This window comes from Camelus dromedarius, chromosome 20 (assembly GCF_036321535.1).
Source record: "Camelus dromedarius isolate mCamDro1 chromosome 20, mCamDro1.pat, whole genome shotgun sequence".
Classification (NCBI taxonomy): domain Eukaryota; kingdom Metazoa; phylum Chordata; class Mammalia; order Artiodactyla; family Camelidae; genus Camelus; species Camelus dromedarius.
Window position 1 is genome coordinate 1,408,514 of NC_087455.1, and position 66,287 is coordinate 1,474,800.

The 66,287-nt window shown below is 62.3% G+C and overlaps 7 protein-coding genes across 9 annotated transcripts in view; 5 read left to right on the forward strand and 2 right to left on the reverse strand.

Annotated features, from left to right (window-relative positions):
* LYNX1 (Ly6/neurotoxin 1) overlaps window positions 1-2,658 on the forward strand; it is a 5,609-nt gene extending 2,951 nt beyond the window's left edge. Inside the window, exon 4 of the mRNA XM_064476777.1 lies at window positions 1-2,658. This exon is cut by the window's left edge and continues 1,093 nt beyond it. The gene's annotated coding sequence lies outside the window, so the exon portion shown is untranslated.
* SLURP2 (secreted LY6/PLAUR domain containing 2) overlaps window positions 1-13,712 on the forward strand; it is a 14,268-nt gene extending 556 nt beyond the window's left edge. Inside the window, exons 1-4 of one of the 3 annotated variants that reach the window (XM_064476776.1) lie at window positions 2,778-4,396; window positions 5,424-5,429; window positions 6,656-6,754; window positions 7,019-8,636. In XM_064476776.1, the coding sequence (XP_064332846.1) occupies window positions 4,345-4,396; window positions 5,424-5,429; window positions 6,656-6,754; window positions 7,019-7,155 (294 nt within the window). In that variant the 5' untranslated portion in view covers window positions 2,778-4,344 and the 3' untranslated portion in view covers window positions 7,156-8,636. Of the gene's footprint in view, window positions 1-2,777; window positions 4,397-5,423; window positions 5,430-6,655; window positions 6,755-7,018; window positions 8,637-11,642; window positions 11,710-12,861; window positions 12,982-13,438 lie in introns of those variants that run through there. The other 2 variants (XM_064476775.1, XM_031439730.2) reach the window with 2 other exon arrangements.
* A 3,214-nt stretch (window positions 13,713-16,926) lies between these two features.
* Window positions 16,927-20,262, forward strand: SLURP1 (secreted LY6/PLAUR domain containing 1). Its single transcript, XM_031439729.2, has 3 exons — window positions 16,927-17,108; window positions 17,548-17,667; window positions 17,945-20,262. The coding sequence occupies exons 1-3, from the start codon at window positions 17,045-17,047 to the stop codon at window positions 18,142-18,144; spliced, it is 384 nt and encodes a 127-aa protein (XP_031295589.1). The 5' UTR covers window positions 16,927-17,044; the 3' UTR covers window positions 18,145-20,262.
* On the reverse strand, window positions 20,222-24,384 carry THEM6 (thioesterase superfamily member 6). Its single transcript, XM_031439965.2, has 2 exons — window positions 23,807-24,384; window positions 20,222-21,745 (listed from the first exon to the last, which is right to left on the reverse strand). The coding sequence occupies exons 1-2, from the start codon at window positions 24,317-24,319 to the stop codon at window positions 21,632-21,634; spliced, it is 627 nt and encodes a 208-aa protein (XP_031295825.2). The 5' UTR covers window positions 24,320-24,384; the 3' UTR covers window positions 20,222-21,631.
* Window positions 24,385-30,395: 6,011 nt separating this feature from the next.
* Window positions 30,396-32,838, reverse strand: PSCA (prostate stem cell antigen). Its single transcript, XM_064476647.1, is given in 5 exon segments — window positions 30,396-31,009; window positions 31,012-31,136; window positions 31,665-31,810; window positions 32,180-32,241; window positions 32,787-32,838. Coding segments are annotated over 5 exon segments (726 nt in total). The 3' UTR covers window positions 30,396-30,668.
* Window positions 32,839-39,448: 6,610 nt separating this feature from the next.
* JRK (Jrk helix-turn-helix protein) lies at window positions 39,449-45,003 on the forward strand. Its single transcript, XM_031439728.2, has 2 exons — window positions 39,449-39,530; window positions 42,388-45,003. Exon 2 carries the CDS (start codon window positions 42,720-42,722, stop codon window positions 44,340-44,342), a length of 1,623 nt encoding a protein of 540 aa, XP_031295588.1. The 5' UTR covers window positions 39,449-39,530; window positions 42,388-42,719; the 3' UTR covers window positions 44,343-45,003.
* Window positions 45,004-66,069: 21,066 nt separating this feature from the next.
* ARC (activity regulated cytoskeleton associated protein) overlaps window positions 66,070-66,287 on the forward strand; it is a 3,480-nt gene continuing 3,262 nt past the window's right edge. The window contains exon 1 of the mRNA XM_011000071.3: window positions 66,070-66,287. This exon is cut by the window's right edge and continues 1,785 nt beyond it. Coding sequence (XP_010998373.1) covers window positions 66,257-66,287 — 31 coding nt within the window. The 5' untranslated portion in view covers window positions 66,070-66,256.

The window sequence follows — 66,287 nt, forward strand, 5'->3', positions numbered from 1 at the left end:
GGGCCCTTGCAGGCCGTGGCAGAGCGCACCCCTTTACAGAGGGAGGGAACTTGGCCGAGGGAAGGAGGAGATACTCCCACCTAAGTCAGACAGCCGGGTTGGGGGGCCGCGGGCAAGGCGTATCCTTGACCCGGAGTGAGGTGCCTTCTCCTGGACACTCCGGGCTGTGGGCGGCAGGGGCGGGCTGGGCCCGTGGGACGGAAGGGGAATGCGGGGTCTGGGGAGGAGGGCAGGGGGAGGTGGAATCCCAGGAAGGAGGGAGGGAGATGTGGGGTTGAGGAAAGAAGGGAAGAGGACTGGGTTCGTGGATGGAGGGTGCTGAGGGCCACTCCCTCCCCGCGCAGCCTGGATTTCCTCTGCATCCTTGCGCTGAAGGACCAGTGTCCACACCTGGCTTCTGGCAGGCCCCTCTGGTCTGGCCTGCGGGCCTGGCCGGTAGCAGGATCCTGACTGAGCGAGTGCGAGGTGTGCTGGCCTTGGCCTTGGCCTGGAAGGCCGTGCCAGCCAACGTGAGGGTTTCCGTGGGCCGCTTGACCTCTGCCTGCCAGTGGAGAGGGTGGGAGCAGCACACCAGCTGGAGCTCAGGGAGTGGCTCTCATATGCCCCCAATCCAGCCGGGAGTTGGGACCCCCCAAGGGCCCAAGAATGGGCGTTATTTTAAGGGCACCCACCCCAGGTGAGCCCCCCTCCCCCACCAGGTTGGGGAAGCATGTGTTTGCCCAGCATCTGCCCTTCTGGGTAAGGGTGGCCCAGGGAGCCGGGGCCTTCCAGTGAGGCCCGGCAGGATGTGCTGCGTTGTGTCAGGGTCAAACAGCACCTGAGGCCACCTCACTTGACCAGTGACCCCTGTTCCGGTGTCCACTGAGGGACCTGAGGAGCTCCTTCAAGCTGGCCTCGCCCAAGAGGGCAGGATGGTGGCAGATGCCCACGTCGGGGGCTGTCCCTGGAACTCAGAAGCCTTTGGCCCCAAAGCATGGCCTCTGTCAGGGGAACCAGTGCTGAAAATTCCCTCTTGAGAGCTTCCCTCCAGGACTGCCAGACCTCAGGGTACCCTCAGCAGGCCCGGGCTGGACTTCCCAGAGGGCCAGGAGGCAGAAGGAGCTGCACCCCAAGGATGGCTGACAGCAGGCCAGCTGCCTCCTCCCCTTAGGCCCCGACAGGAGCGAGCCCCTCCCTGGAGGGGGGCTGGGAGGAAGCTAGAGCCCACCCCTGACCCCCAGGAGTGGTCTGCCTGAGGGAAATGGCCGCTGAGTTGGCTGCAGGGCCAGCTCAGCTCCAGTCACTGGTGGGGAGGGAGGGCAGCCGTGGGCAGACTGCCCTCCTGACTCAGTGGGAGAGGCCTGGGGAACGGCTGCTGCCCTGCCTGTGCAAGCACTTTGTCCCGGGTCTGGTCTTGCCTCCCTCCCCCCCAACCCAGTGGGTGTGGGAGTAGACCCCTGCCTGGCCACCTGTGGGCTTCTGGGGTTGCTGAGAGCAGGGACCCAGCAAAGGCTGGGCAGGTGTGGTGTTGTGGGAGCATCTTACACCTGCCTCCTGCATCCGTCTGTCCATCCCTCCGCCACCCTGACCCATCCCATCCCAACACTCACATCCCTGCCCCCAGCCCCGGGGACCATGCGGCCCACCCCTCCCCCATAGACTGGGTTCCTCGTGGCCTGGCTGTCTTCCGAAGCCAGCACAGGGCCCACAGGTGTTTAGCTCCTGCCCAGGCCAGGCCCCCTAGTGGGAGGTGCGTGGCACTGCAAAATAAGGGGACTCAGCAGTGCCCTTAGAATCAAACAAGTAAACTTAGGCGGACTGTGTCTACAAGGGTAGGAGCTAACGCCTGCCCAGTTTCCCCGCGTTCCGGATCTCAGCACCTCCACGACAGCCCTGCAAGGTAGGAGCCGATATCATGGCCCTTTCACAGATGAGGAAACTGAGACACGGAGAGGTAAGATGGCAGCCCCCCAAGGCAGGCCAGACCCCTTGCCCCGCAACTGCACCCCAGCCCCACTGTGGAGAGGAGAGGAGTGCCGGGAAGGAGGCTTTCTGAATTTAAGACACTCTTAGCATGTTAAGTACTCAAAACAGCCTAGAGTCAGGAAAGCTTAGAAGGAGAAATTGGAAACAGGAGGTTTGAGAAGCCGTGCAGGCCAGAGTCAGGCACCTAGACCTGTGTTAGGATGCCGGGCCAGGGGTGGAGAAGCAGAGAGAGGAGGCAGAGGGGCACCAGGCACCCCCGGCTTGCCTGGCCCGGACCCATTCCCCACCTGTGTCGGGACCGTGGGTCCCTGTGGGGACCTCTCCAACAAAAACAAGAGCCTGTGCAGTACAGGCAGGTGCCCAAGCTCTCCTTGTAGCTCCTTGTGCAGCCTGCATGTCTCAGGAGTGGCTCCTTGACTCGGCAGACGGCACCTCCCATGGATTCTTGCGTTGTCCATTCACCTGGGGTGAGGCTGAGAAGGTGGTGCTGCAACTTCGACCTGGGGACGGGTCAGGTCTGGCCCCGTTGCGTAAGGACGGCGTGAGGAGGGTGTGAGCTCGCTGCTCTGCCCCTGCTGGAGGGGAGGCCAGACCAGCTGCTTCCCCACCCGCCTTTGTACTGGCTGATCTGTGGTGATGAACGTGTGTTTTCTTCCTGATTCTAAAATTCTGCAAAAGGTGAAAAGAAGCTGAGAGGCCTCTGTATTTTTAATGCCCCCACACCCCCGGCAAGCCTTGTTGGGTCTTGTAGCTCCGGCTGATCTGGGGCTGGTTGTTCACATCTTTGAGCCTCAGTTGTCTCATTGATAAAATAGTTCCCACTAAGCTGGGGCCCCGTGAGCATCAACGAGGCTGTGGGTATAAGGGCCTATCCCGGGGCCTGGCACACCAGAGGCCCCAGATGGACAGACTGATGGGTGGACGGATGGACAAATGGATGGATGTGCCCTTTCCCTTCTACCCCACTTCTCAAGATCCGACTACTTCCCAGGGCCGTGCCCCTGCCAGCAGCTGATGCCAGCCCCAAACCCTGACCCTGACCCTGACCCTCACTCACACTGCTCCCTGCAGAGTCTCATGAGCACCTCCTGGAGCCAGTGAATGAACTGGCGAGTACGTGCATCTGCTTTCTGTCCCCACCAGCCACCCGCCTGAGCGCCACCCCGCCTCTGTGGTCTGGTTTGGCTGGTCCTGCTGGCTCTGTCGGTCTTTGACTCCTGTCCACCCTGGCTCATCCAGCCTTGACATCAGAGCCAGCCCTGACCCAAGGCAGGGGAAGACCCACAGGAGGGGAGCCACAGGGAGCGGCAGGAGGCTCACTGGGCGCGGCCTTGTTTCCGGTTGGTCGTGGGAGTGAGGCCGACCTACCAACTCATCCAGCGGCTCCTTGAGAAAGCTTGGGGAGGGAGGTGGAACCCAGGAACCCACCCTACCACCTGGATTTCTGGCTCCTGACCCTGGTTCTTCCCAACTGCCTGGGAGCAGGGTCTGATTCTGCCCAGCCCCAGGAGCCACCAGATCGAGGGGTGGCCGAAAGCCACTCGGGCTGCCAGAGCAGACACATTAAAGCTCTCCTGGGCCGGAAGGGCTGACCCCCTTGGGGTGGCCACCTGTACGGCCCCCACGGTGCCCCAGACCCCACCTCTAAACCCCCAGCTTTTGGCAGAACTGTGTGGCTGGTTCCTGGCTCCCATGAAGCCTGGCTCTTGCTCTCAGGAGGGCCCTTCTGGGCTGTCACCCATCATAGGGACCCTCTTAATACCGGGGCCCTTTCTGCTCCCCACCCCCCAGCACTGGGCAAACACGCACAGGTCCTGGGCCCTGCAATACGGTCATGATAATAACCAGGGACCAAGGTCCCTCGTGGCTCCCAGAGAGGCAGGCAGCTCACAACCGCCCCTTTTAGAGGGAGGCCCACTTAACAGGGAAACTGAGGACCATACGTTCTGGCTCTCTGGACGCAACTGGTCACCTAGCTCACCCCCGGGGGCGTGCTGGTGAAGGCCTCTGGGTGGGCCCAGCTCTGAACTCCTTTGCGTGTTAGGGGTGGGGCTGGGCTCGCTGGCCTGTGCCAGACTCTCCTTCCTGCTCCCCCAAGGAGACCAGGGGCTGTGTGCTGTGTGCCAACCGTCTTATGTGATCCCCAATTTTATACTTTGGGGACCAGGAAAGAAGTTCATGAGATTAAGCTAGGCTCTCCGGAGACCACACAGCCATCAGCCTTGGGGCCAGGCTGGACCCCAGTGCTGTCCGGGCCCCAGTCCAGCTCCTCAGCTGAGCTGGCTGCGGGGTGACTGTGTGGGGACCAGGCGGGGCGGAGCAGCTGCAGGTATAAGAGCAGCCGGGCGCCCTGGGAGCCAGACCTCTCCCCAGGAGAACATGAGGCTGCTCCTTGGGCTCCTGTTGGCAGCTGCCTTGAGCCTGGAGCTAGGTAAGTCGGGGTGGGGGTGGGGGGGCGGGACCACTTTCCTTCCAGATGTCTTACTGGGCTGTGACTCCCACCTTGGGGGAGCCCACTTCCTGTCCCCTCCCCCCTCTCCTGGGGCACCAGACTTCCCCCTCCACCAGCCCCTCCGCCTGTGACACCAGGCACTTCCTGGACCTGCAGGGAAGTCATCTGAGCCTCACACTGTCCTTGTCCCTGCAAGGGCTGCCCACTTCTCAGGGCTCTGCCCTCCCCCCACTACCTCCACAGGCCTCCCCACTCCAGCAGTGACCCCCCACACCTGAGTTTGAAGGCCTGCCCTGTTTCCTGGGTCCTCCCTCTCCTGGCTCCCTCCTACCTCCCCTGTAGGTGGGATCCTGGCCTCTCCCCTCTCCACTCCAGGCTTCCTTATAGGGGCAGCTTCCCCACTGCCATCACTTCAGTCTTCCCTGGCTATGCCCACATCCGTGGATGCTGGCTGCATCTGACCCAGCTTCCAGCCCTTCGCTCAGAGGTTGGCCTGAGGGCATCCTCCCAGATGTCCGAATAGAGCCAGCAGGGCTCCCCTGATCCAACCCCCACCAGACCCTGCTCTCCCAGCCCTCACCTGTTTCCCCTTCTGGGTCAGCACTCCCTCACCAGCCACATGGCCCTAAATGAGATGGACAGAGGAAACGTCTGGACGTCCCTGGCCCAGGCACAGCGCTCCCCCTCCCAGTCTCTGGGATCTGTCCACTGTCTCTACCCGCAGGGACCCTCCTAGGGGCCTCTGACTGTGGGAAAGGGGCCAGGCCTCACCACTGACCCCTGAGAACTGCCCCTAGGTCATCAGGGTGGATGTACAAGGAGGGGATGCCTGCAGGAGTCTGAGCTCAAGGCAGGGAAAGCCCTGGTCACCACCAGGGCTGGGTCACAAGGACTGGGTGGCCTCCTCTCCGTCCCTGGGCTCAGCCCAGTTCCAGGGGATCACAGAAGCCTGCCAGGTGCTATGTCCACGGAAACATCACTGACCAGAGACCCTGCCCTGCCTGAGCAGCTGGCCTCTGAAGTCCCATCTGCTCTCACACACAGCAGGCCTCAGGCTGGGGTCACTGCCTTTCCAGTTGGAGAATGGGGGGTCAGAGCCCTGTGGCCCTCTTTCAGGGACCCCATAAGCCTCATCGTTGCTGGTGTCCTCTCCCTGTCACCCAGGGGCAGCACAGCCTTCCCTGGGCCTCACACTGGCCCAGGCTTAGTTAACCAAGCAGCACCCAGAGTGGGAGGTGAGCTGCCTGCGCGGGGCAGGACAGGAGCCTGGTCTGCTGCCCCCAAAGCCACCGCCTCTGTCCATCCTCCGTCCTCCGTCCTTCCGTCTCTCCCTCCCTCCCTCCCTTCCTTCCACTAAGCTCCCCTGAGCCCTGCTAGGCACAGAGGAGGGGTGCATTGTGGTGGATGGTCTGGGGGCACCTTCACATCTGGGGCAGTGGGGGTGGGGAGGGAACCCTGAGACCAGGTCACGTGGGAGCAAGGACAAATCGCCAGCACCTCACAGTGGGCAGGTCAAAGGGGCAACATCAACTCTGCCCTAGAAGCCCAGGAGGCCTTCTTAGAAGAGGCGGCATCTGAGCCGGGGCCCGTTTCACCTGGAAGGGCAGGACAGCAGAGGCAAAGCAGGGAGGCATCTGGGAGGGTGAGCAGGGAGGAAGGGAGGCAGGAACTGGTTATCTCACTGGGACACCCCTGGGGCACAGATATCTCAGTTTTTCCGGTGACACCACCCTGCCCGTCCATGAGGGTCCCTGCCATCTGCCACCCCAATCGGCACTGCCAGAGTCTGCGAAGTGCTTACGCAGCTTATCAAAGCACCATCGGGTTTGACGTGAGGGTGGCTTCAGTCATCTTTTTGGGGCCTTGTGACATCTGCTGCCCACATCGGTGGGGGGCGGGGGATGGGACACCGACCAGCCGACTCCAGCCGCAGCGCTGACCCCAGCAGGGCGGTGGCCCGTTACACCCTGAGCGTGATCACTTGTATCCTGCAATGACCAGTCCCACAGGGTAACAGAGCAGAGGGCCCTGGGCTGAGGCTTGGTACCTGGTGACCTTCTCCCCAGCCCTCTGTCTTGGAGGTCTTGAGGGGTGAGGCACCCCAAGATGAAGGACAGGGGCCCCCGAGAATGGGAATTGGTGCTGGGTGAGAAGAAAGAGTGCCATCATGCGGGAGGTACCCCCACCTGCGTCCCTGTCTGTGTGTCCGTCCATCCTTCCCTCTGCCTGCAACTGTAGCCCAGGCCTTGCAGTGCCACCAGTGCAAGGGCTTCGGAGGATGCGCCCAGAAGTCCAAATGCCCATCCAGGTCCAGCCACTGCATCAGTATCGCCACCCGTGAGTAGGGGATGAGGAGCAGGCCGGCCACGCCCTCCTCAGTGAGTGGGGAGACCCGGGCTCAGAGGGGGTGGAGACTGAGCCAGCTGCTGGGCAAGTCAGTCCCAGGGCAGGGAAAGCCTCACCCAGCAGCTAAAGCGGGAGGCCGGGTCCACCCGGGGTGGAGGAGGGAGCTGACCCACGTCTCGGTGGTAGGTGGGGCAGTGGGTACGGGCAGCTCAGATCCTTGGGTTGTCTGCAGGATTTCTCTCCTGTCCACCCCAGGGGCCCCCAGCAACTTCCCGGACCTGCCTCTTGTCACCAAGATGTGCTACAGAGGCTGCCCTGACATCAACACCCTGGGCCTGGGCCCCTACGTGTCCATCGTCTGCTGCCAGGCCAGCCTCTGCAACCGTGACTGACCGCCCCCGCTGCCCCCAGCTGCTCCCCCGCCCGCCTCACAGAGCTCCCAGCCAGTCCGGCCCCCAGCAGACACTACTCCTGAGGCAGCTGGGAGGGCACTGGGGCTGGGGGCGCGGGAGGGGCGCCCCAACTCAGGGCAGGAGTCCAGGAAGCCCAGGGACCCAGAGGCTATGCTGGGGTGGGTCAGAGGAAGGGAGGCCATGGCAGGGAATGGAAGGAGAGAACACAGATACTCTAGAGGCGTGCCGGCCCCCACCACGCGCACACACATGCGCACGTGCACAGCCAGGCGCACACACACACCTGGGCAGCTGCTCCTAGAGAAACCTGCTCCTCCTTGGCCGGGAATCTGTGCTGCTTCACAGCCCCCGCTGCTCCTCCCCTCCTGCCTCGCTTCTTTCTCCCAGATCCCCCTCCTCTCTGCCAAGCCCCTCCTGCCCTGAAACCTTTCCCCCGCCCCCCCCCACAGGAGTCCCTCCAGCCCTGTGACTGTTCACCTCAGGGTAGACACAGGGAGGCCTTAAGCTGATGTCTGTGATGGTCACTCACTCACTGAGTGAATGTTTAATCCTGGCTGCAACCAGGCCCCAGGCTCAGCCTTGGGCTGCAAGGTGGAGGAGACCCCCCAGGTCACCCCCAGGCACCCCACCTGGCCCTCTTCTGGGCCCTTGTTCGCGCGGAAGAAAACATAGACAGGCCAGTGAAATTGTGCAGCCGGCGGGCAGGGAGAACCGATGTCCCAGCAGAGGGTGACCAGCACCAAGGCACATGGAGGGCCCTGACCAGGAGACACAGAGAGGGCTGGGGGCCCCAACCAGCCCCTCTGCGGGCCGGACTGGCATCCCTAATGGTGGTCCTTCATGTCAGGGGGACAATGTGCAGGAGGTGGGGAGCTGACCGCCACGGAGGAGAAAGCAAGCCGACTGCTCCCACCCGCACGCCTGCTGCACTGAAAGCCATTCCAATTGAACCAAAGTTTTAAGCGTCAAAAGAAAGAGATTCTTTTCAGATGATGGTTCAGAATAGAAAGCGAGACGCGTCCTCCAAATGGCTAAACACAGTTACTGTCTGACCAGCAGCCCTGTCGCTAGGCATCGACCAGAGAAAGGGACACGGCAACGTGTCCATAACAGTCACAGGGTGGCCCCTGAACTGACGAATGAATAAACAAACGTGGTCTCTCCAGACAATGGGCTATTTTTCAGCCACGAAAAGAAACAAAGTACCGACAAGCAACAACACGGGTGAGAGCATGACACTCAGGGAAAGACAGGTCCTGGGGTTCATTTACGTGAAATGCCCACAGCGGGCAAATCCACAGAGACAGAATGCAGATCAGCTGTTTGCAGGGGCGGCAGGAAAACGCGGGATGGGGTGGCAGCCAAAGGGTTTCTTTTTGAGATGATGAAAATTTTCCAAACCTGACCCTGATGGTCGAACATACCTGTAAATAGGCCCAAAACGCTTCACACGGGTGAACTGTGTGGTATGTGAAGTAGATCCAATAAAACTTAAAAATTAATAAGAAAAAAAAAGGTTTCAAGAAAAACAAGGCCCAAAATCCTGGTTGAGACAGATTCACGAGGAGGTAAAAATTTAAAACAAAGTGCGTGGAAAAAAATGCCATAAACAGAACTAAAAAGCAGAAGGTGGGTGAAAAACAAGGCGGATTTCTCTTCCACATGAAGGATACATACAAGCCCACGCAGGTAGCGTGCTCAGCGAGACAGAACTTCAGCCATACTCCCAGTCAGAGGGGAGCAAAGCAAAGGAAGCAACATTTTAAATCTTGAGCCAAACAAAAAAGTGGCAAGCAATGATGCCACAAGGGCAGGGAGTCCCCCCTCTGTGTGCCCTTGTGGGAATCCCTGTAGCCTCTTGGAGGGCCAGTCGGCACCATCTCTGAAGCTGTAAGGTGTCCCTAGGGTTTTGTTGAATGCAGGCTCCCGAGATGTCGCCCAAACACCTGGAGCGGGTGGGAGACAGGTTTAGAAGCCCTGATCACCCGACGCCAGGAGCGCCCTGCGCGCGCGGGAGCCAGCCGGGCGCTCAAGGGGATGACCGGCCCCCGTGTGTGTGCCCCACTGCTGCGAAGAGGAGGCGTGAAGACCGTGCAGCGGAAGAAGCTCACTGCAGTGTTCTGAGCAGAAGCCGAGTCCCCCGAGGGCCCACTAGTACAGGGAGTGACGCCCCAGGGCCACTCCGCTGGGTCCTGCTGGAGGGAGAAGCAGGTCACAGCTGCTGCCCCGGGAGCCGTCTCACCGTCCCTGTACTTTCTTTGCAACCTAGAGACGTGGCTTTAAGAGCCCTCAGTCTGCTCTGCCAGACACAGGAAGGGGACTGGTAGGCAGAAGCTCAGGTGGGAACCCCTCTCAGCCACCTGGGGGGTCCTTAGAGACAGTGCAGAGGAGACCACCCCACAGGCAGACTAGTGGGGAGGCCATGCCGAGCAGACGGAGAAGCACGGCCCTGGTCCTGGCCACATGCTGAACCCTGACTCTGGTCACACATTTAGACCTTACCGTCATCACAGGCTGAACTCTGACCCTAGTCACACTCTGAGCCCTGACCCCGGTCACAGGCTGAGCCCTGACCTGGAGGCTCCGGGAGGAACTGAGGGGAGGGTGTGGGCCTCTCAGCATGAAGCGTCCTAGGCTGGGCCACATTCCTGCTCGCCCTGAGCGGACAGCAGCAGCTCTGCAGACAGGTTCAGCCTGGGCTTCCCCAGTGGCGGCCTGGCAGAAACTCTAGGAGGAGCAGATGCCCAGGGGCCAGGTGTGTTCTGAAAGGAAAGCGGAGGTGGGGCCCCTGCGCCTGAGGACAGGAGGTGTGGTGTCGGCTTGGCCTCCGCAGGAGGAATTGGGCCGGGCCGAAGGAGGAGCCGGGGCGTGCGGGGCGCTGTCTAATCCGGCATCCCCCCCCCCCCCCGCAGCGGGCCGCCCGCTGAGGAGCAGACTCCGACAGGCCCGGCTGCTGCCTTGGCTTCCAGCCAGCCCTGGCCGGGCGACCTGCCTGTCAGCTGGCTGCTGGAGCCTCCGATCCTGCCCCTAGAGCAGTGGTTGGCACTGTGCCCGGTGGTTCACTGTAGTGAGAACTTGGGAGCCAGCAGGCCGAGTGTCTGACGCAGTCTGGGCATTAGGGGAAGGCTAGGTGCCTCCCACCCACACTGGAGCCCCAGCCAGTGCCCAGGGAGACACAGGCCTGCTCAGTCTAGGGTTAAAGACCAGACCCCAGATGGAGCTGATCCCCCAGGACCTATATGAGGCCATGGGGCGGGGTCAAGGTCCCCAGACAGAATTTCAGCCTCAGGAGGCAGGGGCGGGAGGAGCAGGACCAGTCTTGCGTGGCGAGGTTTGGACCCTTGGGGGGAAGACGCAGGAGTCGAATGGGGCCGCAGGGGAGCCCCGAGTGAGCCAGGGCACAGCCCAGCAAGACCGCTGCCTTGACACCTGGGCCCTGTCGACACCCGTCCCCAGCCCACCCAGGGTTTGCTCTGGCAGCTGCGAGGCCTGGAGGAGGGGTGAGAGGGTCACAGGCGGGACTCCTTGGAAAGGCTGAGGAGCAGGCCCCATGGTCCGTGTGGGGGTCGGGGTTAGAGAGCAGTGCCTGGGGCCACACTCCAACCCCAGGACCCAAATCCACCTCTCCGCTCTCTGAGTCTTGGGCGAGGGTCTTGCTGTCAATTTCCTGCCCTGCAATGGGGCCAGGTGAGCCCTGCCTGAGGGGCAACCCCCTCAGCCCCATTACCAATCAAGGTGTGCCTGTCCCTGCAGGGGACACCAGGTTTAGTGTCCCCAAGGTGACCCTGCCCCTACCCCACTGCCCGCCATCCAAGACCTTTCTGTTGACCCAGCACTTTTCCTGTCTCTGTCCCCTTAAGCCTCAGAGCACATTCTGGCTGGTTGTCCAGGCGGTCAGCGCCTCTGTCACTACACCCCACATGACCGCTCCAGAGAAGCTGGGTGCTGGGGACTGGGGCACCCTGGAACGATTCAAACCCAGACCCACTAGGGCAGGAACCTGCCCGGGAGGTAGAAGTGGGACCCAAGGCGGAAGGGGCGCCTGACAGAGGCAGGAGTTGGGGTGCAGGGAGGCCCCACCCTCTGGAGGGGAGTGTCTTCCCTAGATGCAAAGGCCAGGGTGTCCCAGGTTAGGGGATGAGGGGGAGGGCGGAGAGCCCCAGGCTGAGGTAGTTACAAGGGGGTAAGGACCCCCCAACCCTAAGCTGGGGGGGGTCTTCAGGGTGTGGGGAGGGGCCCAGAGTGCAGGAGGTGGAGGAGTGAGGGAGGAGCAGGGAGGGGCCTGGGGGAGGACCACAGAGGAGTGGGGCATCCAGGTGCAGGCAGGTGGGGCCCAGTAGGTGGGTAGGCGGGTCTCTGCACCTCTGCCACCCACGGGAAAACTGATCCCGCTAATCTATTTGGCTGACCAGTCAGGTGGCTGCACTGGGTGTTTGTCATCCCTGCCAGGCAGGCCTAGCACCAGCTGCGGGGACCGGACCATGCGGGGGACATGGCTGGCGCTGCTGGCGCTGGTGCTGGCTGCTGGAGGCGGTGAGCTCGCTGAGGGGTGCAGGCACCTGGTAGGGGACAGGGGGAGAAGGAGCGCAGGGAGGATGGGGGGAGGCGAGTGAGAAGGGAGAGAGGCGGTGGGGTGGGCCAGGGACAAGGGGCCCCAGGGCATTCAGGTCACCCACAGCCCAGGTGTGAGTGTGGAGGAGCACGGCAGGAAGGGCTGAGACTGGCCAGGTGGTTGGTGGCCAGGACCCTGGGTGCCGGCTGGGGAGCCGCCCTTCATCGAGGGCGTGGGCACCAGGAAGGGCCTTCTGCTGGGAAGGGCAGGCAGGGTCAGGATCCTGCTCCCTGGGTCCAGGGCTGAGGTGCTGAGGCCGGTCTCAGGAGGTGCCTCGGGGACACCAGGGAGGTGCCGAGGGCAGGGGGAGCAGGAGATGGGGAAGAAGGAAGCAAACCCAGACACATCGGGGGACTTAGGGTCTGAGAGAACACCTGGGGGAGGTGTCCCAGGCCCCTGGGGACCCACGCCCGATCAGAAAAGGGGCCGGGTGGAGCAGGCCCCAGCCAGACGGTTCTGCCCATTTCCTAGAGGGGGAAACTGAGGTCATCCCGAGAGACAGGCAGCACTCAGCGGGGGCCGAGTGGCCGCGGCCTCGCTGTGCGCCAGGGGCTGCTCGGGCTGCCATGATGGGGCTGGGGCACCAGAGCTGGAGGAAAGAGGACCAGCCTGCTCCCCCTGCCCCTGCCAGCCTGCGCCCTGACCCGCCTGGGTCCCACCGGGTGTGGCTCTTCTCCCTCCCTTGTTACGCTGGCACCATGTACCTCCCTTGCCTGATCCCTGATCCTCACGGCAGCCCTTTGAGTCCTCCACTTTGCTGACGCGGACCCCGAGGGGCTGGCCCGCCTCCCCACCCCTGCCAGGCCCCTCACCGCAGGGGCACCAGTGCCTCGGTCTCCCTGTGCACCCCCAGCACTTCCGAAGCTGCATCATCTCTCCCTTGGCCGTGGCGGGCACACTCTGCCTCAGGGCGGGGGCCCCAGCTCACACGCAGCTCTTGAATCTTCCTGGAGTTCTGGCCGGTGGGCGACTGGACCCTGAGTGGCGTTGTCCCCCTCAACCTGGGTCTCTGGGTCAGAGGGCTTGGGAGGGGCAGGGCCTGCCTGATCCACCCCTCATCTCTCCTTCCCCAGTGGGGGCCCTGCAGTGCTACACCTGCCACGAGCCCAGCAGCCTGTCCAGTTGTGTCACTGCCGTCACCTGCAACGCCAACGAAACCATGTGCAAGACCACACTCTACTCCCTGGAGATGGGTCAGTGGGGCTGGGGGGGGGGGTGCAGGGCTGGGGTCCCAGGGGCAGGGCTGCCTCGACCCAGTCGCTGCTGGCCAGCCCTGGCCCCCAGTGGGCAGCGAGCAGCCATCACCCTAGTCATTTCCAAAAAGGGCTTTGGGTCCAAGCAACCGGGACTCTCCCCCTCCCCCTTCTCTCCCTTCCCTCCCGTAACAGGGAAATCTTCAGTCTTGCTTGGGAGTCACTGGGAGGGAGGTGCCCCGTCCAGCAAGGCGTCCTGTGCAAGTCGCCGGGCACCCAGCGCACAGTAGGCGCTCAGCCTGCAGTGGTGGGAGGAGAGGGGGCTGGGTCACGGAGAGGCTGAGACCGGTGTGGCGGCCCCAGAGTGGGCGCTGTGCGAGGTGGCCGGGCTGGGGCTTGGAGGCCATGGAGGACGTGGCCACAGGCCAGCCTGACACTGGTACCCCTGTGCCCCCAGTGTACCCCTTCCTGGGGGACTCCACAGTGACCAAGTCCTGTGCCAGCAAGTGCGTGCCCTCGGACGTGGACGGCATCGGCTTGACCCGGCCCGTGTCCTGCTGCAACACTGACCTGTGCAACATGGATGGGGCGCCTGTGCTGGGCAGCCCCTACGGCCTGGCCTTCACCCTCCTGCTCATCCCCCTCTGGAGCCTCGGCTTCTAGAGCCCCGCCCTCCAGCCTCGAGCAGCCACGCTCTGAGTGCCACTGAAGAATATGGGCCCTCACCTGCACCAGGCCTCCTTGAATCTTTTTTCTGTGGGGAGCTGCCCGTTAGCGGGGGAGAGGGGAGCGCCCGCTTCATCTCCAGCTCCATCACTCAGTCGGCCTCTGCCCGGCCCCGCCACCCAGGCTCTCTCTGGAGCTCTCTCTCTCCTCGCCCACATTGCCACACCGTCTGTCCATCTGCCCTCCGTCTCCCCTTGGTGTGTAAGTGAGGAAGGTCACTAGTCCTGGGACACCCACACAAACCAGGCAGGGCTCTGCCCTCCTGCCTCCAGGTCCTGGGAGCTCTGGGGGCCTGCCTGGGGCAGGGCAGGAAGCGGGACCCCACGGGCAGGGGGAGCACCACGTCCGCCAGGACTGGGGCAGGGGTGCCTTCTCAGAGGAGGGGGCATTAAGGCCGACCTTGAATGACAGAGAGATTGGCTGGGTCGAAGAAGGCAGGCCAGGCCAGGTGAACAGCAGGTCCAATGGGGCCAAGAGTGACCCTGGACCTGGGATTACTCCGTGAAGTGCTCGCTGCTCTCTGGCCTGGCCCCAGACAAGCCTGACCTGTGGTCGGGCCTGTGGTGACACAGCTTCTGTGTCATGCGGCAGAGGGTGCGGAGAAGGGGAGGCGGGCTCCTCTGGAGAGTCCACCTGGCCCCACCCTCACCAACCTCCACTCCCTGGTGCCCAGGGCCGCCAAGCTCCAATGCAGAAGGGACCTTCATTTCACCTTGGCCTTGGGCCAGCACCAAAGCCTCCAGACCACCTCCCAGAGGCCCACTGCCTGATGGGCCTCTTGAAGTGCCCCCGACCCCCACCCCGCCACACACGTGGTCCTACACACGCTCAGCACAGGCTCAGGCACCTGGGGAAGGACAGACTGAGGACAAGCAAGACATGGGCCCCTAGCACCTGGGGCCCACCCTTTCCCCCTCCCCTCCCTGCTCTGAAAGCTTCTCCTAAGCTACTGGGCAAGGGGGCCCCCTGGGCTGGGAGGGGCGCGCGGCACCCAGCATCTCCTGCCAGGCTGAGGCGGGGCTGCAGAGCTGTCCTCTGGCACCACAGGGGTGCCGACAACCCTGCGTCTAGGGAGCCCCCTCCGTCAGCCCTCACCCCCTTCAGCCGTTCCCTGCTCCTGGATGGAGTCCGGCAGCAGCGGGACCTGGGGCAGATCAGTCCTGGGGCGAGGATCCGTGGTTGGGCACCAGTGGGGGCACCCCACACCTGTGGAAGAAGAGGCCGGTGGCTTAGAAGGTCCCCTGTTCCTTGGGCCCCAGGGACTCCACACCTCTGCTTCCTGTGGGCAAGATTTGCAGTCTGAACAGGCTCCCAGAGGCCAGGGCCCCCGCAGACCACCTGCCTGGAGAGCTTCTTGGCAGACCCCCAGTGCAGCAAGGGCCCAGGAACGTTCAAGCACGGTCTTGGATGCCATGTTTTGGGCTACGACTCGGAGTTTTGACTTTGTCAAGGGGGAGACACTGTCCTCAGGCCTGCTTTTCTCCTGTCTCCCATAAAAGTGGAGAGCGGGGGTCACTTGGCCTTAGAGCCTGGATTGAGACTCAGGAAACACACAGACCACCCTACCAACGTGGGAAGGCTGTGTTCCCCTCCTGGATACCCACCCCCCCCGAGCACCCTCCCTGCTGTCCTCCACCTCTGAGGTCTTCCGGCTCCTTCAAAGCCAGGGCAAGGGCCCTTTCCAGGTGGTCTCCCCCTGTGGTACTCTGTGTCTCCTGTCCTGGAGCCCAGCCCAGCCTGCTTTGTGTGTGGCACACCCACCCCGCCGCTGCTCTGTGTCCACCTCCACTGTGACCTTCACTCGCTAGCTGATGGTCCTCGGCCTGGTTTACACACAAAAGAAGGGGGTCAGGATGGCTCATGAGCAGACCTGGCCACACAGGAGATCGGGGAGCCAGGAGCCACTCCGTCTATCAGGCTCCAGGCCAGACGCTCCCTGGCTCCTCTCGCAACACCCTGGGTGCGTTTGTGGACTCAGCCCGGGGGAGGGGCAGTGCTGTCTGTGCCCACGCCTGCCGGGTGTTGCCCGATTGTTTGATTTGCAGTAACCACAGTCTCTCCCTTTGCAAACAACGCCCTCCCTTTGTTCCCTTCCATCCACCTCTCAGGCCACGAGGCCAGGTCACTTCTGTCCTTGCAACTGCCCTGGGGCCCTTGTCCTGTCATACAAACAGAAATCCAGTCTGGAGGAATGAGAGAGCCACCCCAAGGCCATGCACGGAGACAGCAGAAAAGGCGAGACAAAAGCCTAGGCCTCCTGGTGCCAGCTGGAGCTCCTCCCAGTATGTCACCCTGTCTTGAGATTGGGCCGTGACTCCCTACCCAACAGCAGGGCCCAGCCACCCACCCTCCAGACAGCATATACCCCTCCACCTACCACCTACTCCTACCTTCCCAACCAGCCAGCCCTCCATTCATACATTGTCCATCCGTTCATTCCTCTCTCCACCCACCCACTCTCTCAAACATCCATCCACTCAACAGTCTTTTCAACCACTCATCCATCCGCCCATGTATCCTTTCATCCATCCATCCATCCACCCATCCACACAACCACTCACTGAGCCCTCAGAGGACAGAGAAACCAGAGAGGCTGGGATACCAGAAAGCACTCTGGATGACTGGGCCCTACGGACAGGAAACGAGAGATCCCACCAAGAGGAGGAGCACAGCAAGGCCGTGGGCCTGGGGAAGTGCAGTGGGAGGGCCGGGCAGGCCAGGAGGTGGGTGGTGGGGTGGGTAGAGCCCTGTTGTCTGGGGCCCAGAATCAGGAAACTCAGGCTTGGGCTAAAGCCATTTATGGGGAAGGGGCTGGCAGTGAGGAGGGGGCCAGTCCAGGGCCCCACACTCATCAGCCTGAAAAGAGTGTGGTGGGCCCACACCACCCTCACACTCCCCCAGGCACTCACCTCCACACCTGGCATGACACCCCACCTCTGGGCCTCTGCTCTGGAGGGTCCCTGGGTCAGGTCTACACCAGGAGGGGTTGTCTGGGTGTGGAGATTGGCCTTGGCCTCGTTAGGTTTCAAATAGACGTTGAGTCCAGGCCAGGGCCCGCCAGAGGGGCCTGCACTTCCCGTGTGGCCCCCCTGCGCCGCAGACAGGCTGCAGGGAGGGGTGCCGGGCGGGCTCCAGCACCAAGGGGTCCTGTTCCCCAAGGCGTAGGAGTGCTGTGGCCACCCACACAGCCTCCCGCCAGTGCCTCCCACTTCTGTCCTGTGCCATCCGACTGACTCACATGCCACTCCCACCACCACCCAGAGTAGGAGCCTGAGCGCGGGGTATAAATCCCCATGGGAGGCCGGCAGAGGCCTCTCTCGCCTCCTGAGCACGAAGAATGGCCTCTCCCAGGGCCCTGCCACCGCTGCTGCTGCTCGCTGCGCTCTTGGGTGCACACTCTGGTGAGTGCGGCAGGGGTGGCTGTGGAGGGGTCCTCGCCTGGCCCACCTCCTCAGTGGTGAGGGGGCGTCCGAGGGCTTTGAGTGGAAGCCCTCCTTAGGCCCACTGGGCTCACCTCCCTCACCCTAAAAGAGCCTCCTGGTCCTGAGCCTGGCTTCACCGGGGTGAAGGGGGCAGGGGTCACAGCCCGTTCTCCAGGCAGGAAAACTGAGGCTCGGGTAGAGAGATGCAGTGTTCAGGTCCACCGCCCCCAGCCCCAGGCTTGAAGGGTCTCAGCGAGGCGAGCCCTGTCTCCCGGGGAGGGACAGGGGACGCCCTCCAAGCAGACCTGTGGGGATGCCCCAGGGGAGGGCCACCCCCATCTCTTCTCCAGCCTCCTTCCTGCCTCCAGGACGGGTCTCAAAGTCAGGTGATGAGGGTCTGCCCCTACCCTTCACCCAGGTGAGGCCTTCAGGTGCTTCACGTGCAAGCAGCCCACGCCCATTTCTTTGTGCAAGAACATCACTCGCTGCAAGCCGGAGCACACGGCCTGCAAGACCACACTGGTGGCGGTGGAGTCAGGTGAGGCTGGGGGGTGTTGGGGGCGGGGGTCCAGCAGGCTGGCTCTGAAGGGCTGCCCAAGGGCTGCATCGGCCTCGGCTCTGGGCTTCCGTCCCAGGGCCACACCGCGGACCCCGGCAGGGCACTGGTGGGGCACGGAGGACTCCCCAGGCCTGCTGTTAGTTCAGCGGTCTCAAGGTGGCGTGGGAGGCGGTGGGAAGGTCAAGGTGAGGTGCATGGAGGCGGGGATGGCGCTGGGCAGTTGGGGGCTGGCTCTGACCCCTGCCCGCCCTGGCAGAGTTCCCCTTCGGCCAGAGCCCTGTGGTGACCCGCTCCTGCTCCAGCTCCTGCACGGCCACTGACCCGGACAGCTTTGGGGTCAGACACCCCGTCTTCTGCTGCTTCCGTGATCTCTGCAATTCTGTGGGGGCCGCCAGGCTCAGTGCCGGGGCCCTGGCCACTCTGGGGGCCACACTCCTCAGCCACCTCCTTCCCTGAAGAGCCTGGCTCTGCCAGTGGCCACCACTGCTGGCACGCCTCCATGGCCCAAGCTCCCTGGGCCTCAGGTTACCCGTGGGACCCTAGGGGAGCTTCCCAGGTGGGCCTGGGTCTTCCCAAGTACGTGGGAGGGGGTGTGGAGTGCTGCACCCACCAATCTCCATGGGCCTTAGTCTCCTCCTCTGACAATGGGCCTGTTACACCCTCGGCCCTGGGGACAGCTGAGATTCCACGAGATTGTGTGCACGGAATACTAAGGCCGCCCAGCTCCCCCAAGGCCCCCCGGGCTGCTGAGAGGTTCCCAGGGGCCAGCCTGCCAGCCGGAGGAGCAGCAAGTGTCCTCGGGGGCTGAGCACCCCCCAGGGCCCAGGGCCCTTGGGCCCCAGGAGAGCCCGCCTCAAGCTCCTGCTTCCCCCTCACATGGCTCCCAGCTGTCCCCGGGTGTGACCTGCTCCAGCCCCACTGTAGGCAGGCGGAGGCAGGAGCCTGAGTGACCCCAGGGGCGTTGATGCCCCTCTCCAGGCACAAGTTCCCACTGGGCCTTCTGGGCCGGGCACTTTCCAGATTCTATGTATGGCCAAACTTCCAGACAGCCCCACTGGACCCTGCATTTGGAGGCAAGAAGCCAGAGCTACGGCCTCCCCTCGGGGTCTGAGCAAGCCCAAGTCACTCCACCTCAGCTTCACCAGCAGAGCCACAGGGAGGGTGCCTTCGGGTCTCCGAGGCGGGAAGGGCAGATGGGAGAGGCTTGGCAGCTGCCCATCCCCCAGGAAGGCTGGTGGGCGGCCGGGGGCACCTGCAAGGCCTCCGCTCTGCTCAAGCGTGGCCAGCAGAGGGCGTGCGCCCCTCAGGCTCCTCCCAGGGGCAGCCAGGTCAGGGTCTCATACCCCAGACACCCAGAGATCGGCCACCAGGTCCTCTCCATCCCATCCTCTGCCCTGGCTCTCCCTGCCACCTGCCCAGGACTGAGACACGCCCCCATGGTATGTCCTCCAAACATAGACTGAGAGCCTCCTGTCCTCCTGTCCCCCTGCCCCCTCGGCTGGGGTGCATCTCCCTGAAGTGGACAGAGAAGTCCCCATGCCCCGGGGCACAGCCACACTCAGCCCAGACGCCCTTGAACATCTTGAACCACACTGATCGCCCCCCACACACATGGTGCCAAGCAGGGCAGACTACGCCCAGGCACCCCAAGCAGGGCTCCCCAGCCCCTGCCCTGCTCCAGGGTCCCAGCCAGCCACTCAGAACCACTGGCTGGACCTGCCTGGGCCTAGACCACCTGGGGGCACCATTTCCTGTCTGCAGTCCCATTTGTAACTTGTCCCGGCTGACAACGGTCAACTCAGACAACTGCCACGACCCCCTCAACCCCCCTGCCTCGCGGCCCACAGCACCTGTGCCAACGTCTCTTAAGTGAAGAGAAAACAGACATTTGACGCGGCTGCCACTGGCTCAGGGCAGGCGTGAGGCCCAGCCTGAGAGGCCCCAAGGCCCTCAGACCTGGCGGGAGACGGAAAGGGCAGCAGACCACTGACCTGCCATGTGCTTCTCCACTCCCGCTGCCCCATCCCTGAGTGCCTGCTGCAGACACAGCTGCTTCCAACTGCTCTTTCTCAAGTCCGCCTGGGCCCTCCTGGGCAGAAGGTCAGGGCACAGACACCCCCCCTCACTCACCTGCCCTATGTCCTCTCAGGGGGCCCTGCAGAATATCCCTGTGCTCCGCCCCCACCCATCCCCCCACCCATGAAGGCCCACTGACCTGTGTCCCCACGTGCCTCCCCCGACTCTGCCCAGTGACCCCCCAGGGGCCTGGGGGCCCAGACCCAGAATCTGGGGCACAACCTCGCAAGCCCCTGTGGAGGGCTGTGGATGAGGAGGGCCAGGGGCTGGAAGAGGCTTTGGGCAGCTCCTTTCTGGCCTTGGTCCCATGTTCCATGGACCAGGGACGAGTCCTGCCCGGGCAGCCTGGCCCCAAAGTTCACGTAACAATTTGGGCAACACCCCCCTCCACAGCTGTAAGTGGCCCGCCGCTTCCCTGGCGGGGGTGGGCCTCAGAAATGGGGCCTCTCCGGCACACTCACATTTAACACCCTTTAATCCTGGGCTTTCTTTAAATAAAATGGCAATATTGCAGCTTTCCCATGGCAGCTGTAAGGTGGACGACAGCGTGGGGACGGCGTGGGATCGGGGCGTGGCTGCGCTCTTGGCTCCAGCTGGCAATGGGGTTTCTGGAACGGGGCGGCAAGGAGGCAGTTCCAGGCCCCAGCTGCTCTGCCCTGTCCCAAGGGCCGGCGGGGGCAGCTGCAAGCAGGCACCCTGCCCTGGGCAGTCACACACATGGCAAGCAGCAATCCTACACCCAGGGAACCGACCTCAGTGTCCCCAGCCAGCCAGGGACCAAGGCCCGCCTCACTTTGCCCCTGGTGCTCTTGGAGGCTCTGGGCCAGTGCCTGCTTCTCTCCAGGCTTCCCTTTCTGCAGCTGCAAGTCAAGGGACTGGGCAGGAGCGGGAGACCTCAGCCACCATTGCAGCAGGCTGGTGAACCCATCAGGGAGCCCCAAAAGCAGCTGCCAGGACCCAGCAGGCACGAAGACCTCTCTCCAGCCTCAGCCTATCAAGAGAGGCAGCTCTTAGAGCAGGAAAGAAAAAATCAATAGCGGGGCCAGATGTCAGGCAAGGACAGCCCCAGTGGGTGGACAGTCTGGGGTGCTGCAGGCCCAGATAAAGCAGGGCCCCGCCCAGCGTCACAAGCACGGCCTTATGGGTGCTGAGGGGTGCAGACAGGTGAGGGCACCCAGGCAGATGCCCACCTCCCATCCCTCCTCAGCAGGAGACCCCAATTAGGACACCCCCAGCTATGGGAGCTACCCACCTCCACAGGGGCCCCTGCGCCAATGGACCTGCACTGGCCTCAGCACAATCTCTGGGGCCACAAGTCTCTGCCGCAGGCCCTCCCCCTCCCTCCCTCCCTCCCTCCCCTGCAGCTCCTGGCTGTCCCTGAGTCAGGTCTCGAGGCCCTGGCCTGGCCAGCCTCAGCTCTGCTGTGCCCCCAACAGCAGCTTAGACTCCAAGCTCCGGCAGGGTTCAGGGCAACTTGAGGTGGTCCCCTGCTCCAAGCACTCAGGCCCTTGGAAGCCTGGCTCACCTGCAGGGCGGGCCATCCCCCAACGCCCACAGGCTGCAGGCCAAGGGCCAGGGGCCCCCACTTTGCCCATCAGCACTGCCCTGAGGGCAGAGCTGGTCTGGGTGCCTCTGTCACCCCCATCCCATGCTCAGTGCAGGATGAGGCATAGAGGGGCATGGATAATGGGGGCGGGGGAGGGCCCTGAGCATGTGAATGGGGCCAGGCTGGTTGCCAGGCTACTCCAGTTTGGAGAGAGCCTAGCCCAGCCAGCCCATTCTCCACTCTCTGCTGGCGGCAGGCGGGGAAGGATAGGCAGTTGCCCCCAGGCCAAGGCTGGTGGGCAGGGCAGGCCAGCTGCGGTGGTCATTCGTCCTTGACGACATCGCTGAGCCCACTCTCGGCCCGGAGCAGCTGGCTGCTGGCCTCATTGTAGGCAATCCAGTGCTGCAGGTCTTCCGGCAGCTCAGGGGGCTCCACCTGCAGGGGAGAGCAGGGTGAGACTCCCACAGGCCACCCGCTGCCCTGTGGATGAGCCGCATTGTGGGGAGGGGGACCCAGCCCGGTTGCTGCCCTCACACCTCTGCGCCTCTGCTCATGCTGTTCCCTCTGCCTGAATGCTGCTCCCCAGCCCCAAGGGGATGTCCTCCTCCTCCCCTTCCAGGTATCCCCTCCCTGACACCCTCCCAGGCCCCTCGGTGCTTCCTCTCCCCCATCCTAGCTCTCGAGACACCACCCTGCCTTTGTTGGGCCTGTCTTCCCCAAGCCCAAGCCCTCTGCATGTCCCCAGAACCAGGGCAAAACCCTCTGAGGCCAGCAGCGGGTGGCAGGAGACCCAGAGTGACCAGAGGCCTGTGGGAACAGAATCCAGAGTAGAGTGACTGCTGGGAGAGCCCTGGGCAGGGGCTTGTCTGAGCCCCTCTCGTTTTCAGTGCGCCAACGGGAGCTGGACTCCACCTCCCGGGTCAGCTCTGAGCCTGACCACCACCACTGCCCGCCCTCCTACTCAGCCACACCTGCCACCTCCCTGCCAACCCGGCCATTTTGTGATGGGGGCAGGTGACAGGCTGGGCCAGGTGGAGGGGTCTGAGGCCCTGCAGTGGGGCTTTGGGGGCTCTCAGGGAGGAAGGAGCGTCAGGGGGGCTGGGCAGAGGTGCACAGAGCCAGGTTACTGGGCGAGTCTGGGCAGAGCTGGGCCTGGCTCTTGGACGCATCCTCCTCCCAGCCCAGCTGTAACGACCAGAGCCAGACTCGGCTGCAGCCAAGCTCTCCCCACAAGGCCACACTGTCCATGTGGATCCCTGGGCACTGGACTCAGCCTGCCCCACACTAAATCCCAGGTTGCATCTGGGACACTCCCGCCCCAAGGGCTCAGGCTGGGTGACTCCTGGCCATGCCCTGGCCCTCCTATCTGTGGCTGGGCATCGTCGGGGCATCCCTGCCATGCTGTGGTATGAACCCCCTCACCTCTCATGTGGACCTCACCCATCAGCCCACACCTGACCATGTGGCACCCTCCCCTGAGGGAAAGTGGTCTTGACTCCCTCTCCTCCATCTTTCGGTCACAGCACTCAGCTCATCTATTTAAGGCATCAGTGGCCACCTGCTGGCCTCCGGACACATGCAGGGACACACAGAGCATCTCTGGGGGTGTGGGGTGGGGAGAGACCCAGGCCCTGTGGGGGTGTTCCTGACTTAACAGAGACAGAAAACCAGGGGGCTAAGCCTGTGGCCTGCTGTGCAGCCTCGGGCAGCTCCCATCGCCTCTCTGAGTCTCAGTTTCCCCACCTCTGATATAAAGGAAAGGCTGGCCTCTTAGATTAAGGTGAGGCTGTGTTCCTCTGCTCTGGTCCAGGGCCAGAGATGGCAGTGCCCTGCCTGAGAGCACCTATGGGTCTGGGAGTCCCTAGCTCTGGCACGGAGGCTCCAGGAACGTTTTTAGGAACCTGCTTGCAGCAGGAGTCTGCTCCAGCAGCCATCACCATGGCGGCATCCCCAGGGCCCGGCTGCCATGCAGCAGTAGCAGGCCATGCTGTACCAGGAGGAGCAGGCCCTGGGGAAAGGCCCTGAGCCTCAGGCAGATGCTGTGGCCTTCTTCTCTCCACCTGCAAAAGGCAGAAGGGCCTGCAGCTCTCTGGGACTCAATCCCCACCCCACACCTAGGTGATGGTGACCCAGCCCCTTAGCTCTCAGCTAGGTGAAGGGAATCCCAGGTCCTTGAGAACTCCCAGAAACCTCCTGCACAGACAACCTCCCCCTCCTTCCTCCATCTTCCATTCAGAACCAAGGACCGGTGAGGCTGACTCCACACTCCGACTGAATCTGACTATGAAAAGTTGATCAGGGGACCTGGGAAGGTCCCAGTAAGAACAGCATCAGAGAAAAAGGCCCTGGGTCCAAAAGAAAGGGCTGGCGCAGTACTTAGCAGGGCAGAGGCACTTGAAGGAGGGGTAGGCACTGGGCCTTCCCAGGGCTGGGGGCAGGGATCAGGAGTCCTCCGGGTCGGGCGGAAGGAGTGAACTCGGGGCGGGGGATGCTCACCCTGCGCTTGCACAGGTGCTGCACGACGCGCTCCGGGGAGGTGCCCAGCACGTGCTGGCGAGAACGCACCAGCGCGCACACGAAGCCGTCTCGTAGACTGATGAAGCGCGCCTCCAGGTAGAAGGCGCGGTCGTCCCAGCCCAGCAAGCGGGTGCGCACCTCGAACGGCTCGAGCAGGCGCAGCGAGCGGCGGTAGCGCGCGCACGAAGCGGCCAGCACGGCGCGGGCCCCGAGAGAACGCAACGCCCCGAGCACGCCGCAGCGGGCCAGGTGCGCGGCGCGCGCCACGTCGGCCTCGCGCAGGTAGCGCGCGTTGTTCATGTGCAGCAGCAGGTCCAAGTCCGAGGGCAGCACGCGGCCCGCGTAGCTCTGCTCAGCCAGCAGGTCGCGGACGCGCGGCTGCAGCAGGCGCGCGCGCAGCACGGCGCACGGCACGCGCACCAGGTACCAGCCATCCAGCAGCGCGAAGTAGGCGAGCGCCAAAGCCAGCACCGCCACGAGCAGCCCCAGCATCGCGGCGGCGGCGGCGGCGGCGGCGGGCGCGGCGCGAGGCGAAGCCCTCAGCACGGGTGCCAGCTGTGCGCGCGGCGCCGGAGCCCGAGCGCTGCCACACGCGCCCCGCGGGCCCGCCTGGGAACCCGCGAGAGCGGCGCGGCCGGAGCGAACCACCTCGCGAGGCCGGCTGAGGGGGAAAAGCGCCCGAGGTCGCTGGCGCCGCAGGCTGGAGCCCCGCCCCGCCCCCCCCCCCCGACTCTCAGTGGTCCGTCCCATCCCCCGCCGCTAGCGCCGCTTTCGCTTTTCCCCGGGGCAGGCGGGGCACGGGGCGGCGCGCCGAGGGCCACAGCGGCCTCTGGCGGCCACGCCCCGCTCTGCAGGCGCAGGAGCTTCCCGGATCTCCCACAGCGTCGCGCCCTTGCTCGGAGCGCTAGCCGCCCTGCGCCTCTCCGTGGCTCCGGTAGAGCCTGACTGGCCCCAGGGATTCCGCCTCTAATCTGGGAGGGTCAAAGTCTCCAGCACTTCCGTGGCTTAGGCTGTGGAGTTCTGCATGAGAAATGGACTCAGCCCGGTCCCCGGTGGCGCTGCTTGGAGACTACAGGAAACCAACCCTCCTCTGCTCCAGAACCTCCAGAGCTCCCGACTCCCGCAGGGCGATAGCCCCAGCGCGTGTGCGGCGGATTCATCAGAGCCTGGCCCCAATACACCTTTTCAGTCCCAGCCTGTAACCTCACTAACCCTTCCCACTCATTCATTCCTCCCCACCCCTCCACCCCCAGGATCCTGATAACCATAAACTCATTACCAAGCATTCCCACCCTTTGTCCCTTTAGAAACTGGGATGGAGCGGGAGGAGTTGATAAATGTAAATGACTCAGCAGTGGATTCAAAGGCTTCTTGCCTTAGGCACTTGGGACGCCTGTCCAGGGGAATGTGGCACACAGTCACGTGTCCTGCCCCTCTTCTCTGCAGGACCAAAGGGGGAAGGCCCAGAGAAGGCCTCGCCAGCTATCCCAGCTGGCCTCCAGGGCTCTCCAACGACTGCATCTGTCTGTGACCCCAGAGGCTGCCTACTTAGGTCTGTGCTGGAGTCCGGGGATGGGTGGGTTTAAGGAGTTACTGAGTGATTTCTGGGGACCAGTGGCTCTGAGAACAGGTCCGGCAGCAGCTGGACCGAGCCAGCTAGGCTGTAGTTCAGTCCACACCTGCCTGGGCCTGGGGTTTAAGGGTTCTCGAAGGACCCTTAGAAGAAGGAGCCCCGGGGCCAACCCCGTCCCACAGTCCACGCTGGGGCTGGGCGGCCTCCCGCACCTTGGTCACCTTTGGGGCAGAGGCTGTTTTTTGCTTTTCTGGCTTTGCTTCTGGGGCCGGCAGCTGGGCAGAGGGGGATCCGGTTTTTCCTGAGTCCCTGGATCTGCTTGGACGCTCCCGGGGGCAGGGAGCTCATTCCCATCAGATGCGCTAGGAAAGCCCTGGCACACTGTGCACACTTGTCCCCGTAATGCTCTCCCTGGCCTGGCTCGGCCCTGAGCTGTCCGTCCCAGGGGTGGGCTCACGTCTGAGATCCAACGGAATGACATGTCCTCAGAGCCCCCTTGGCTGCCGCTCTGAGAATGCAGCCTCCTGGTCACCCACCTCGTCTAGTCTCCCCGCGGCTAGAGACCTGAGATGTCCGAGTGGGCTAACGAGTGGGAAACTAGCCCAGAACGTACAAGACCCCTGCCCCACCCTCCTCACAGCCAGTACGCCCTCCCCCTGCTTCCTCCTGAGCTTGTATCCAGGCTGCTGCCCAACACACGGGCGCGCACGGACACACGCGCACACACGTGCACACACTGCCTTATGCTGTTCCCTCTGCCGGGGGACCCTCCCCTCCCATCTTCCCCTTCCCTGACGCCTAGACTGGGCTGGATCCCCAGAGCCCCGGTCTTACTACTCATGGATGTGATTCCGTAGGCAGGGGGTGCTGTCTCCCTGCTGGACCTTGAGGCCAGGAGGCCAGAGCCTGGTCTGCCTCTTTGATTGCCAAATCCTAGGGCCAGCAGGATGCCGGGTGCACTAAGGGCGCTCAGAACGCAAGAATGCTGTAGGGACCAGCGCCTCCTCCATCTGCCATCCTGCGGCTTCAGTCTCATACAATGGACGCACGTATCTTGTGGTGGGTCATTGGCAGTTTATCAGGGGATTGGAAGGAGTCTGGGCACCGGCCCTGGAATCCCCTCCCTCGGCCCTGGCTTGGAGTATCCCAGCCCGCGGAACCAAGCAGGGTGGGGGAGCAGCGGAGGGGTGCTCCTGGGTCTCCTTGGTTCCTCGAGGACCCTGATGTCTGGGTAGCGCCGGACATCGCTGCCAGAGGCAGGTCCGGAGCCTAAGTTCTAGTGGCCGCCTCCTGGATTGGAGGCTGCAGAGCCAGGAGGAGCAGGGGCTCAGGATGCTGACCCTTAGAACAGGAGCAGCGGAGCGAGCAGCTGGAGTGCGGCGGCCCAGCCCCTGGACCCGGCCCCACCCAGGCTCCGCCCCGCCCCCAGACCCGCCTCCGGCCCCGCCCAGGATCCCAGGCGCGCTGCGCGAGGCGCACAGAGCCTGGCGGCTGCCGCTCGGCAGGTCTTCTGGCCCAGCCCGTTCGGGTTCCAGGGCTTGCGCGCGGCCCTGCACACCTTGGTCACCGTGCCGTTGCCGTGAAGGGGTAGCCTGCGGGCGGGCCAGAACCGGGGTGGCGAAGGCGCCAGACCTCTTTGTCCGCAGTGTGAGCCCACTGTGGGTCTGAGACTCCGGTCCATAAAAAGGGGGTGATCACCCTAGTAGATGATGGCTCTGCCACAGCCCAGGGACGGAACCCGGCGACTCCTTTTCCCCCAGGTGACTCTGAGGGAGACTGAACCACTTGTTCCCAGAGTGGCTGGCTGCTGGCTGGGGCTTTTTTCTGGGTGCTGCCTGCCCTGGGGCAGGGCGTCCACAGCACTCTGTGGTGGTGGTGACGCAGGCCTGGGCCCTGAGGGTGCGTGGTGCTGTTTAGGCAGCAGGCCATTACCGGTCCGGGCACTGGGCACAGGAGGACCCCTCACCTGGGGGCTATCCAGCCCCACAGCCTTTGTGGGACAGCTGGATGGGGTCCCGGCTCTGCACCCTGCAGCTGTGGGCACTTGGGCAGGAACTCTGAGTCTCTCTTGACTTAGGAAGGGCCCCTTGGGATTCCCCAGGGCCTCCTTGTCCCCACCCGGAGACCCACACTCCTCCCTGTCCATCTAGCTTGACTCCTCGCTGCAGCTGGAGTCAAGTGGTGGAGGGCGGGGGCATCCCCAGGGAGCCAAGTGAGTCATCAGCCTGGGGGGAGCCAACCAACCTGAGCCCTGGAGGGGCCAGACGGATGGTCTGGCTGAGCCAGAGTCCTCAGGGGAGGGCAGCCTGGGACTGGCTGTGGCTGGGAGCTGGGGCCAGGGCAGGAGACATCCACTCAGGAGTCCTGGTTTGGGGTGGAAGGAGCCAGCTCTGTGACCTCAGGGCAGCTCTTCACCTCTCTGAGCCTGTTTCTACTGGGTTTGGAGCTTCCACCCTCAGCAGTTCTAACCAGCTGTGTGATCTTGGGTAAGTTGCTTCACCTCTCTGTGCCTCAGGTTCTCCTCTTGCAGCCCTACCTCAAAGGGGGTGGTGAGGAATAGATGAATGATGCATGGGAGGCCCACGGACAAGTGCCAGGCTCGGGCTGAGGGCACGCGTGTCTGCTGTTGTTGTCACCCATTATTACAGATACAGATGGGTCAGGACAGTGTCTTTCACGTGGAGGATGCTCAGCAAATGGCATCTTGAAAACAAAAACACGTCAGTCTGCCCAGAGGAGCGCCTCAACCACCACGGGGTCTCTGTTCCTTACTATGGGGAGATAGACGTTTAAAAAGCAGTTTCCCGAAGAGAGTGTGACCCAGATGTGCAAACTCACAGTACGCACCAGCTTATTTGTGCCCAGGAAGCACCACAAAGACGGGGAAAACAGTCACAGAGCTCATCTTAGGCTTTGAGGAGTGGGTTCTGTGCTGTCTTCTTTCTTGCCTTCCCGCAGTTTCTGAAGATTAGACAGTGTGGCATGAGTGAGGGACCCTGGGACACCCCTGCCCTGATGTGCTGGGTCGGGAGCAGAGAGGCTCCTGTGTTTCCTCCATCCTGGGGTGAGGGAGGGGCAGGGCCAACCCCCTCAGGCCCTCAGCTCGAGGCCGTGTGACCTCAGGGACAGCTCAGGAAGTGAGATGATGCCCCAGGTGGCAGGGTGCGGGGAGCCCCGCCAGGACGCCCGCCTCTCGGGGCCTGCCTGCTCTCTCCTCTCAGCCTGGCCCCAATAATTCAAACCTGGAGCCCAGAACAGGGTCTAGGGGTCCAGGACACCACTTCACCTCCACGAGCCACAGCCCCAAGAATGAGCATCTTGCCGCAGGCATGGCTACTGCGTGGGCTGCGAGGGCTCCGACCCCTGCTTGTCATCACCACAGTCCCTCCCTCTGGACCTTGACTCCTGGGGAGGCCTCCCTGGCCAGCCCAGTGTTTTCAATCCTTGTCTCCTGCTTTGTTTTTTGATACTGGCTCTTACCACTGGCGTGCTGCACATTTCCGTGTTTATCCTGTTCATCGGACTCCACTGTCCTGTAAGCTCTGTGGCCTAGGGGTGGCGCTAAGATGTCAGAGGGAACAGGGAGAACTCTGCCAAGCCTGGGTGACAGCTGTTTCTGCAGTGTCTGCAACAGTGCCTGGAATGAGCAGGTGCCCTGTAACTATTTACTAAGCGGATAGAGCACATGGTTTCCTCTGCGGTCACCCAGGCAGGGTCAGCAAGCCTGGGAGGGCAGTTTCTGGGGTCAGAGCACTGCCGGAAGCCCAGTCCTGCATGCTGTCCAGTCACCAGGCCACTGCTAGCCCAAGCTCCGGCCTCAGGCCCCAGGTCCCACACCGACCCCTGACTACTGGGCCTGAAGCTCTGCCTGGGGGCCTCCAGTTCTTCACACCCTCCCAGCAAACAAAGACCCAGCTCTGGACCCTGAGCCCTGGACCAGGGTCGGGCTAGGTCTGTGTGCTGCATGTGCCCTGGGCCCCAGAGGGGCGGAAACGTGAGCAGGGTGGGCTGGGCCGGAGGCCGGAGTGGGTAGGCAAGAGCACTTGTGGTGACTTGGGCACTGGTAGCGGGAACAATACCCTCCTGACATCACCACCCGGGACACTGGGCTGCGTGGGGATGGCTGGGCCCCTGGCCTGGACTCTTTGGTTAGTGTGACCCTGCCCCCACCGCTGCTGGGTTCCTGTCCCCTCCCTAGAGCTCCAGGAACAGGGCTCTAATCTTGTCTCATCCACCATCCAGTGCCTGATGTGGGCCAGAAATGTCCTGTGCAGGTCGGTGCCAACCTGGCCCAGGACTCCCAGCGCTGGCCCAGGCCCCTCCCTCCCCCCAAGGGGCGGGGCAGGCTGTGTTTTCAAAGGGGCTTTCGCAAGGATGGAAAAGGCCAGGCAGGGGCCGTGTCCTCTGGGGGGTCCCCTGGACTCACAGTTAGTTACCCTAGAAGGAGCCCCAAGCAGTGTGATGGCGGCACCCTAGAGAGACGGAGCGACCTGCGGTCAGGATGGCGGCCAGCCCAACACTGGGGACCTTTTTGTACTATTTGACTGTGGAGAACTTACAACAAACAAAATAAGAAACTAAAGAAACAGACAGAGGGGTCTCCTCAAGCTGAAAGTGGAGGACAGAGCAGGTGCCCTGGGAGCCTCATGGCTTAGCAACCTCTCCCACTAGGAAATCTCTCCACTCCTTGAAGTCTCTGGGTCAGTCCTCACAGCAGAGAGAGGTCACAGTGGGCATCTGAGGCTCTGAGAGTTTGAGAAACATGCAAGAGCCGGGAGGCCCCAGGGACGCTGCCCTGCCTCCTGCAGCGACGTCTTTCCTTCCAGGAGTCAGACGTTTGCACCTTCCCTGGGCCGGAGCTCTCCCCATGCAGCCAAGGGCACAGCCACAGCCACAGATGTGGGCCCAGGTGATGACCCCACGCAGCCCTGGACCCCAAACCTGACCTCAACCTGAGCGCATGCAAGGACAGGGGCTCTTTGCAGTCAAGCCAATGGACCTTTATTAAGGTGTGTGCTGGGTTGCTGCTCCCCCGTGAACATGGGGAGCTGGTCCCCGCTCCGAGCTTCATCTCTTGAGGTTCCCGGGACCTCACACCCTGGACTCCATTTCTACTTAGAACCTTTCATCTCAGCAGGGCCCTCGTGAGAGCCTCCTCCATGCTGGGTGCAGGGGGCACGACAGGCAGGACCTGGCTTAGCTCATGGAGGGGGCAGGCGGGAAGACTTCCTGGAGGAAGAGGTGCCCGAGCGAGGGTTAAGGGGTGGGTCAGAATATTGGGCAGTGGAAACAGCTGCAGCCCAGAGCCCAAGGGTCTGACAGGCCATCTGCAGTCTGCTCCACGTCACTAGAGACCAGCCTCCTGGGCAGTAGGGGCCGGGCAGGAGTCCTGGAGGGAGCAAAGGAGAGCTGCAGAGGGCAGAGGGCCATAGCCCGACCTGAGTCAGGGTCCGGGTGTGTGTAATCAGTGCCCCAGGGACTCTGGGCACCACTGCAAGGCATGGGGCCTGCGGCCCTCCCAGATGCTGCAGCTGTGGGGCCCCAGAGTGGCAGCCCACTCAGAGCAGGGAGCAGCGTCAGAGTGATGGCTGCTGGCCACGGGGCGTGGCCCCACTAGCATTGCACAGGTCGGCGGAGCAGCATGTGACATTTTTCTTGCCCACGCAGTAGGCCTCTGAGTCCTCCACGCAGTGCGCGCTGCAGCCCTTGCTAATGACGGTCACGAGGCCCACGATGCTTGTGGGGGAGGGCAGAGGACTGCTAGGCTAGGGCCGGGCCCTGGAGACTCACCCACCTGGCCTTGCTCCAGCTCCCAGGGCGTCCCAACTGTCCCTACTCTAAAACTCACCCTGGATGGACATTGAGACTGCAAGCAGAGTGAGGGCAGGGATCTGGTCTTGTCCCTGTCCACGTGTCCAGGGCACCCAGACCTGCTGGTACTAGAAGTGGGTGACAAATGAGTGGATCAGGGGTGGGTGGATGGATGGCTGATGGATGGATGGATGCATATCCAGTGAGGGGATGGGTAGATGAGGGGTGGGATGGGGGATGGGCAGACGGGGGCTGAGCGCTATATCCGCGTGCGGACAGAAGAACCAGTGGGCAGGGGGACAGGCGGGCAGAAGGATGAACAGTTCAGTGGCAGAGACCTAAAGCCAGATTCTTTGAGTTCCTATCAATGGAGGGAAGGCGTAGGGGGTCTAAGGGGATGGTGCTGGGGGCGGGGCAGGGTCACAGGGAGAACTGCGGGGACAGCGGGGCCACTCACGGGTGCGCTCGGTCTGGCACTGGGTCTTGGATTGGCTGCAGTTCTGCACCTGCTGACAGTCCTTGTTGCTGATCTGGGCCTGACAGGAGCAGCACTGCAGGGCGGAGCCTGGGGGGGCTTCCTGGGGGGGCCTGGCCAGCCCCTTCCCATGGCGGGGGAGGGGAGGATGGGGGGAACCTCATTTGCTTATTGGTCACATGAAGTGGAGAGTGCCTGCCCCCCTTGGTAGCAGGGCTCTGTTACGATGCGATGCCCGTGCTCCTGAGAGGGGTGTGCACCAGGCGGGTGAGGGCAGAGTGGATGGGACCCATCCTGAAATTGCCTGTGCCGCCAGGCACTCAGCCTCCCGGGAGCTGTGAGACACTGGGGGCGCCCAAGGACGGCCCCGCTCTGTCCATGGCGGGGCATGGCCCCAGCTGTCATGATGATTAGGTCTCTGTAGGCCCCAGGTACCCAGCCCTGTGCTCCAGCCCCACACACACTGGCCACTGGCCGACCCCAGGGACCTCACGGCTCTGTCGTGACCCCTACTTCCCAGAAGAGGATGCTGAGGCTCTGAGAGCTTCCCGGACCCTAGGTCAGGGGAGGCCAAGCCAGGCCTGAGCGCAGACCAGAGCAGTGCAGGCCTGCACCCTCCTCCCAGCCGAGGACCGCTGCCTGGGCACCCGACACCCTGACTGCCCACGTCTGAAGGCAAGGCTGGGCCTGGGGAGTGGGACCTGGTCATTCTCCCACTTTCCTTCCCCCATGGCCCTTCTTCACTTGAGGCTCTTGGCCCCTGGGCCTCCTACTCATCCCACAGGCTCTCAGCTCATCCTTCTGTCCATTCCCCACTCCAGCAGCCAGGTGGGGCCCCACAGTGCTGAAGGAGGGACCCCTGGCACTGCCTGCCTGCCTCCACCTCGGGGGACTGCCAGGAGCCAACCCTGTCATCCCAGCTTCACTGAGTCGCCCCAGAGAGGACCAGGCTGGACCAGAGCCCCTTCTTCCTGCCTTGGCCTCCCTCACCCTCTTCCACCTCCTCTTCTCCTTCCTCCTCCACTCTCTCTGGCCCTCTGGCCATCCCCACCCTCAGCCCAGCTCCCCTGCCCCTGCCCTATTGCCAGCCAAGGTCTCACCTGGCCGCAGGGCCAAGCCAGCAGCTAGCAGGGCGAAGATGACAGTCTTCATGGTTGCAGGTGGGCACAGTGGAGGAACCATGGGCAGCTTTAAACTGCTATGCCAGCGGGTGGGGTGGGTGGGTACTGCCCATGGTCAACACTGACTGCTTCCCCAGCCCAGAGGGCCCCGGGGGCAGGGCAGATCCCAATCTCCAGAGCCCTGCTGGGCTGCAGCACCCCCCCTTTGTCCTCTCCGTTTTTGGAAGGCAGGGGCCACTCTCCCCTGCAGCGGCCATTTGTCAGCCGACCCAGGATGAGCATCTCAGAGCGGGTGGTGAGGCCAGAGAAGGGAGGCCACTTACCCGAGACTTGTTCATGCCTTCAGTCTCAGAGCCAAGGTTGAGGGGTGCCTCCCTCCAGCCTGACTGTGCTCTGGGCAGGAGCCAAGCTGACCCCTGGGGCTAATGGTTCCGCAAGGGCGACAAGCTTGGATTAGACGTCACAGGCCATCAGCAGGAGCGAGATGCGGGCTGCGGAGAGGGAGTCTCGGGGGCCTTCTGGGGTGTGCAGGCCGCCTGCGGGCTTCACCCTCCTGACTTAATCCCCACACACCGCGCACCAGGGAGCTTTAGAGCAAGGGAGCCGGGGAAAGGCTGTGTGGGTGGCGTCTGCCGGAGGAGGAGTTGGAAGGGGCTGGGCCATCTCCAGCGCAGACCCACTCTCACCCTGTTTGTGTCCTGGGTCCCATGAGGATCCAATAAAGGCTTCCACAGGCCGAGACCTGAGGGTGGGAGAGTCAGAGGTCAGGTCATCTTTCCTGCCTCACCCTGATGGCTGGGCTGCGGGGGCCGAGACTCCATCCCTGTCATCAGCCTTCTCCCATCACACCGGCTCCAGCAGGCCTCTGGTAACTGTCCCTTCCCCTGTCCCTCCACACCCAGGGGCCCAGTGGCTTCCAGCTGCTCTTGGCCTTGAGGACATTAGTGGTCCCTGTTGTCCTGCTCAATCCACCTGTCCCTTTGTAAACAGTCTCCCTGCGACCCCCTGGAGGGTCCAGGCAGGTGCTGGTGGGTACAGGCCACACCCACTGCCTGCTGGCCCCAGTGCATCTGGGGGGCCACCAGCCCCTCCCACCAGGAGGGGTTGCCTTTCCTTCCCTGATTCCTTCCTGGCCCAGTGGATGGCCTTGTGGACCACATCTTACTCCCCTTCCTCGATTTATCCACAGGAAAGGGTCAGGGGTGGAAACGAGGAGGGTGAGCCCTGGGGAAAGGGGACCCATCTCCCAGCTCCCAGGGCAGGTGGACCCCTCCAGTGCAGGGCAGCCCAGGATCCAGACCACACGGTGGTGTAGGCCAGGGGGCAGCTGAGATCCAGCGCCTCCACATCGCCCCCGCCCAGCCCCCTGGCCTCTACCAGACTGGGCTCTGTCCCCCATAGCCTGGGGCCAGGAGAGGGGAGGACTTTGCTCAAGGTCACGCAGAGGTGAGTGTCGTCCCTCCACCAGTGTGCCCTCCCTGACACCCACTCCATTGCACGGTTCCCTCAGCTCAGGTGCCTCACACGAAATAAAACCTCTGTGACTTCACTGTTTCCATGTGGGGCTGCCCTGTCTGCCCCAACCCTGGTCCACTGGGGCCGTGCTGCCCTGGACTGGGGCCTTTCTTATCTGTCTGCGTGTCCAAGGCGCCCAGTGCCTAGCACCAGCCTGGAACGTTCATTCTTCAAATAATGACAGGTGTCCTAATGCTTGTTGATATCACTTGATGTGAAAAGATTTTGCTCAGGCAGTGGTTCTCAAACTGTGGAGGGGTCCTCTGTGCCCACATTTCTGGATATTTGGCAGGGCCCGAAGACATTTTCAGTTGTCCCAACTCAGGGTGCTATGGGCTCCCAGGGGTGCAGGCCAGGAACGCTCTCCACACCCTGCAGTGCACAGGACGCCCACAGCCCACGACAGGGACCTCAGGCACGTCAGGCAGAACTGCCCGGAGCCCCGGGGATGATGGTGCTTCCCCAGGGGGTATGGACGGCACAGTATTATACCCCACAGGACTGTTCTCCAGCCTAGAGAGCTCATGAGCTCTGCTTTCCAGGGTTGGGGGTTGGGAGCCACCCCTCCCTCTGAGTTATCTCCTGGGAATGGGAGTGCCCACCCTGTGTCTGTCCCACTGTGGAATTTTGGAGACACATGACTTGTCTGGTTTCATAGATTCACAGCCAGAGGGGAATTCACCAGGAGGAACCGCACCTGGCTTCTCAGCCACACCAGATTTAGACAGTGTTTAGATGAGACTCAGGGCTATATCTGTGAGTGTTGACACCTTAACGAGTTAAGGCGTTGGGGGTTGTTGGGATGAAACAAATGTTCCTTGCGTGTCCGGAGGATGTGAATTTTGAGGGGGTCAGTGGTCTGAATTTGATCTGAATTGTGTCCTCTCCAAATTTATATGTTGAAGCCCTAACCCCCGATGTGATGGTTTTCAGAGATGGGCCTTTGGGAGGTAATCAGGGCTCAGTGAGATCATGATCAGGGCTCTCAAGGTGGGACTGAGTGACCTTACGAGATGAGACACCAGTGCTCTCTCCACCACGTGAGGACATGGTGAGAAGGGAGCCGTCTGCCAACCGGGCTGTAAGTCCTCACTGGAACCTGACCACTCAGGACCCTGATCTCAGACTTCTAGCCACAAATGGGAGGAAAAAATTTCTGTTGTTCATGTCACCCAGGCTGTGGTTTGGTGTTACGACAGCCCAAGCTGACTGAGACAGATAGCCCAATGGCCATGGCTCAAATATTGAAGACCATGGTCATGGTGCCCTAGAGAAAGCTATTAAGCTCTACCCCTAATCAGTCTGACCTCTGACCTCACCTCAAACTGAGCTCTCACAAGGGTCAAAATATGAGCTCCAACTCTGGTCACACTCTGAGTCCCGGTCCTGGTCACACCCTGAGCTCTGACCCTGGTCTCACGCAGAGCCCCTCCCCTGTCACTCACGCTTTAGGAGCGCACAGAATACTGCCCTGACCCTACGCTGAGCCTGAGTCCTTCGCTGGCCCGCCTTCCTGGGGAGGGCTGGCCCCGAGGGCCGTGGCTCCCTGCAGCCCCTCATCGAGCCGACGGGGTCTGCGTATGGCTTTGATGCAGCTCACCCTTAGCCCCCTTTCTGTCCTCTGCTCTGCGGTCACCTCCTGGGACTCCAGATTTTCCTGTTCTCTCTTGGCCCTCCACCGACCTGCCCAGGGGCCCAGACCAGTTTGGTTCCCTGGAGATCCCGTCTGTTCACACAGTCCAGAAGTTTCCCTTGTCTTGCCAGGATGTGCAGCCAGGGCCGGTAGGACCAGCAGTGGGGCCAGGCTCTGCGGGAGGCAGGGTGGGCAGGGACAGACCCTGCCTCACAGAGGGACCTTGCCAACAGACCACCACAACCTCCTGGGGCTGCCGCACAGTCCTGTGCTTGAACAGACATCATTTTCAGATGAATTCATTATTTTATGCTGAATTAAGTTAAAAAGATAAAAATGGTATGTTAAAAACCACAACTAATTTCCCTACATGTTGTACACATTTTTTTTTTATAAATACGCATCTATACTTGGGAGGGTAATGCTGTCACACACGGACAGACAGGGGAGAGCATTCACAGGGCCAGACTCCTCACTTAGCTTTCTCAAAATTAAGGCCATGTCTTGCAAGCTCCAAGACTGTGAAGGTGTCTTTTTGTGCAAAAATTGCATGTGGGGACGCTGTGCCCCAGCTGACTGTGTGCGGCGGTCGGGGTGGATGCACTGAGTCCTTCAGTCCACCTGCCTCACACCATCCTGGCCTCAGGGGTCTCAAATCCCAGAAGGGCTCTGGGTCCCAAGGGAGGTGCCCCTTCAGGGTCTCACAGATGGGCTCTGCCCTCACTCGCTGTGCTCTGGTCAGGGCCCCTGCCCGGGGGGCCTGGCAGAGCTGTGCCCCTCGTGTCCCACTTCTCATGCCCACTCCTTCCTCCTGAGTGAAGTCAGCGAGTGCAGAAGCCCCTTCTCACACCCTCCACTTCCGCACCCCCCAAGTAAGCCCCCCTCTCTGCTGTGAGAGACCCGAGACCATTGCCTAGGGGGGTGGCTGGCGCTGTGTCCCCACCGGAAGTCTCCAGAAGCTGGGTGAGGGGCTCTGCTGGGCTCAGTGGTGCCCTGGCGAAGGGCTGGGGGCAGGGGGAGCCCTGTGGCCCGGAGGACAGTGAAAGCCAGACCGGCGAGGCTGGTAGCCCAGGAGGACCTTTCCTCAGGGAGCCTGGGGAAGCTGAGGGCAGGGGAAAGCGATCAGCTCAGCCTGACCCTCTCAAAGGCCACCTGGCTGTGACCCATCAGGTGCTGTCGGGAGCCTGACCTTGTGCTGGGGGCACACTTGGGGGAGGGGCCCTCGGTGCCAGGCATCATGGGACACCAGGGGATGTCCCTCCTCCTCTTCCTCTCCTCCTGACCCCCTCTTCTCTGCCAGAGTGGACTCGGTCCTTGAGACAAGGCCTGGGGGTTCCAGTGATGGTGGCAGCAGCTAGGGGAGCCCCTGTGCATCTTGGGGTTTGAGCCCCCGTAGGCGGCCAGCCCTGTGCACGTTCTGCGAGGTGTGTGTGACCTGTGCCCACGGGGTGGAAGCAGTGTCACACTGGGACAGAGCCAGCCTTCCTAGGGGCAACCTCACTGTCCCAGGAGACCCCGCTAGCTCAGGGCCCGCCAGTCTGGGAGTCTGGGTTCCAGTCCCACCATGCATGTTCCACTTGGCCCCAGTCTCCTCCAGCAGGCCTAAAGCCCCAGCCCGCAGAACCATGCACAACACAACAGCTGCTGTTTCCAGCCGCCAGACTTTGGGGTGCCCTGCCTTGCAGCTGTATGTGGCCGATACGGGGGAAGGAGAACAGAAGCAAGGAGCAGAGCGGTGGCAGGGTAGGAACTGCAGGAGGAGAGGGGCTGGCGGGAGGGAGAAGAGGCCAGAGGCCGCATGAGTGTGCGGTTCACAGAGGGTCAGGGACTGTCTGCGTTTTCAGCCGGAGTGATTGGGAGGTGCGGCTGCCACTCACAGAGGTGGGGTGGGCGGAGTCGGAGCAAGGCCGGGCAGGGGGGGTGCGAGCTCAGGTGTAGAAATGCTGGGTTCGAGGCGCCTGTCAGAGGCCTGCGTGGAGACGCTGGGTAGGGTGCAGTCATCTACAAGGGGGAGGAGCTATCAAAGTCCTCGTTCCCGTTGCTGCTGTAACAAATGACCACAAACCTGGCTTAAAACATCATATCTATTACCTTGCAGTTCTGGAGGTCCAAAGTCTGGAGTCAGATGCGCTCCTGTTGCGCAACGAGGTCCTTGAAGGTCCAAAGTCTGAAATGAGTCTTCGGAGCTAAAATTGAGGTGTCAAAAGAGCTGTTTCCTTCTGCAGGCTCCAGGAGAGAACATCTCTTGGCCTTTCCAGCTCCTGGGGCCCCTTCCTCCATCTTCAAAGCACACATCCCCTCCTGTGCTGGTGTCTCCTCTTGTCTCTCTGCTTCTATCATCACGTCATCCGCTGCTCTTGCCTCCTTCCTCCTCTTGTTACGGAAACGACAGGCCAGCCAAGAAACAAGCACCACTCGGAGGATTGGAGTACTCAGATGTATTACGCCGGCGGGCTCAGAGGGGCTTCTGCTCCGAAGCTCTGAGCACCTCCAAGACGTGAGCATGAGGTTTTACAGGGTAAAGTACAAGCTTGGGGTATTCGGCCAACAGGCATGGGACAGCTTTAGCAGCATCATTATCACAAAAGTGGAGGCAGGGAGGCAGCAAACCAACATTCCAAAGCCAGATATATATCTTTGAAAATCCAGCTGGCTAGCAAAAAACATGAACAGCAAACCAACACTAATTAACTTAGATTTACAAGTTAGTCCAGCAGAACTCAGATCAGTATTCCGATACTTAGATTTGTGAGTTACCTTGTTAGCCCAGCTCAGCCTCTCCTTCACATTCCTAGACTTGTGAGTTATCTTGTTAGACCAGAACAGCTTTTCCTTCACACTCTCATAAGGACCTGGTGGTGACACGGGCCCCCCTCCTGATCATAAGGATAATACCCCATCAAAAGAATCTTCACTCGATTGTGTCAAAGTCCCCGTTGCCACGTGAGGTGACCCAGTCACAGGTTCTGGGGACTTGGGCTTGGACCTGCTTTGGGGGAAGCATTATTCAGCCCACCACAGTGAGCCCGCCCTCAGGTCCCCAAAATTCAGACTGCCGTACGTGCAAAATATATTCATTTCCAACCCAAGGTACCCCCATCTCAACTCATTACAGCATCAACTCAAGTTTGAATCTCCTCCAAGCCTCCCTAGCTCGGAAGTGCCCAATCTCATCAACCAAGGCATCCAGATTAAGTGTGGATAAGGCTCTAGCGAAGGCCTGGTAGGAGGGAAACAGCCTTGGCCAGCAGGACGTCGCTCCAGCACTGCCTTCCCCCATCAGGAACGTCCGCACCAAGGCCTCCTGGCCGGGGACGCCGAGTCCAACCGCCCTCCTACCACCCTCGCTCGGGACAAGAGCCCCCGCCCCTTCGGCCCAGGGCTGCACCCATCACCCAACCAGAGAATCCGGCCCCGGAGAGCCCAACCCGCGGACCCGCGGCTGGAGGAGCGCCCAGGGCCGCCCGCGGAGCACCGAGACGCCGAGTCCTCCAAGCTGCCTAGAGCGTCCCGGAAGTGGCCAGGGAGGCGGGGTGGCGCGTTTCCGTCCGGCGGCGGCGACTCGCAGACCGCAGGTGAGTGGGGTCTGGGCCTTGGTGGGCGCTTGGGGGCCCAGCCCGCGTCCCCGCAGCCGCCGCGCGTGCGGCCGGGGCCCGGGGCCGAGCTACTTGTCCCGGGGGCTCTGCGTATTCGAGTTCGTTCCTCCGCAGCCTCGCCCCCGAGCCTGGCTGAGGCGCCGGGTCCAGCCTCCGGGCTTCCGCCCGAGGAAGGACCGGCCCCCAAGGGCCCTTCCTCCGGAAGGAGCCGGCCTGAGGCTTCGCTTCTCTCTTTGCTTTTCGGTATTTGCCCTCCTGTCACAAACGTGGTGCCCGGCATAGAAACGCCAGGCGTCTCCAGAAACCGAGACGCCTCCCTGCTTCGGGTGCCCACGAAGGAGGGGTCTGTGCTGGCAACTACCGGCCTCCCCTAGAGGACGCCTCTTGGCTCCCAGGGCTCTCCCTGCGGGGTGCGCGCCCCCAGGTTTCCACCGCTGAGCAGAGGACCCCCACCACAGTCCGTCTTGCTCCTCAGGACTCAACCTACCTCTTCCTCTAGCCACGGTGCTTGTTTCTTGAGTATTTCTCTCGATGCCCCCTCTGCTCCCTTGCGTGCTAGTTTCTCGCATCCTCCCCCTAAATTCCTCAGACTCTTCTCTAAGGAAGTGCACCTCCCCGCACGCAGAAAGGGGCAGAATGCGGGGTGCGCGCTGCTCTCCTCTCCTGCCGCCGCTCCGCTCCTTTTGCCCTCCTCCTAGGGCACAAGAGGATATCCGTGGCAAGGCTAGAAACGGCCTTCATTTTTCTTGCCATGTTATGTTATCTTTTGGTTCAAGAAATTGTGTCCGAGGTAGTATCTGAATTTCACTTTTAAAGGAAGTTTTGGTCTCGCTGGTGCGACCTGGGTGTCTTCAGCTCCCCTTCATCACGCTGTGCACCCTTACCTGTCCCCATCGAGAGCATATCTCCATTTCTGGCGCTGGGCCTCTTCCGGTGCCTCTTCTGGCCCTTCCTCCTCCTTCCCATTGTGCTTAGAGTCAATCCTTCACAAGTCACTGGGGGTCCATGTTTCCTCCTGGTTTTTACGGTGGCTTCATATTAAATGCTTCCTTAAGGGTGGATTTTGGCCTTTCCCTCTGCTTCCCACAGGACCACATAGTGCACAGTCACATTGTCATGCAGTAAATAGGACGAAAACCGGTCCCTGGAGGACCGGCACCCTCACTTTGCAACCCAGCAGGCTGACTCAGAAGGGCGGCAGGGCGCTCCTGGAGCTGGCTGGTGACAGACAGCCTAGGACTTATCTTTGGGACTCTTGCCATATTTGAATAAACTGTTCATTTTTGTTGCACTGTGGTCTCAAAGGGCTACCTTTTTATGCTCCACCCATGAGTGGTTCTGTGGCCAACAGCAGGCAGTTGGACAAAGCACCAGTGTAAGCGTTTGGGAGGGAGGAGGGGTGGGGAGTCGCTGCTAGACATGCGTCTGTGAGTACTGCCTGTCTGACTGCTGTGGGATGTGGTGACGGGCCCGGTAAGCGGCCCTTGGCTGCTGCCCCAGTGACCGGCAGCCCCTCCGGTGAGAGGGCAGTGAGGCGCATAGCTGGCCGTGAGGGAGAAACAGGGCTGCTGTGGCAGGCACGCTGCAGTGTCCAGACACCAGCTCTTTGCTCCTCGGGGATGGAGCACGCTGGCCTATTACCAGGCGGAGTGTGGTGGGCTTGGCTCTCCTAGGCTGCCCAGGGCAGCGAGGACCACCTGCTGTCCTGCAGTCTGCTCTGTGGAGCGGGGAGGGGTGTGGGGCATTTGGGGAAGTTTTCAGAAAGGAATGGTATTGCCCCGCTGGAAGGGACCATGACAACGCAGGTCTTTATAAGGATGAAGGATGAGAAGGTGACGAAAGACATGTGGGAGCAGAGCTGTGGGGCTCACATAAGGCACTTTCCTTCACGTTCCCTTACTGGCTTTCAGCAAGATGTGCAAGTAAGCTTAAACCCTTACAAGGACGTGTACCTGGTGTGGGAGGACCACCCTGCTCCCAGCGGGGCCAGAAGACACTTCTTGTATTTCTGATTCTGGCATGAATTAGTGGTTTATTCCTAGAGCATTCCAGATTAGCAAGTACTTAGGAAGCCCCACATGGCCTGGCCATTTCCTGTGTCCTCAGCGCACCTGTGTGCATAGGTTTGCGTGAGGGTGAGTTTGCACGCTCACATGTGACTGTGTGTCCAGAGTGTCGAGCATGTGGCTATGAGGACCAGTTAGTTTTGAGAGACTGGCCATCCCTCCCAGGTGAGGCAGGAGCCCGAGGCCCACCAACACCTGGTTTTCTAGAAGCAGTTTGGGGCCTGCTGTTGAGTAAAAGGTTTGAGGGGCCTTGTTTCAGAAGGGTTTGCAGGGTCCTCAGCCCTGGAAGTCTGGAGGAATCCCTGCCGCCTGTAGCACCTCCATCCCCTGCCTTGGCTGCTCTGGAAGGAGCAAGGGGTTTGTGAAGGTGGTTAGGTCTAGGGGCCCCGTGAGCAGTTACAGTAGGAAAGTTGATCCTGGAGGTAGGAAGTGGCTCTGAGGTCGCCTAGCACCTGAGATGTCCTGGCTTCGTTTGCTGGCCTCTCCCAGCATTTTCCCAAGAAGGCCAGGTTGTTCCTGCAAGAGCCGCTTTTAATTTGGAGCCATAGCAGGTGACACAGAGGTCACTTGTAGAGGCTGGGAAGAGCCAGTGCCCATCTCTCTGGGCTGCCTCTTCCCTGCATCGCCCGCTGGCCAGCTCTCACATTAATCATCCTTACAACTCTTCGTCACCTGCCTCCTCCCAGCGTGTCTGAGGGTAATGAGGATGTGCTTACAGGCTCCTGGACATGAGTCCATAACATCTTTCTCTCCCTCCTTCTGATTTCCAGTTTCTAAAGTGCCATGCGTATGAGAGAGGCACCCGCGGCTCAGACGGTGAAACATCATTTAGCTGGAAAACAGCTCCCGGGGCCCCTCTCCTCTCTGGTCCATGTGTGAGGGGAGAAGCTGCTGCCGTCCCTGCGGAGAAGGCCTGAGATTCCAGCCGTGGGGAAGTGCAGGAGCCTGGAAGACCTGGGCCCTCCGAGGCTGAGGCTGCTGGAGCTGGAGGGAGGGACGGCGGCTTGGGGCCCCGCATCAGCAAGACGGGTGGTCACGGGTGGCGAGAGGAAGGGGCGGGAAGGCGGCCAGTGTCGGGTTGGCCAGGACGAGCCCCCTCCTCATGGCCTCCAAGCCGGCTGCCGGGAGGAGCCCCGGGGAGAAACGCAAGCGGGTGGTGCTGACCCTGAAGGAGAAGATGGACATCTGCCGGCGCCTGGAGGAGGGCGAGAGCAGGCGGGCGCTGATGCAGGAGTACAACGTGGGCATGTCCACGCTGTACGACATCCGGGCCCACAAGGCCCAGCTGCTCCGCTTCTTCGCCAGCTCGGACTCGGACAAGGCCCTGGCGCACCGGCGCACGCTGCACACGCCCAAGCTTGAGCACCTGGACCGCGTGCTGTATGAGTGGTTCCTGGTGAAGCGTGCTGAGGGTGTGCCTGTCTCGGGCCCCATGCTCATTGAGAAGGCCAAGGACTTCTACGAGCAGATGCAGCTGACCGAGCCCTGCGTGTTTTCTGGCGGGTGGCTCTGGCGTTTTAAGGCCAGACATGGCATCAAGAAGCTGGATGCATCCAGCGAGAAGCAGGCGGCCGACCACCAGGCAGCCGAGCAGTTCTGTGGCTTCTTCCGGAGCTTGACTGCCGAGCACGGCCTGTCCCCCGAGCAGGTGTACAATGCCGACGAGACCGGCCTTTTCTGGCGCTGCCTGCCCAGTCCTGGCATGGAGGGTGGAGCAGGGCCCGGCCTCAGGCAGAACAGGGACAGGCTGACCGTCCTCATGTGTGCCAACGCCACGGGCTCCCACAGGATCAAGCCCTTGGTGGTGGGGAAGTGCAGCGGCCCCAGGGCCTTCAAGGGCATCCAGCACCTGCCCGCAGCATACAAGGCCCAGGGCAATGCCTGGGTGGATAAGGAGATTTTCTCTGATTGGTTCCATCACATCTTTGTCCCCGCGGTGAAGGAGCATTTCCGATCCCTGGCTTTGCCTGAAGACAGCAAAGCCATCCTCCTGCTGGACAGCTCCCGGGCCCACCCGCGGGAGTCCGATCTGGTGTCAGAGAATGTTTTCACCATCTTCCTGCCCGCCGGCGTCACCTCCCTGATTCAGCCCATGGACCAGGGCATCCGGAGGGATTTCATGAGGAACTTCATCAGCCCCCCCGTCACGCTGCAGGCCTTCCACCCCCGCTACAATGTCAACGACGCTGTGATCAACGTGGCCTGTGCCTGGAACGCGGTGCCAGGCGCTGTCTTCAGCCGGGCCTGGAGGAAGCTGTGGCCCGAGGTCACGTTCATCGAAGGCTCGTCTTCGGAGGAGGAGCCTGAGCGTCTCAGGACTAAACCTCACGAACAGACGTTCGCACACATCCCCGGGCTTGGGGGAGATGCTCCTTCCCACCCCAGCCGAGGCCTGCTGGGGAGCATGGCCGCCGAAGAGGGGCCAGGCGCGCCCACCGCGGGTCTGGGGTCTGCGGAGGAGGAGGATGAGGCAGCCTGGGAGCAGGCAGCCGCGTCCTTTGACGCCGTGGTCCGCTTTGCGGAGGGGCAGCCCTGCTTCACGGCGCAGGAGGTGGGGCAGCTGCGTGCGCTGCGCTCCGTGTTCATCAGGCGGCGGCAGTTGTCGCGGCGGCGCGGGGCCCTCAGGGCCACAGTCAAGCTTGAGGACCCCCAGGAGCGCTCTGGGGCCTGCGTCCCCCGGGCTCGCTCCCCTTTGCCCGGCTCGTCCACGGCGGGTAAGGACTGAGGCGGCCACACTCACAGAGCTCTCCTGGGAGGCCGGGCCACAGTGTCGGTGGTCCACTGCTCAGGGCAGCCCGTCCCTCCAAGGCTTTGCCCGCTGATGGCAGTGCCTGCTGCCACCCGACGAGGCCGGCACTTCCCGAGGCCCACTACCGTCCCTGCCAGGGCTCAACTGCGCATCTGGGGCCAGCCCTGGGTTAGGCTGGTCCCGAAGGCAGGTCACTGAGGGCAGGACTCAGTTATAAATGAGAGTCAGCGTAGCCCCCGCCTGTGGCTTCGCAGCCACGTGTCCGTCCCCCCTCCATGCTCACATGTCCCCACGTCAGCTGCGATCACACTCCGCAGTACGAGTCTCAGCACTCCTCTGCAGCGTCAGCAGGTCTCCCCCCGCGGGCTCGTGCCCCCAGGCCCGGGGGCTGCACACTGAGCTGAGGTGGTGGGATTGTTCCGTCGTAGCCGTCAGCAGCGTGCAGCCCAGTGCCGTCCCCCCGGTGCAGGACCACAGGGCACTGCCAGCGTTTTAGCATCTTGGCTTGAAGTCCAGTATAGAGTCCACTGTCCCTCGTTCCCCAGGATTTCGCATTTACGGCTTTTGTGTTAATGAACCTTGACCAGAGTTTCGAAAATTTGGGGTCATAGAATAAAAACAGTAAACAGGCTGCTGAGATGCCTAGCAGTGTTTGAACTTTCATTTACACCTCAGTGATACACGCAGGGGAGGCCGGTTGGATTTGTACAGGCCAGTCGCAGGGAGACGTGGCTGTTCTGAGATCTGGCAGCTGGCTCTCGGCCCCTCCGTCCCCCCGGAGCCATGGGGCCGAGCCCCTGTGAGCCATGGCTCTGCCTGCATGTGCGTGAGGTGGCTGTGCTTCCCTGCACTCTTCGCTGCTCTGCCCTGAACTCCACCCTCTTGAAGTCACGTCGTGCCGTGTGAATCGGCCTAGGGCTTTTGTTCCTTTGTTTATTCCACCGAGAGCCCCTGTCCCCGTGAGGTCCGAGGGGAGGTGACAGCTTGGTTTGCCGCCAGTTTCTCAGGTGTTTTTACATCTTTCCAGGCACTGAGGTGACAGTTGTGGCTGGCATGGCTCACTGTGGGCTGTGTGTTTCCTGCTTTAAATGCACGTATGATGCACGGGCTGGTTTAAAAGTTTTGTGCCGATTCTTTGGGCCAGTTTGCCCCTGTGCTGTGCTGTTCTGCCCGTTTCTGTCACACGTCTGGGGTAACATCTGTGCACCGTGGGCTTTTATGCCACTTTTGGACTCACTTTCTGTCACTCCGGTGTGACAGGGTTAGCTGTCGGGAGGCAGGCGAGGCTGCCCTCCTGTGGATGTGGGCAGACGAGGCTGCTCTCGTGAGAACCTCTCCCCCTATGGTCAGCCCCTCTGTCCACCTGGCCACAGGGGTTGCAGGGAGTGGGAGGCACACCGCTTCCTTTGAGCACACAGCCCTGCTGCTCCCGTCCCCTGGGCCAGGTCCCAGGTGCACAGGCACTGCCAGCTGCACGGGGGTCTGGACAGCATGATTGTAGAGGACAGGAGCTCACGCTCCAGGCAGTCACATTCCCAGATAGCAGCCCCTTCTGGGGATGAGGGGGGCAGGCGAATGAGGGTGGGCCTCAGCTCATGGATGGGGGTCCACACTGAGAGGCCAGCCCAGCAGACCTGGGATCAGATTGCACCCCCCGCCCCCATCAGCTCCTGAAGCAGAACTGTTGCCCACTCCCAGCACCAGAGCTGGGCTCCGAGGTTTTTCTCAGGGGAAGGCGGGCTGTGGGACAGGGAGCTCCTAGCCCCTCTGCTAAGGAGCTGACTTCATTCACAGCGGAGCAGGGAGAAGTCCGAGCCTAGGGGAGCTCTCAGCAACTGGACGTTGTGGAGAAAGGCCAGTGGGAGGAGGCTGATAGATTTATCAGTGAACAAGCTAAACTGTCGGCTGTCTGGGTCAGGGAGGCACTCTCAGACACTGGTCTCAGGATCTGTTCCTTCAAAGAAGCCACATTGGACAGGGTTGGTCTGAGAAGCAGTTTGTGCCCAGGGCGCTGTTGAAAAATAGCGGAGCAGTTGGCCAGCAATGAGTGGAGTGTAAGAGCTGGGTGTGGGCAGGGACCGCACAGTCAGAGCTTTTGACAAAACCACGGTCCTGGGGGTGTGACGTGGGGTTCTTCCCAAGGCTGCACCCCTGAGACACAGCATCAGGGGTTCAGTCAGGGGCTGTAGGGGGGCCACTGAGATGACACAGCCAGTCAACCACTGAACAAAGCAAACGAGAAGACGGCAGAACGAGTCCCAGTGAGGGGTGACCAGTGCCCAGAACTGGTGCAGTCTGTTACCTACAGGGTGTCCAGCCAAAAATGTTGGACATGCAAAGAAGCAGGGAAATTTGGCCGCATAACGTATTGTTGCCAAAAAGCAGGTAACAGAAGCTGCCTGTGAGAATGAGATGTTGGATTTAACAGGAAAAGACTTCAAATTGGCCATTATAAATACGGTCAAAGAGCTAAAGGAAACAGTAATTAAAGAAGCAAAGGGAGGAAGAAGAAAGGAAGATATTATAACAACGGTGTGTCAAGTAGAGAGTATCCATTGATTAAAATTAGTTTAGAAAACACGGGAAGTCAAGTTGAAAAGTGTAACAACATGAAGAGTTCCCTGGAGGGCTCCACAGGGGATGCGAGCTGGCAGAGAGTGATCTTGATGGAGACAGATTGATAGAGATTTTGCAATTGAAAGACCAGGGTGAAAATGGTGAATGATAGACGATGCCGGGCAGTGTGGACACCACTGAGCGCACAGCGCACACGAGGGGAGAACCCGAGGGAAGGAGAGCAAAATGCTCAAATAGGGACTGAAATGTCCTTGAATTCAAAGAATCAGTGACTCAAATTCCTAAATTTATTGAAAAATCTTAATCTACAAATCCAACAGGCTCAGTGAACTCCAAGGAGGACAAACACAATAAGATCCACAAATAGACAAAGAGACAGTCCTGAAAACAGCGCGAGATAAACGATCCATTGTCATAAGAGGAACCCAGCAAGGTTAACCACTGACTCTGGGTCAGAAACAAAGGAGGCCACGGGAGGGGCACAGCACACCCTGCGTTCTCCAGAGGAGCCCACACCCGAGAGTCCTGTGCCAGCAAAGCGCTCTCTCAAAAGGGGAGTGGGTTAAAGATGCTTCAGGTAACAAAACTGAGAGTGTGTTGCTAGCAGGCCTGCCTCACAAAAGCACTAGAGTCCAGGCTGAGAGTGGGCGACCCCGGGCGGCGGCTCCGAGCCGGACAAGCCAGCGCCGGGGAGGGCGGCTGCATTTGGCCGAGTCAGTGTCCGCACACCTTTCTCAGCCGATCTGAGGAGCAGTCGTGTAGGGCGGCGTGGGCAGAGCGTGTCACCCTGGCCTGTTCCGTGTGGAAACGTGCCGTGTGGGCCGCTAACGGGGTGGGTGGGAGCAAACTTTCGGGGCTCAGGAAACAGTTCTAGGTGCTGACTCGAATCCATGGAAACGAAGTTTCCAGAAATGGTAGATCAGAAAGTTAATTAACAAGAGCTGTGGATATGTAGCCTTTCGTCTGTCAGCTTCCTCAGAAGGTGTCGCGTTCCATCAGGCGGCGGCTTTGTAACGTCCGTAGCTGTGCTGGGTGTCCCGGTAGCCCAGGGACGGCAGAGCCGGCTGGGAGCCACGTGTTGTCTCGGGGAGAGACTGCGTGCACGTCCCAAGTAGCTTCTGACTGGAGGTATATGGCCAGCCCAGAAATTAAAAGGCTACGTTAGGAAAAACAACATAAAAGGAAACAGCCAGTGAGGCCCCGGAAAGCCGGGAAGCGCGGAGGGGCCCGGCGCGCGCAGGCCTGGGGGGCGTGCCTGGCCCCTGGACACCTGCTGTGCACGTGAGGGGTGGAGGCCCGGAAGGCGGGGCGCGCGCAGGGCCCCTGGGCTGTTTTACTGCCCAGCCAAAGGTTTTGCTGTGGCCCCGCGATGCCGAGGGCCAGGTCACAGGCAGCCGCTTGAGCAGTCCAGACTGCTTTTGGGACCTGTGGTGACAGGTTTCCTGGGGCGGCGTCTGCCTCACTGCCCCCTGCAGCACAGAGGGGCACATCTCCCAACTGACCTGAGTCCAGGGCCTCGGGAGGCCCACCAGGAGTCAACCAGGCAATGTGGGACCTCGTTCGCTCTGAATTTGAAAACACCAACTGAAAGGATGCTTTTTAGTCACTTGGGGAAAACTGAACACGGTCAGGCCTTAGACCCTGCAGAGAGCTGCGGGGGCCTTGGGGGACAGTGAGAGGCGGTCACGTTCACAAGGTGTCTTGAGGGTGGGGCAGCAGGTCATCTCCTTGGTCGGAGAGTCTGCAAGGGGACTGTGAATGGGGGGTGGCTGACAAGGAACACGCCGTGAACTCTTCCTCTGAGTACAGGAAAGGCTGGCCCCAGCCGTCCTCAGGAGTGAGACAGACCTCATCCAGCAGGTTCCAGCAGGAAGCGATCACAAAAGCCTCTCAGTGAGGGAGTGAGGGGCGCACGGACAATCGGACGGCGGAGGAGTGGGTGGGTTGGGGAAGAGCTGGGTGGGTGGGCAGGTGAGTAGGTGGACAGAGGGGTGTGTGGATGGTTGGGTGGATGGAAGGATGGGTTCCTGGATGGGTGAGTGAATGAGGGAAGGAGGGCCGTGTGCCAAGCCCAGCTGAGAGCCAGCTCCGTGATGGACATGAAGCCGCAGAGCATTTCACTTAATCTCACAGGTATCCTGGAGGAAGACAGGTCGCTGGGGTGTGGGGGACGCTGTCCATGGTTCCACTCGTGGCAGAGCTGAGACTGAGACCCACACCTGTGTGACTGTGAGGCTGTGCGCTCCTGGCTGCACAAAGAGACCGACTGAGAAGGGGCCTCACGAACATTCAGACCCCAGCCCGAGAAAGCAGGCCAGGGCCGGGGCTGTCTCTGGGGGCTGCTGTCCCTGCGCCCCCTGGGCCACACTCCTGGCTAATTCCTGTCTTCCTTGGAGTCCCCTCTGTCCCCATGAAAGGAGGCCTGCCCCACCAGGCTGCTCTCGAGCGCAGTGCGGCTCAGTAAGTGTGATGAAGAGACACAGCGGGGGTGGGGGGTTAGCCTGGGACTGCGCTCCCAACCCCACTCAGACTGCGCTCGAGGACCCGGACCAGGCCCCTCTGACCTCCCGGCCCCTCCCAGTTTCTCCAGGCCTGAATCCACCCCATGGACCAGGTGATGGAATGTGGCCATGCCTGGGCCACAGTAGGTGCTGAGCAAACATTGGCTCCCACCTGGGCCTGCCCTTCCTGCAGCCCAGCCACGGAGCACCGCGCTGCATTCCCAGGCTGGCCGCTGCCGAAGGAGACGGGGAGACAGGTGGGCGGAATGGGCTGGGGTCTCCCCTGTGCTGTGCCGATTCTCAGGCTGCGGTCCCCAGGTGGCCCCAGCCCTGGGCTCCAGCGATCGCACCTGCCTCTATCCCTCCAGGGGCCTCCTGCAGGTGCTGGCCTCCTGGTGGCCTCGCCTCTCCTCTGAGGCCCCCCAAGTCCTCAGCCCAGCGTCATCAGGTCCCCTCCATCAACCCCTTGGGTTTGTTTCTTTTAGCTATTTTTAACTGTAGGAACATACATACACAAAATTCACCATTTTACCATTTTGAACGTGGAGTTCAATGGCACTGATCACACTCACAGTGCTGTGCAGCCATCTGCACTATTTCCAGAACTTTTCTTCACTCCAAACAGTGAGTGGGCAGCTCCCACTGTTCCAGCCCTGTGGGTTGGCCCTGGACCTCCATCCGGCCCTCCACAGCCACGCGGGGCCACAGCCCCCTCCTCACTCTGGCTTCTGCCTGAAGGGCCGAGTCTGGGCTCCCCACCCCCCTTAGCTCTGACCCCAGGACTCCCGCCTTCCCCGACCTGGGGCGCCACGGCTCTTAGAGCAGGGACCAAAGATGGGGATGCCAACAGTGGAGAAGCTGTACGGCCATCGATGATTCAGTTAATGGGATGCTTTGAGCTGGATTAACACAAAGGCCATTTTATTGACTTAATTGTTTCAGCTGCAGGAGTGTGTCTGCGCGCACCAAGTGTGTGTGTTCTGTCCTTTAAGAGTGGTGGACAGACCTCTCCTGCTACAAGCAACGTCCTTGGGGGCTGGTGGGGTGGGCAGACCACAGACTGTGGGTTTATAGAGTCCTGGGGAGTTTGGTCATGCTTCCCAGCATCCCTGGTGTCTTTAGACACACGGTGTCTTCACAGGGCAGAGGATTCGGGGTGTGGGACTGGCTCGGAGATGCTCGGGGAGGAAAAGGGGGGATGAAGCAGAAACAGGGCATGTGGAAGAGATGGACAGCTGAGTGGCCTTCATCTCGGTCTCCCTGCTCGGCCTTTGCAGGAAAATGCTTTCTACAAAGGCCCAAGGGGGCAGCAGGCCACCAGAGCCCTGGCCAGACGGGCCCTCCAGTGTCTGCTGTCACCCTGAGCTCACCCAGGCCTGGCACACGGCCTCCCCCACTGCCCGCCTGGCCGGCTCCATGCTGGCCGTCCATGACGTACTCTGCTCCCAGACACAAAGGCCTGCTTCCGCCGAAGCGGAGGCTGGAGAGCTAGCTGGGAGGTGAGTCAGCACTGCTGCTGGCAAGTGTGCTTGAGCCCCTCCTCTCACTCCTGAGACGTGGAGGGAGGGATGGGGGAGGACCAGGTTCTTGGCTGCAGTGGGGTGGGGAGCTGTGCTGGGCCACCTGGCAAGCGGTAGATGTGGTGGGTGGGTGGGGGTCACAGGCCTCAGACAAGCAGAGCCTGGAATGGGGGCCCTATGATGGGAGTGGCCTGCAGCCCTGGCTTGAGGGTCTGCTCTGGGATGGGTGCCCGGCTGCGTGGCCCCCTGTCCTCCTGCAGTCTCCTGACCCACCCATGCTCCTCCTCCCACGACCCCTGCTAACAGCGTACCCTGTGCGCGGACACAGCCCTGATGATGGTTCCGCCATGCCCTTCAGAAACTGAGGGACAGGGCCTTGCCCAAGGTCGCACAGCTCTGGAGGGCAGTGAAGCCCGGGGTTCGGGAACACTCCCCATCCAGCTCGGGAGAAAGCCAGCCGTCTCCAGACTTCCCTGCCTGGGACCGCAGAGCAGCCTCACCCACTGTCCATAGCGGGAGACCAAGGCACGTGGCAGGAGCAGCAGCCTGGGCCTCCATCTCAGCTGGGGCATGTGACTGGACTTCTACACCCTCCCGAGTCACAGCCACTGCCGGTCACCTCTCCCACCCGACCAGGCCTGCTGGGTGCACAGGCCTTCGCAGGTGGAGGCCAGTCCAGGCAGGTGGACATGGGATTGTCCCCACAACTGCCCCATTTCATGGAGGGGTCCTGAGGCCCCCGGTCTATAGACTTCCTGCTGTGAGATGCCCGACCAGTGTGCCCACCTCTCTGGACTTTGGGCAGGAAGGGAATCACTGGGCAGGCGGGGGACCCGGGGCTCAGTGGGGGAACTCTGACAGCGTTGGCAGGTGCAGAAGCCCATCATGCTGGCAAAAGCCCTGGAACTGGACTCCAGGACCAAGTCCCACTTTCCGGCTGTGGGCAGTCCCAATGGGAAAGAGAGCCAGAGGCTCAGCAGGGTGGGGACCCCAGGGTAGCTCCTGGGATCTGGGTTTCAGTGGCTGCCACCACCCCTTGGCAGCAGCCAGGCTGTGAGGTGCGATTGTCACCTCTCTCTCACACCCTCTCCAGGGACAGTCTCCCAGCCTGGGGACAAGGGGTGTGTGGGTGGGGAAACTGCAGGGGGCTGTGACCCCCCCCCACACCTTTACCCTCCAGGAGCTTCCTTTGTTCTCTCGCCGGGATTGCACAGTGCCCTCTGCTGGAGTGATGAGGGAGTGCAGGCAGCCTAAACCCAGAACCTAGGAGTTAGCTGAAAGTCCCTGATCAGCCAGCCAGGAGTCACGGGATCTGCTGTGCCTGGGGGAAACCCAACCCTGGTCCCACACTGAGCCCTGACCCTGCTCCCACTCTGAGCCCTGACCCTGCTCCCACTCTGAGCTGTCGCCGTGGCCCCTGTGTTCCTTCAGCTCACAAGGAGGACAAGACCAGGGGGCCTGGAGCCGGCGTGGGTCTCACGCTTATCCTCGGGGAGGCAGGAGCCTTTGCTGACCTTCTCCCGCCTCCTCGCCGTGTGACTCAGTGCTCTCTCTATGGCCACACACTCCCCCTCCACCGCCTCTGCCCTAGCTTGCAGTGGGTTCCGGGCCCTGGGTGACAGTCAGCGGCCTGGGGGTGGAGGGTGACTGTGTAGCTGACTCACTGCAGAGTGGGGGAGGTGTGAGTGTCAGACCTGGGCTCCCCCAAGTGCAGACCCCAGCCGGTCCAGGTGGCTCCTTGGGGAGCATCAGGGCTGTGCGAAGTCCAGGTCATGCAGGGGACAGGTGTAGGCAGGGCCAGAGCAGAGACCCCTCCAGGCCAGTCCCACCCTCAGAGGCCTCAGAAACCAAGGGGCTTGAGGCCCAGCAGCCACCTGCCCTGCCTCTGCCCCTCCCTTGCCAGGGTCCTGGGCTCCGGCTCTTCCTAGTCACCAGCCGGGGCCAGTGATCTCTGGCTGCAGGAGTCATGGGGTTGTAGGTCCCAGGGTGGGGTGGGCACCCTTCCAGCTTGGCCCTGCTCACCCAGAAGCAGCTCCTACTTCCAAGGGCCCGTAGACAGACACTGGTGGAGCCCATGGGCTGGGGCCACAGGGGGTGAGGCTGAGGGAGCTTCCGAGGGGAGCACTGGGAGGGCAGAAGGAACTGGTGAGAGCAACAGGCTAGCGTCCTGCAGGGGGTGGGTCCAGCGTCCTCGGAGGGGTGGAACTGAGGTCCAGAGGGCAGGCCAGGACCTGCCTGTGGGGGCCCCTCTGCTGGGCTGTGGTCTCCTGACTGCGGTTGGGAGCCTTTGAAGGTAAGGTTGAGGGGCAGAGGTGATGAGGGAGGGGCTGGGGAGAGGCCTGGTGCCCTCGTCCCACAAGGCGCCTGCATGAGCTCAGGCCTCCAGATGCTGAGACACTGGCCGCCACGAGGGCAGGCAAGGCCCCGTCATGTTGAGGATGGATGTGGCGGAGCCCGGCTTTACTCTGTTCCTGGCCTGCCTGTCTCCTTGCGGCACCCCACCACGTCTTGGAGGAGGCCCTGCTCCCCACTTCCGATCAGGGCCCCATGGAGCAACGGCAAGGCGGCCCTGTGCCCCCCCCGCCGCCCCGCTCGCTCTCAGCCTCTCCCTCCACCACGAGCAGCGAGCCTGCAACCTGGCCGATGGGCAGTGAGAAGCTGAGGTCCCTCCTGCCCGCCGGCAGCAGATGGAGAAATGGATGAGGAGGGTGAGGTGGGGGGGCCGGGAAGAGGGGTCTAAGGAGGAATTGGTTAGTTTAGGAAGTGGCTTGGGCCCCAGGATTCTCCTCTGAGAAGGAGGCTCAGCTGTGGTCTCCAGCGAGTAGGAGTCTGTTCCCTCGTTTTATTAATAAAGCGGAACAGTGACGTCACTGGCACTACGTGAGCGAGCCACTCCACTGACCGATTCTTCCTAATTAGGAAAAAAAGAGAGTCGAGGTGCCCTTGGGAGGCTCCACACTGGACTGCCTGAGGCCTTGAGTCGCTGCCATCCGCAGGCCGCGGGCATCCAGGCTCCCCATGTCCTCCAAGGTGGGCCCAGCCAGGAGGTGCAGTGACCTCGGCACTGAGACTCAGGCCCAGTGGCCCTGGGTTCCCAGGGAGCCGACTCTGGACATGAGGCTGGCAAAGCGGCCTGGCGGGCGAGGTGGGGCAAGAAGCTGCTGCTACATCCCCTGGAGGAGACTGTGGGGCCCGCTGACTTCTGGTGGCTGCGCCAGGCACAAGCAGGGCATGGTCTCTGCCTCTGGGGCCAGCCAGGCTGGGGGCCAGGACAGACACTGACCTCCAGGCATGACGGGTGTTCAGGGCGCCCAAGTCACATCCTGGAGTTGGACGGTGTCCTGCACAAGGGGATCTGGAGCCAGCCCTTGGTGGCGGAGCCTCAGGGACAGATCTGGTCCGCAGTGCCCCACACCCTGCTGGTGCCACGCCCAGCCATGGGCCGTGGGGTTTTCTCAGCAGGAACCCCATCCAGGGTCGTGCAGCCTGCATCCCACGGTAACACCCGTCAAGGCAGCCGCCGCAGGTAACGTTTAGAGCATGCTGTGCTGGGCCTGCCCGGTTCAGTCCTGGTCCCATCGTCCCCGGGGAGCCCAGAGTCACCTCCACTTCTCTAGTCCTTGTTTAGCAGTTCTGCACTGAGAGGCCTGGAGGTCAGATGTCAGAACACAAAGTGGCTATTTTAGCAGATGCTTTGAAATTCATGACCCCCTCAGCTCGGGTTTTGTCAGGAAGGGAACTTTCCTCTTTACGGTTAGAAATGTCCCCCCAGCTTGTCTGCAGGAACTGGGGTTGGAAGCCACGCTCCTTCGCGGGTGAGCACAGCACTCCCCACGCCCTGCCTGGGGTCTCTGAGCTGCTTACCAGCTGCAGCTGCAGCTGCATCTGATCCTGCCAACAAAGCGGAACCTTCCAGAGACCTGACAGCAGGGCATAACTTGACCGTCTGACCGCTGGATCAGCCAAGCTACCCTCCCGTGGGACTCTCCAGGGGGCTGGATTGGGGAGATGAGGCCACCCGGACACACAGGCAAACCCACTGCACCCCGGGGGCAAAGCTGTCGTCATAGGGAGCAAAGGTCTGGCGCTGGACAGTTCATTCCTTGTCTCTAAATCGGGGGAGTGGGTCCAAGTGCTGCGGCCGCAGCAACGAGCATGACTGGGGTGCGAGCCCTCACTCTTCGTCAGGGAAGTGCACTGGCAGCCAGGAGGCAAGCAAGGTCAGGATGGCTGTGCGAATGACAAGGGGGGTGGGGTTGGGGGGAGGTCTGTGACGATGGGGAGGGCCGTGATGACGGTGGGGTGCGGGTAGAGAGGGCAGTAAACCTTGACAGTGGTGATGGTTGTGATGTGTTGTAGGTAGCGGAGGCGGTGGCTTTGATGGGGGTGATCAGAGTTGGGGTGGAGAAGATGGGGAGGGTGGGGAGGGCGGGGATGGAGGCGGTAGTAGTTATGACGGTGGTGGTGGTGGTGCGGGTGGTGACGATGGTGGTGATGGAGGAAATCATGGTTATGATAGTGGTCATGGGGGAGATTGAGAAAAAGCCATTACTTCTATTAGAAACAAAAAATGCTTCTAAGATGTTGGCAACAGGTCATAGTACAGACATCTGTTTCACGCAGTGTGCTTCTCCCTTCAGCTGGAGGAGGAATTCCGCCTTGGCTTTGGGAAGTAGAAGTAGACGGTAACAGTGGTAGCAGATGAAGCAGCTGGCAACGGGGTTTGCTAGGGGCTGGATGTGTACCCCCCAGGGTAAATGTTGAAATCCTAACCCCTAAGGTGATGGTATTTGGAGGTAGGGGCTTTGAGAGGTGATCAGGTTATAGGGCGGAGCCCTTGAATGGGATTAATGCCCTTAAAAAAGAGACCGCAGAGAGCTCCCTCACCCACCCCTGTCGTGCAAGGACACAGAGAGAAGCCTGCGGCCCGTGGCCAGGAAAACGGCTTTCAGCAGCACCCAGCCTGCCGGCGCCCTGGTCCTGGATGTCCAGCCCCCAGAACGGTGCGGGAAAAATGTCTGTTGTTTGCAAGCCACCCAGTCTGTGGTGTTCTGGTAGAGAAGTCTGGATGGACTCAGGCAGGGATGGAGGTGGGACGGGGGTGATGGCGCCGGCAGTGGTGGTGTTGATGGCGGGGCAGTGAGGAGCTCCTGGGTGGCCCAAGAGGTGGCGGTTTTAATGATGCTGGTGATGGTGGGGCTGGTGGATGTTATGGGCTGAACTGTGTCCCCCAGATTCATAGGGTGAAGGCCCAACGCCAGTGGGACAGTGTTTGGAGACAGGGCTTTTAGGAGGCAACTATGGTAAGTGAGATGGAACGGGCGGGGCCTAACCTGAAGGACTGACGCCCGTGTAGGAAGAGGAAGACCTCTCTCCATCTCTCTCCATGTGCACCCACCACGGAAGGCCCCGTGAGGACGCGTCAGGAAGACAGCCGAAGGGCTCTCGCCAGAAACCTGTTTGGCTGGTGACTAGTCTTGGACTTCCCAGCCTCCAGGACTGTGAGAAATGAATGTCTGTTGTTCAAGCCACTGGCTCTGTGGTAGGGATGGTGAGGGTGGTGGTGGTGATGGTGGTGACGGAGGTGGCAGTGGTAGAGGTTTGGGTGGTGGCAGGAGGTGATGGAGGCCGTGGCTGTGGCTGGGTGGGTGGAGGAAGCGGTGGACGACGATTATGCAGTTTGCAAGTGGGACATGTGGAATTCAGGTCACAGCCTGGACGGTGGGCCACGGGTCTTATGTGAGTGCCTCTTGCTGAGAGTGGCACTGGGGACCACAGGCAGTGTGTGAGCCTGCAGGCCTGCCTGGGACATCCCTTCTGGGTGCTGTCCCGCCAGGATGACATCCCTGCCTTCCTGGCTCACTCTCACCTTGCCAGGGCAGACACTGAGCTCCTGCGCGCTGCTGAGATGGCGTTTTGCTTTTATTTAGAAAAGTACCGGGCCTGCTCAGCTCAGGGAGTGTGGCTTCCTTGTGCTGTGCTGAGGTTGTAAACCTGGGGACTGTTTCCTCTTGGCTTCCCACCAACCCGGCAGGTGCTGGGGCAGCAGGAGATGGACAGCTCCCCGAGATGCCCCCGCCTACGGAGGCGGGCCAGGGGGCTGGTAGTGGGCCGTACATCCTGAGCCCCAGTGTACACACTCTGGCCTGGGCAGCTCGGATGGGGAGGAGGGCTGGGAGGGGGGACAGCAGCTGGGAATTCTGACTCCCCAGGGGCAAGGCCAGCGTCTGGGGGTGTGTGAACTCTTCCCTGGATCCTCAGGCCCTGCCCAAACCCAGGTCTGGAGGAGCCAAGCCCCAGAGCCCCACCTGTAGGGGGCACACAGCACCCTGGGGACAGCCAGGGTCTGGGATGGGTGAGGCCGTCAGGGCAGAGGGTGAGGGAGCACCCCCCAGTGGGGGTGGGGGGGCTGGCTCATACCCCCCGGGTCTCAGTGTCTCTCCCTACCCCCAGCAGGAGGAGGGGTGTTCTGGGCCCTTGCAGTGGTGGGTCCAGGGGTCTGCGGAAGCCTGCTAGGGGCCAAAGCTCTGTGGGAAGATCTGTTTCTCAGCTCGGGGGGCCTATGTCAGTGGGTGTGGTGGGGCTGAGGCTGGAGTGGGTGGGGGGCAGCCCCCAGGGCCCTGTGCCCTGACTGACCTCCGGGTTGGGGCTCAGACCACTGCCCCCAAAGGCGTATCTGGACCCTCCTCCTCACTTTCTGCTTTTCCCCTCCTCTCCCTCCTTGTGGCTTGTTCCCGGTCCAAGACCAGATGCCCCTGGGAGGCCCTGGACTCCTTCTGGGTGGACAAGGACAGTGCCAGCAGTGACCACTGTCTTCAGGAAGGGCTGAGGAGCCGGGCCAGTGGGCACCAGGCCTGGATTCAGGGAGACTGGAGGCGGCCCAGGCTTGGGGAGCGAGGGAGGGGTGGCGAGAGAGAGCACCAGGCCGCGCGCGGCCAGCAGGTGGCGCCCAGGCCTCAGGGGCCGTAGGGGACGAGCCCTGGAGCGCACCCTTGCCTCCACCTGAGACCCGAGGGCTCCCAGATCCTGCTTCCCGCCAGATGAGGGGCCAGGGTGGCTCCCCCAGGGAGGACACCTGGCCCAGGTCAGTCACGGGCCAGGGCCAGCAGGGAAGGGGAGGTGGGGGTGGGGGCGGACAGTGCGCTCCCAGAGCCGGAGGGCAGCACCGGCCCCCAGGACGGCTGGCTCCACCCTTCCTCACTCCAGGCCCAACCCAGCCTGGGCCCCAGCCCCTGCCCAGGCTGCCCGGCCCCTCTGAGAAGCCTGTCATCTGATGTGCTGCCCCCAGCCCCACCGCAGGGGGCATCTGGAGCAGTCCAGCCCTGGACATTGACGGTGGCTGATGGCAGCGGACAGTAGGGCCAGGCTGGGCCTCAGGGTCAGGAGTCTGGGTCATTCACTCACCAGCCGGTCCTCCAAGCACATCCCCACCCTCTCTGCACCTCAAGTTCCTCATCTGTACAATGGTGACGATGATTGTCCGCCCCACTGTTCCAAGGTCCAGGGCGATGCTCCACACACAGGGGGGCCCCTTCACCCACATGCCCTCTGGGTCAACCCTCTTCCCAGAGAGAACACGAAACAGTGGACACCCAGCCCTGGGGCCAGGAAGGGGACACTGGCAGGGACCAGCTGCATAACTAGCAGGGTCCACAGAGAAACAGAAGCACAAGCTGTTCGTTCAGGGTTAGTAAGACACGCACAGTGGTGACGGTGGAGCACAGAGCCAGAGAGCTGGCGGTGCCCAGACAGATGCCCATCAAAGCATCCTGTGAGGCAGCCAGTGCAGCTGGAGACATACTGAGCTGAGATCTGGGGACCAAGAGGCTGTGGTCCAGCAGACGTGGGCCCCTGAGGGCCAAGGATCATCATAGCCCATGCCTGGCATCTGAGCGGCTGGCAGCAGACAGGGAGGTGCCCAGGTCCAAAAGTGGGGAATGGGAGACACCAGCCTGGGGCCCCAGAGGAGCCTGTGGCTGGGCAGGGCGTCCAGACCGGGGCCGTGGGATCAGGACCCCAGAAGAGAGGCCTCAGGTGGACCAGGTGGCCTGTGGCAGTGGACAAGATGCGCGGGTGGGGCAAGCAGCCTGAAGGTCAAGGGGCCCAGGAATGGGAGGGAGAGGCAGCAGAGGGGATGGAGGAGGGACCGTTTCCTGTGGGCAGGGCTCCCTCTGGGCAGGGCCCACAGGCATTGTGGCTCAGAGCCTGCCTGCCTGCCTGCGTGGGGAAGCTCCGAGGCGCCGCCGTCACACCGAGCTATTCTCAGCCCCTCTCCTTTTATGGCTCCGGAAGTGAGCTGAGGAGGCGCACTGCGTTGCAATCGGAGATTTAAATGGAAATGCAGAGAACAGCAGGACAGCAGCCACCACCCCCTCCCCGGCACGGGGCAGGCAACCTGAACCCCCAGCTCCGGGGGCGTCCTTCAGGGACCAGCTGGCAGCAAACCCCTGTCTAGCTGAGGGGCCGGTCACCCTTGGGGTCCCTGCTGCATGATCTGGGGCCTCCTGGGCGTCCAGGGAGGCAGTAGGGGCCAGCACACAGCCTGGCCGGGGGGCCCAGGGCGGCAGATAGGAGGGGGCGGCCGCCTGGCTCCCATCCCCACAGGCGGGCTGGTGAGTCTTCCTCATGCTCCTCCCATGGCTGATGACCAGGGCCAACAGTGGACATGAGGACCCTGGCTCTCCGCTCATCCCTGACCCTCTAAACAGCCCTCAAACTGGCCCTTCAGCCTCCCCTGCACTCAGCACACCCCTGCTCACCCTTGGCCAGCCCTGCCTGGTGGGGCCCCTCTGTGCTGCTGGTCCCAGCACACACTGGGAGGGTCAGGGCGCCTCTGCCCAGATGGAGTCTCCTTGGGGCAGGAAGCAGGGGGTCCTGTTCACTCCACATGCCCAGAGCCAGCTCAGCCAGTGAGCAGGGGCACACGCACTCACACCTACACACGATCACAGACGCGCACACACACAAACTCTCACGCTCACTCACACATAAACTGGCACACGCAGTAGGCTGCTGTGCTCGGGGCTCCCGAGGGAGCACAAGCCTCACAGAAGACTCGGTTAATACCACACTGGGAGGCCTGGAAGTCTTCCTGGAGGTGGTGATCCTGGGCTCAGATGTAGACACCAGGTGAACCGTGCTGAGCTTTTATGCTTAGGTTTTCAAACTGGTCAGGCCTTTGTTAGCAGAACAGGGTGGCGGGCAATAGGGTGGACAGGGCATTCCTATGGCAGGAACCATGTGCTCAGAGGTCCAGCCCAATCCTCCTCACCACCCACCACTGTCATCGGCCTGTTATGTGATGAGGGTGGTAGGGCCAAGGGGGCTAAGTGATTTGCAGGAGGTGCCTGGAGGAGAAGCGGGGTGCCCGATTCCTGTCCAGTGCTCTGTGGGCACTCAGACCCAGCCAGAGCACCCGCCCAGCTGAGGGGACATTAGCTCCCAAAGCCATGAGTGGGTCCTCAGCCCAAACCCCCATCCGGTGTTCCTGCCCCACACACCTGCCTCCTGGTCCCCCACCCTGTGCCGCCAGCCCATGGTGCCGCAATGGCCTCCCTGTCCTCCTCGCCCCATCCTGCTCACTCCCCAGTGGGCACCCAGGAGCTGTGGCTGCTCCTCAAAGAGCTCGAGGCTCTGGGCAGAGTATGGCCCGCTGGTGGCCGCAGCGCCAAGGACGGGGGCTCAGCCAGTGGCAGCCTAGGGCCACACGCAGCCAGCGTCCTCCAGGGACTGTGAGGGGGTCATGGCGATGGCCCTGCTTTCTGGGGCGGTCTGCACCTCCCCGCACCCCACCGTGCTCAGGGCCAGCTGAGCTGGGTCCAGAGCTGCTCTCTGATGAGTGGCTCTCCCAGCCGAGTGGGGCAGAGACGACTGTACCCACTTTGCAGTCGAGGAAACCAAGGCTGAGGGGACTCCCCCATGGTCACACAGGACTCGAACCGTGTTCACGGACACCCAGGGACCGGCAGGCCTGCCGCCCCACGCTGTCCCTTCCTGGCTCTGGCTTCCTTGTTGCGGGGTTTAGACCGGCTCCAGGCCCTCTCGGGGCCTTGGTTCCATCTGCAGCGGCTCGGGGCGGCGAGGAATGAAGGTCCCTCGGGAACGGGCTCTCCACCCCTGCCCCGCATCCCCGTGGCCCTGAGGCTTGGCCTGCTGGCCTGGAGGGTGCAAGGAGCAGCTGGTTTGGCCATCACCGTGCCAGGATCATTGGAAAAATACAAAACTTTCCTTGGAGACGGGACCAGGAGGCGCTGAGGCAGGAGGCAGGAAGGAGGGAGGGGGGAGGAGGGTCTGGTGTGTGGGGGCCCGGAACGAACAGGCTGCCTGTTCCGGGGACAGGACGCAGCACACACCCTGCCAAACCGGGAGAGACGCCCAGAAGAAGAGGGGAGGATTGGAAAGAAAATGTTCCAGTGGCTCCGGTGCTTGAAGCCCCCTGCGCAGCCCAGCGCTGCCGCCTCCCACGGCCCCTGAGGCTCTGGGTCACCTGCTGTCTCAGGTCAGCGTGTGGCAGGCACTGCCGGGTCTCCCGAGACCCCTCCCGGTTCTGCCCAGGCCTCTGGCGGTCTCAGAGGCCCCTCTGCTGCAGCAGCACGTCAGGCAGGTGTGACCAGAGGGCCCGGCCTGTGTCACCGGCTGGCTCAGGGCCCGGGGAGGGCCACACCTCAAAGAGTCTCTATGAGATGGGGAGAAGGTCTCCCAAGACCGGAGACCGCCAGCCCTGGCACCCCTCCCGCCTCTGCCCGCCTGTTTCCCACCTCAGCGCCCTTTCCCATCTCAGCTCTAACCTGAGTGCCCAGGCCCTCGCCCCATCCCCGTCCCTGCCTCCCCGTGGCCCAGCTCCACTGCAGGCAGCCTCAGAGGAGGGGTGGAGGCTGGACATGGGCAGTGGTGAGGGCAGGGCCCATGGGGGCCCTGGTGTCCTTCCAGCTGCCTGGACTGAGACCCCAGGCCCTTCTGCCAGCCTCCCCCCAGTGCCTCTGCTCACCCCACATCACCCGGGCCTGTGCGGCCGCCCCAGGGCACACATCCCTGGCCCCAGTGCTGCCTTGGGAGGCAGTGCAGGCAGACAGAGCCAGGAAGCGGCAAACAGCCCCTCCTGAGGGGCCACAGGAAGGATCTCCTGACCACATCCCACCGCCCAGTGCCCAGAAGTGACACTGAAGGAAGGCTGGCAGCAGGACGAGCTGGGGAGGTCCTCAGGCCGGGACCAGGTAAGGAAGAGGACCAGCTCTCAGCCTTCTTGGACACCAGGTCCTGGTACTGTTACCCATTTCACAGATGGGAAGTTGAGGCTCAGATGGGCAACTGCCAAATGTTTCCCAATCAGAAAGGGAGGGAGAAGGGCCTATTCCTTTGTCTGTCCCAGGATCTGTCCTGAATGCACGCTCTGGGCCAGGCCCAGCTCCAGGCTCCAGAGACTCGGTGTAGACACGGGCCCTGGTGCTAGAGTCGCACCCAGCCTTAAACACTGCTGTGTGAGAAGGAAGCAGCAGAGGGAGGCCTGGATAGGACAGAAGGAAGGAGAAGCCTGGGGTAGGGAGCCCGGGGCGGGGCAGGGCATGGGGAGCAGCCTTGGGCGAGGGCAGCAGGGCCTGCAGCTCTGGGACGCCTGGCCGGGAGGGCCCGGAGGCTCTCAAGGAACTGGGCCTCTGCCAGCTCCTGGAGGGCAGGGTCAGCCTGGTCCTTCTCTCCTGGCTCCATCCAGTGCCGTGGAGATGGAGTGAGGCCACGGGACCCAGGATGGCCCCACAGGGTGGCAGGACCAGCAGTGGGTACACATGGAGGGTGGGCCCCTGGACCACAGGCCAAGGCCGGGCAGGAAGGGCCAGGTGCAGGGGAGAGGCTGACCATGGCCCAGCTTTCACCCCACAAGCAGGTGCAACAGGGTCCCCAGAGCAGCTGGAGTGAGTGCCCAGAGAGCACGAGTGTGAGGTGGGCTGTGAGCTCTGACCCGAGGGAAGAGGAGGGAGCTGGCACCCACGCGCTGGGAGCTAAGAGCTGCTACCACCCAGGACATCAGGCAGAGGGAGCCCCGCCCGCGTGGCTGGGGCAGCCTGTGAGGTGGGAGGTAGGGGGCTGTCTGGGGAGGCTGGAGAGGCCCAAGGCTCTGGTTGCCGTGGGGGAGGGGCAGGGGCAGGGCTCCCTGAGGCTGTGGGTGTCGGGGAGACCCCATCCTGAAACAGGCATCCTGGCATCACGTGAGCAGCCCCTGGGTCTGGGCGCCGGAGCCCTAGGGGCAGACAGTCAGAACCTCAGAGGGGCTTGAATGGGCAGAGCCTCCTGTGGTCACCGTGGCCTATTCCCCCTCATCCGTAAAGGCCCCTCCTCAGCCAAGGAGGCTTCAGGGAGCTGTCAGGCCAGAGGAGCTGCAGACTAGCTTGGCTCTGAGAGTTGGTGGGGGGCCCGGGGTCCCCCTCCCTGCATAGGCCCAGCTCTCTGCACCACCTGCCCCTCCTCAACCTGCAGCCCTGAGTCATCCTGCTCTGAGTGAGGCTGGGGGCTGGAGGCCCACCCTCTGCACCTTCACCTCTGCTCATGGGGGAGGGGGCATGGAGGGGCAGGGTGGGGGCGGCCCCCTGTCCCAGGAACAGGAGCTGGCCTGGCCTCTTTTCCGGAGGCAGAAGAATGGAGCCTAAGGCTGCAGTGCGGAGGTTTGCTGAGGGCTTCTGGGGTGATAATTGGGCAGCGATTAAATGTTCTTGGAGCAGCAGCTATGGCCTGTCACCTGTCACGGCAGCCCTGTGAGTGTGGCCTCTGTGCAGTGCAGCCTGGGCTCCCCCAAATCCATGTCAGGCTTCACTAGCATTGCAGAGGGTCCACCAAGGGTCTGGGTGGTCAAGCCCAGCCCTGTCGGCTGGGCTGCCCTGAGATCCCCTCGCCTGCCCGCTCCCCCCAGAGAGGGAATGCCCCCCTTCCAATCTCCTGACTGGGGCCACCCAGCTGGTCAGGGGACCTGGGTCTGAATGCTGCCCTCAGGGAGGGGTGGCCCTATCACTCAAGGGCTGGCTGTGGCACCCCCACTGCATGCATGTGCTCACACGTGTGCGCACACACACACACACACACATGCATACACACATGTGCCTGAGTTTGGGCCCTGCCAAGCTGGCTCACTGAGTGCCTTTCCTGACAAAGGCCTTCAGACGCAGGCCTGAGCTCACCCCAGACGTGGTCACAGGCTCAGGGCTACACTCAGGCCCAGAGATGACAGGCCGCGCTCGCACTGCACAGACATCTTACACACAGGCACTCGCAGGCCAGGCCGGCAGCCGCCTCCTGCTCTGGGATTCCTGTTCTGGCAGCTTCTCTGCCGGGCTCCCCCTCCCTGCTCTGAGCGGCCCTCTACCTTCCCTCTCTGCCCACCCACCTGCCTTTAATTAGAAATACCAGGAGAGCGATTTGGGGGGAGTTTTTTGCCAGAAAGACATTCCCCCTCAAGGGTGGATGCTCAGAGAGGAAAAGGAGGTGACAGATTGGCTCAGGGTGGGGTGCTCCCAGGAGAGCAGAAGGGAGGGGGCCTCCGAGGGGGAGTAGGGAGTGGGGATTCCAGAGAGTGTAGGCGCCTGTATGTCCTTGAGTGTGAGCAAGACATGGGGGCGGGGGGGGGGGGCCGGTGGGCCTCTGTGTGAGGGGGCGGGTGTGGATGGGGGTTGGGGGTGGCTGCATGCAGGGACAATGGGTGGGTGGGAGGTATGAGTGTCTGTTGGGGCGATGAGTGTGCGAGGAGGGAGGTCCAAGTGGGGATGAGTGTGCTGTGTGTGTGTGATGGGGACGGACGCAGGCAGCAGGGCTGAAGTGTCCGGACTGGCGTTGGCTGTGTGTGGCCGTGGGCAGTGACTTGCATTACCTGTGTCCACGTAATCGTAGAGGACCTGGGGCCTGTCCCCCACCCTTCACGGGGAACCCAGGAGGGCGTCCGCCACTGTTGCCAGGGAGGCGGAAGGGGCCTCCCTCCCTGGGGGGAATCTCAGCTTCCGGAGCCCCGTTCCTTATATGGTGTTTTGCTTTTCTCGGCCTCTCCTGACTGCATCAGGCTGCCGGCACCCCTCTCCCCTCCCCATCCTTTTAGAAGTTCTTGGAGCTTCTGACGGGTTTGGCTGGGTTTGGCCGGGGATTGGGGGTTCAGGGCCCATACCCTGCAGGGGGCGGCAGGACCCTCCACCTCTTCCACATACCCCTCCCCTGAGGGCAGCTACCAGATTTCCCTGGAGGCACTAAATGGAGAAGTCTTAGGCCTCGGGAAGGAACGGAGTGGGGGACCTGGGAATGGCGCACCTGGCAGTCCTGTCCAGCTCTTGCCACACAGTCACACACCCAAACCCATGCCAAGGGCCCCGGGAGAGCCGAGGCTGGGGTGCGTGTCCCTCACACACAGGGCAGGACCCACCCGGGGCGGGGACTCCAGGGCCCGGGAGGAGGGATAGACAGGAGTTCAAGGTCACGTCCAGGAAGTCACACCTGACACTGGGGAGCACTTGTGTGTGCACACGCATGTGCACTCGCTTGTTTGCACACGAGGACTCCTTGAAGTCTTCAGCTCAAGGGAAAGGCCTGAATGCCGGTGGTTGCCGGGGTCTCATCTGTGGCTGTGCATCCTGCAAACCCGGACTGGGCGGGTCGGGGTCCGAAGCAGGGAGGGCCCAGGAGAGCAGAGACCAGTACCACCCCACCCCTGGTAAGGAGAGAGGCCACAGGAGGAAGCCCCCCTGAGGCTCGGGGGGAGGGACTTCCTCCTTACCTTCGGGTGGGGGCAGCGCAACAACCTGCCTCAGGACGCTCCGGCACACACCTGGTCTCTGCCCAGCGCTTGCTGCGGGGGTGTCGCTGGTCCGTCTCCAGCATCGCCCCTCGGTCCAGGGGGGCTGAATGAGTCCGGGGAGGGGGCGGTGGGGAGCGCGCGCGTTAGTCACCCTGGCCACCGCCGCGTGTGCAGGGGGTGGGTCCTCCCTCCGCCCGGGAGCGCGCGTGGGCGCGGGGAGGCGGGCCGGCGGGAGGGGGGGCGCGGGCGGGGAGCCTGCGCCTGGGCCAATGGGAGCCGGGGCTCGGCGACGGGGCCGCCCACGGGCCGCGCTGGCAGCATAAAGAGCCGGCGGCCGAGGCTGGGCGCAGAGCTCGGGTGTCTGGTCCTCCCGCGCCGCCGCTGTGTGCGGAGACGAACCGGGACGCAGCCGGGACCCAGCCGCTCCTCCGCGGGACCCACCGCCACCGGCAGCCCCGCACAGCCGGCCCCAAGAGGACTTTGTAGCCTGTGCCTCCCGCCTGTCGGAACGCTGAGGCCACCTGCGAGCAGATGGAGCTGGACCACAGGACCACCGGCGGCC

What these genes read in the sequence shown, in the direction of transcription:
- SLURP1 (XM_031439729.2), top strand. Translation starts at nt 17,045, where the DNA reads ATGGCCTCTCCCAGGGCCCTGCCACCGCTGCTGCTGCTCGCTGCGCTC. An exon ending in GCTCTTGGGTGCACACTCTG is followed by an intron (nt 17,109 to 17,547) that starts GTGAGTGCGGCA and finishes CCCTTCACCCAG; the next exon opens with GTGAGGCCTTCAGGTGCTTC. An exon ending in ACTGGTGGCGGTGGAGTCAG is followed by an intron (nt 17,668 to 17,944) that starts GTGAGGCTGGGG and finishes CCGCCCTGGCAG; the next exon opens with AGTTCCCCTTCGGCCAGAGC.
- JRK (XM_031439728.2), top strand. Translation starts at nt 42,720, where the DNA reads ATGGCCTCCAAGCCGGCTGCCGGGAGGAGCCCCGGGGAGAAACGCAAG.
- THEM6 (XM_031439965.2), bottom strand. Translation starts at nt 24,319, where the DNA reads ATGCTGGGGCTGCTCGTGGCGGTGCTGGCTTTGGCGCTCGCCTACTTC. An exon ending in AGCACCTGTGCAAGCGCAGG is followed by an intron (nt 21,746 to 23,806) that starts GTGAGCATCCCC and finishes TCTCCCCTGCAG; the next exon opens with GTGGAGCCCCCTGAGCTGCC.